The following is a 72,089-nucleotide window of genomic DNA, read 5'->3' as shown; positions in this document are numbered from 1 at the left end:
TTCTCAAGAGTCTTCTCCAACACCACAGTTCAAAAGCATCAATTCTCCAGCACTCAGCTTTCTTTATAGTCCAACTCTCACATCCATAGATGACTACTGGAAAAGCTATAGCTTTGGCAAAGTAATGTCTCTGCTTTGTAATATGCTGTCTAGGTTGTTCATATTTTTCTTCTAAGGAGAAGCATCTTTTAATTTCATGGCTGCAGTTACCATCTACAGAGATGTTGGAGCCCCACCCAAAAGAAAATCTCTTATGTTTCCATTGTTTACCCCGTCTTTTTGACACGAGTGATGGGACCAGATGCCGTGATCTTAGTTTTCTGAATGTTGAGTTTTAACCCAACTTTTTGACTCTCCTTGTTCACTTTCATCAAGAGGCTCTTTAGTTCTTCTTAGCTTTTTGCCATAAGGCTGTTGTCATCTGCATATCTGAGGTTATTGATATTTCTCCTGGAAATCTTGATTCCAGCTTGTGCTTCATCCAGTCCAGCATTTAGTATGACGTACTGATGCTGAAGCTGAAACTCCAGTACTTTGGCCACCTCATGCAAAGAGTTGCCTCATTGGAAAAGACCCTGATGCTGGGAGGGATTAGGGGCAGGAGGAGAAGGAGATGATAGAGGATGAGATGGCTGGATGGCATCACCAACTCAATGGACATGAGTTTGGGTAAACTCTGGGAATTGGTGATGGACAGGGTGGTCTGGCATGCTGCGATTCATGGGGTTGCAAAGAGTTGGACATGACTGAGTGACTGAACTGATCTGACCTGAACTCTGCATATACATTAAATAAGCAGGGTGACAATATACAGCCTTGATGTACTCCTTTCCCAATTTGGAATCAGTCTGTTGTTTCATGTCCAGTTCTAACTGTTGCTTCTTGACCTGCAAACAGATTTCTCATGAGACAGGTAAAGTGTTCTAGTGTTCCCATCTCTTTCAGAATTTTCCACAGTTTGTGGTGATCCATACAATCAAAGGCTTTGGCATAGTCAATAAAGCAGAAATATATGTTTTTCTGGAACTCTTGCTTTTTCCATTATCCAATGGATGTTGGCAATTTAATCTCTGGTTCCTCTGCCTTTTCTAAATCTAGCTTGAATATCTGGGAGTTCATCATTCACACACTGCTGAAGCCTGGCTTAGAAAATTTTGAGCATTACTTTGCTAGTGTGTGAGATAAGTGCAATTGTACAGAGATTTGAATATTCTTTGGCATTGTCTTTCTTTGGGATTGGAACAAAAACTGACCTTTTCCAGTCCTGTGGCCACTGCTGAATTTTCCAAATTTGCTGGCATATTAAGTGCAGCACTTTCACAGCATCATCTTTTAGGATTTGAAATAGCTCAACAGGAATTCCATCACCTGCAGTACCTTTGTTCATAGTGATGCTTCCTAAGACCCACTTGATTTCGCATTCCTGGATGTCTGGCTCTTGGTGGGTTATTATTCTCACTAGATGTAGAATTAAAAAAGCCAGATAATAGCAAATATCAGCAAATAAATAAAATATCAGAACCCTCATATACTGCTGATAAGATTTTAAATACTTTTGCATTTTGTAAACCACTCGGGCATTTCCTCAAATGGAAAAATATAGACTTATATGATAATTTCAGAAATTCTGCTCTTGGAAGTAAATAGATGTTCACATAAAAACTTTTGCATAAATGTTTACAGCAACTTTGTTCAAAATAGACAAAAGGTAACAAACAAATAAAGGCTCATCAACAGATGAATGGATAAACAGAAGTAGAAAGTGAAGTCACTCAGTCGTGTCCGACTCTTTGCGACTCCATGAATCGCAGCACGCCAGGCCTCCCTGTCCATCACCAACTCCTGGAGTTCACTGAGACTCATATCCATCGAGTCAGTGATGCTATCCAGCCATCTCATCCTCTGGGGTCCCCTTCTCCTCCTGCCCCCAATCCCTCCCAGCATCAGAGTCTTTTCCAATGAGTCAACTCTTCGCATGAGGTGGCCAAAGGACTGGAGTTTCAGCTTTAGCATCATTCCTTCCAAAGAAATCCCAGGGTTGATCTCCTTCAGAATGGACTGGTTGGATCTTCTTGCAGTCCAAGGGACTCTCAAGAGTCTTCTCCAACACCACACTTCAAAAGCATCAATTCTTCGGTGCTCAGCCTTCTTCGCAGTCCAAGTCTCACATCCATACATGACCACAGGAAAAACCATAGCCTTGACTAGACGGACCTTTGTTGGCAAAGTAATGGCTCTGCTCTTGAATATGCTATCTAGGTTGGTCATAACTTTCCTTCCAAGGAGTAAGCGTCTTTTAATTTCATGGCAGCAGTCACCGTCTGTAGTAATTTTGGAGCCCAGAAAAATAAAGTCTGACCCTGTTTCCACTGTTTCCCCATCTATTTCCCATGAAGTGGTGGGACCGGATGCCATGATCTTCATTTTCTGAATGTTGAGCTTTAAGCCAACTTTTTCACTCTCCACTTTCACTTTCATCAAGACGCTTTTGAGTTCCTCTTCACTTTCTTCCATAAGGGTGGTGTCATCTGCATATCTGAGGTTATTGATATTTCTCCCGGCAATCTTGATTCCAGCTTGTGTTTCTTCCAGTCCAGCGTTTCTCATGATGTACTCTGCATATAAGTTAAATAAGCAGGGTGACAATATACAGCCTTGACGTACTCCTTTTCCTATTTGGAACCAGTCTGTTCTTTCATGTCCAGTTCTAACTGTTTTTTCCTGACCTAAATACAGGTTTCTTAAGAGGCAGGTCAGGTGGTCCAGTATTCCCATCTCTTTCAGAATTTTCCACAGTTTATTGTGATCCACACAGTCAAAGGCTTTGTCATAGTCAATAAAGCAGAAATAGGTGTTTTTCTGGAACTCTCTTGCTTTTTCCATGATGCAGTGGATGTTGGCAATTTGATCTCTGGTTCCTCTGCCTTTTCTAAAACCAGCTTGAACAACTGGAAGTTCACGGTTCATGCATTGCTGAAGCCTGGCTTGGAGAATTTTGAGCAGTACTTTACTAGCATGTGAGATGAGTGCAGTTGTGCAGGAGTTTGAGCATTCTTTGGCATTGCCTTTCTTTGGGATTGGAATGAAAACTGACATTTTCCAGTCCTGTGGCCACTGCTGAGCTTTCCAAATTTGCTGGCATATTGAGTGCAGCATTTTCACAGCATCATCTTTCAGGATTTGAAGTAGCTCAACTGGAATTCCATCACCTCCACTAGCTTTGTTCCTAGTGATGCTTTCTAAGGCCCACTTTACTTCACATTCCACGATGTCTGGCTCTAGGTCAGTGATCACACCATCGTGATTATCTGGGTCATGAAGATCTTTTTTGTACAGTTCTTCTGTGTATTCTTGCCACCTCTTCCTAATATCTTCTGCTTCTGTTAGGTCCATACCATTTCTGTCCTTTATCGAGCCCATCTTTGCATGAAATGTTCCCTTGGTATCTCTAACTTTCTTGAAGAGATCTCTAGTCTTTCCCATTCTGTTGTTTTCCTCTGTTTCTTTGCATTGATCATTGAAGAAGGCTTTCTTATCTCTTCTTGCTATTGTTTGGAACTCTGCATTCAGATGCTTATATCTTTCCTTTTCTCCTTTGTTTTTCATTTCTCTTCTTTTAACAGCTATTTGGAAGTCCTCCCCAGACAGCCATTTTGCTCTTTTGCATTTCTTTTCCATGGGGATGGTCTTGATCCCTGTCTCCTGTGCAGTGTCATGAACTTCAGTCCATAGTTCATCAGGCACTCTATCTATCAGATCTAGGCCCTTAAATCTATTTCTCACTTCCACTGTATAATCATAATGGATTTGATTTTGGTCATAGCTGAATGGTCTAGTGGTTTTCCCTACTTTCTTCAATTTAAGTCTGAATTTGGCAATAAGGAATTCATGATCTGAGCCACATCAGCTCCTGGTCTTGTTTTTGCTGACTGTATAGAGCTTCTCCATCTTTGGCTGCAAATATAATCAATCTGATTTCGGTGTTGACCATCCGGTGATGTCCAAGTGTACAGTCTTCTCTTGTGTTGTTGGAAGAAGGTGTTTGCTATGACCAGTGCATTTTCTTTGCAAAACTCTACTAGTCTTTGTCCTGCTTCATTCCATATTCCAAGGCCAAATTTGCCTGTTCCTCCAAGTGTTTCTTGACTTCCTACTTTGCATTCCAGTCCCCTATAATGAAAAGGGCATCTTTTTTGGATGTTAGTTCTAAAAGGTCTTGTAGGTCTTCATAGAATCGTTCAACATCAGCTTCTTCAGCGTCACTGGTTGGGGCATAGACTTGGATTTCTGTGATATTGAATGGTTTGCTTTGGAAACTAACAACGATCATTTTGTCGTTTGTGAGATCTCATACAAGTACTGCATTTCAAACTTTTTTGTTGACCATGATGGCTACTCCATTTCTTCTAAAGGGATTTCTGCCCGCAGTAGTAGATATAATGGTCATCTGAGTTAAATTCACCCATTCCAGTCCATTTTAGTTTGCTGATTCCTAGAATGTCGACGTTCACTCTTGCCATCTCCAGTCCCATCACTTCATGGCAAATAGATAGACAAATAAAGGAAACAGTGAAAGACTTTATTTGGGTTGGGTGGCGCTCCAAAATCACTGTAGATCGTAACTCCAGCCATGAAATTAAAAGACATTTGCTCCTTGGAAGAAAATCTATGACCAATCTAGACTGCATATTAAAAACCAGAGACATTACTTTGCCAAAAAAGGTCCGTTTAGTCTAGGCTATGGTTTTTCCAGTAGTCATGTGTGAATGTGAGAAAGTGAAAGTGAAGTCGTGCCTGACTCTTTGCAACCCCATCAGGCTCCTCCGTCCATGGGATTTTCCAGGCAAGAGTGCTGGAGTGAATTGCCATTTCCTTCTCCAAATGAATGTAAGAGTTGGACTATAAAGAAAGCTGAGCACCTAAGAATTGATGCTTTTGAACTATGGTGTTGGAGAAGACTCTTGAGAGTCCTTTGGACTGCAAGGAGATCCAACCAGTTAATCCTAAAGGAAATCAGTCCTGAATATTCATTGGAAGGACTGATGCTGAAGCTGAAGCTCCAGTACTTTGGCCATCTGATGCGAAGGTCTGACTCACTGGAAAAGACCCTGATGCTGGGAAAGATTGAAGGCAGAAAGAGAAGGAGATGACAGAGTGTTGGATGGTGTCACCGACTTGATGGACATGAGTTTCAGTAAGCTCTGGGAGTTGGTGATAAACAGGGAAAGCCTGGCATGCTGCAGCCATTGGGGTCACAAAGAGTCGGACACAACTTAGTCACTAAACTGAACTGATAGTATATGAAGTGTACCTCAATGGCATCTTAATAAAGAGTATAGAGAAAGAAAAAATCAAGTGTGAATCATGGAAGTAGCTCAGGAGTTAGGTGTTTTTGTACATATTAAGTCTCAGTTGTCTATTAGACTTCTAAATGGAGATAACAAAGTAAGTAATTGAATACACAAAACTGAAGATTAGGACAGAGGCCAACATGTTTGGCAGTATTTAATATAAAATAGATCAGAGAAGGCAATGGCACCCCACTCCAGTACTCTTGCCTGGAAAATCCCATGGATGGAGGAGCCTGGCGGGCTACAGTCCATGGGGTCGCTAAGAGTCAGACACGACTGAGTGACTTCACTTTCACTTTTCACTTTCCTGCGTTGGAGAAGGAAATGGCAACCCACTCCAGTGTTCTTGCCTGGAGAATCCCAGGGACAGGGGGGCCTGGTGGGCTGCCGTCTATGGGGTCGCACAGAGTCGGACACGACTGAAGTGACTTAGCAGCAGCAGCAGCAGCAGTATAAAATAGATAAAACCATTAACCTGAAGGACATTACCAACAGGTTTAATTAGGAAAAAATAAAAAAACATGAAATAAATCCAGAGATTGCATTTTGGAGTTTTCAGTTTTAGAGATTAAGGAAATTAGTAAAACCTGAGAATGGGCAGTGTAGTAAAGTAAAATGAGGATCAAGCAATGTCTCCAATATATTTTTTTTAAATAAATAAGCTTTCAAAAAGAGCAAATGACCAGTTAAAAGATAAATAAGTACTAAGGTTATAATATAAATATGATAAATATAATTAACACTGCTGTATGTTATACATGAATAGTTATGAGAATAAATCTTGAGTTGTCATTACAAGAAAAACTTTTGTTTCCGTTTTTAAATTTTGTATCTATATGAGACGATGAATGTACTCTAACATTATTGCAATAGTCATTTCATGGGAGGTAAGTCAAATCTTATGCTGTATACCTTAAACTTATACAGTGCTATATGTCAATTATACCTGAAAAATATTGGAAGAAAAAAAAATACCTTCAAAAATCTGTTTTATCAGATTCTCTCTGCCTCAGTTCCAGGAAATCTTCACTTCCAAGTCACCAGAAGACATGCAAATCTGGTCAGAATTTGGTATTTTCCTTAAGTGTGTTATATGAATCCAAGAGTCTCTTCCCTGGAGTTTGGCAGCACAAAGTTTGGTTAGCAGTATCTGACAGGGACCTTTCCAGAGAGGTTGAAGAGAAGCTTCTCCAAATGTTTTTCCTAATAAGCAAAATCTCCAGTTGCAAAGTGTGATGCTTAAAGTCTTCACCTCTTAATGGTACATTATGAAAAAATTGCTCTATCAAAACATGGTTATTTTTTATAGAAGCAATTAGACCTTTGTAATATTGGGATACCTCTCCTTTGATTGTGAGTAAAAGGAGACAGTAGCCAAGTATGTTTGGCATTCTGTAACTATTTCAAAGGATGGCGATTTATGAGTTCAGTAAGGGTGGATATAAATCTTAGATACACTAGTGGAAAGCCTTTGGTCAACATATTTGGATGGTCTCTACTAATTTTGCCCATTGAGTCTTAATAGTGCCAATAGTTCATTGGACTAAAACAGAGGATTGAGGGTGGTAAGCACAGTTAAAGTGTAGCAAAACAGGCCCAATAGCACAAATGTGTCACAGCACCCGACTAGTACACTGGATTCCTTGATCACTATGAAGTTCCAAAGGTTAGAACAAACTTTTCCAAAAAGATTTCATCCAGACTGTAGACAGTAACCTGTTTGAAGGGAAGGCTTCAGTCCAGTGTGATAGAATACATGATTAAGACACATTTATATCTACACCCCCATCTAGAGCAGGGAGGGACGCCTCCAGTAGAAAAATGGCGCTGGTCACTTTTTTTCTCTCTTACAGATGGGAGCTAACAATTCCAGCCTCACTCCTTTGAACTGTATCCTGAAAAACGCATAGATTTGATCCCCAGGGCTTAAAGGAGACACACCTGGTCTTCCTATGTGATGCTACATGGCCACAGTATCCATTGGAGGATGGCGAACGGTGGCCAGTTAGAGGGTCTCTTAAGTATAATACTGTTCTACAATTAGACCAGTTCTATAAGGAACAAGGGAAATGGGTAGAAGCAATGGCAACCCATTCCAGTACTCTTGCCTGGAAAATCCCATGGACAGAGGAGCCTGGTAGGCTGCAGTCCATGGGGTCGCTAAGAGTCGGGCACGACTGAGTGACTTCACTTTCACTTTTCACTTTCATGCATTGGAGAAGGAAATGGCAACCCACTCCATTATTCTTGCCTGGAGAATGCCAGGGACAGAGGAGCCTACTGGGCTGCCATCTATGGGGTCACACAGAGTCGGACACGACTGAAGTGACTTAGCAGCAGCATATCTATCAGACAAAGGGAGTTATATGAAATCCATTTGCCAGAACTTGAATGGTCCATTAGGCAGATGAAAGTGGCTAGAATCAGAACAAACACTTTGCTGGGTTGTCATTTGAACAAGTGGGACAAGTGAGGTAGACACATTTTGCAGCCTTATGTTGCTTCCATGAGACTCCAGAATCAAGAGCTATTCTGAAAGCATATCTAGTAGCTGTGTAAATATTGGCAGTTTTGTCTTTGGCTAGCTAAATAGAAGACTGTGAAAGAGTATTTAATTGAGCCTGCTGGGCTGAAGTAGCCATAGGTTAAGATGCTGTCTCAACAGTATCAAAAGGAGTTATAACAGCATACCCAGCATGATATTTGCCATTATCACCTGTTGAATAAGAACTTTGTGAAGTCAGTGTGACCTGAATGAATTTCCTGCAGATCACTATGAGGAGTCAGGAGGTGACCCATTAGCACTAAGTAGTTGTGAGGAAATTCATCAGTGATGGATAAAAAGAGTAGGAGGTTTAAGGTTACTACAATGTAAAAGAGTTACGTGAGGAGAAGTTAGCAAAAGGACTTCAAAGGAGATGAGGTGGTTTACTGAAAATTCTATAAGTTCAAATATGTTTCTACTGTATGAGATACAAAAATGGTTGCAGGGGATCCCAAAATAATTTTCTTTATGGTCTTATCCAAAAGGGCCATGATCATCATGGACCTAAGGCAAGGGAAGCATCCTCCATTCAAAGGTCTAGTTACTGGCTATAATATCCTGTGGGTCTATGGTGATTCCTAGGCTTCTCTAGTGGCTTAGATGGTAAAGAAGCTGTCTGCAATGCAGGAGACCTGGGTTTGATCCCTGGGTCAGGAAGATCCCCTGGAGAAGAGAATGGTTACCCACTCCAGTGTTCTTGCCTGGAGAATTCCATGGACAGAGGGGCCTGGTGGGTTATAGTCCATGGGATCACAAAGAGTTGGGCATAACTGAGCTACTCACATTGTCTCTTTATGGTAATTCCCACCTTTTGGGGTGAATACCCTAAGGCAGTAGTCCCCCACCTTTTAGGCACCAGGAATCAGTATCATGGAAGACAATTTTTCCAAGAACTGGAGTGGGAGGGGATGGTTTCAGGATGATCAAGTGCATTACACGTATTATGCACTTTATTTCTATTCTTATTACATAAGCTCCACCTCAGATCTTTAAGCATCAGATCTCAGAAGACTGGGGACCCCTGCCCTAAGGGCATTCCCCTCCCTCTTTGTATACAAAAAGGAAAAAGAATCTAACAATTTGCATGTCTAAGGGCACTGGGTTCATCAAACTTTTTTAAGTTCTCAAAAGCTATGCTGTTCTGTTCATCCCATAAAATTGAGTTGGGGTTGTTGTTAAGTAAAACTGAGCTTCCCTGATAGCTCAGTTGGTACAGAATCTACCTACAATGCAGGAGACCCCAGTTCGATTCCTGGATCAGGAAGATCCCCTGGGGAAGGGAAAGTCTACCCACTTTCAGTATTCGGGCCTGGAGAATTCCAAGGACTGTATAGTCCATGGAGTCACAGAGAGTCGGACACAACTGAGCAACTTGCACTGCACTGAACTGCGTAAAACATACAGATGTTTGTATGTTTTACCAACTAGACACAAGCTGGAATCAAGATTGCCGGAAGAAATATCAATAACCTCAGATAGGCAGATGACACCACCCTTATGGCAGAAAGTGAAGAAGAACTAAAGAGCCTCTTGATGAAAGTGAAAGAGGAGAGTGAAAAAGTTGGCTTAAAACTCAACATTCAGAAAACTAAGGACATGGCATCCAGTCCCATCACTTTATGACAAACAGATAGGGAAACAATGGAAACAGTGAGAGGATTTATTTTGGGGGGCTCCACGATCACTGCAGATGGTGACTGCAGCCATGAAATTAAAAGACACTTGGCCCTTGGAAGAAAAGCTATGATCAACCTAGACAGCATATTCAAAAGCAGATACGTTATTTTGCCAACAAAGGGCCATCTAGTCAAAGCTATGGCTTTTCCAGTAGTCATGTATGGATGTGAGAGTTGGACAATAAAGAAAGCTGAACACCAAAGAATTGATGCTTTCAAACTGTGGTGTTGGAGAATACCCTTGAGAGTCCCTTGGACTGCAAGGGGATTCACCAAGTCCATCCTAAAGAAAATTAGTCCTGAATATTCATTGGAATAACTGATGCTGAAGCTGAAACTCCAATACTTTGGTCACTTGATGTGAATAACTGACTCATTGGAAAAGACCTTGATGCTGGTAAAGATTGAAGGTGGGAGGAGAAGGAGATGACAGAGGATAAGGTAGTTAGATGGCATCACTGACTTGATGGACATGAGTTTGAGTAAGTTCCGGGAGTTGGTGATGGACAGGGAAGCCTGGAGTGATGCAATCCAAAGAGTTGGACATGACTGAGTGACTGAACTGAACTGAACTGAATTGAGAAACCAACCAGCCTGAGAAATAACTAACAAGCCTGAGAAAACTTAAGGTACGACTTAGTTTTGGGAAGCTTAGCACACCGTGGAATTAATATGGATCTAGGTATAGCCCTTGTTCTGATATCAGATGCCCTACATATCAAACCTGGGTTTAAGAAAATTGCAATTTTTTTCCTTGGGGACTTTTATGTCCCTTTAAGGATAAAAGCTTTAACAAGTAAATAGATGATGTTTTCCTGTGTGGAGGCCTGAAAAAGAGAGAAAAGAACCAAATCATCCGCATATTGCAGCAAATTAGAAGCCCTAGGGAACTTTATATCATCTAGATCAGCCTCCAGAATTTGTGAGAAATAAGAAGGACTATCAGTAAATCCCTTAGGCATTATTGCCTAGGTAAACTGCTTTTCTTCCAAAGTGAAGGCAAAAAGGTATTGGCAAGCTTCATCAACAGGAATACTAGAGAATGCACTGCATAAATCAATTATAGCAAATAATTTGCTTCCACTGGGAATGGATTTTAGTAGGATATGAGATTAGGAATAATAAGGTGTCAAGGGATAACAATGTTGTTTATTGCTGAGAGGTCTTGGACAAACCTCTGTCTTCAGCCCTCAGATTTTCTCATTGATAAATGGGAGTGCTATATGGGTAATGATAATCTTCTATTATGGGCTTTATACCTTGAAAGATCTCTTTACATAATATTGAATAATTCTTAGGAGAGGATATAAGGAATCTGTTTGAATCCTGATGGGAGGTGTGCTGTGAATTCTGTTCATAATAGCTGGAAATGTTGCCCTTAAGGAGAGTGGTAGCAGACCCAAAAGGTGAATGATGAGTATTTCCACTATCAGTTCTAGCACCATCAGAGACAGAATAAGTAAAAAAATGTCAAAGGATCATTTACTTCACCTTGTTGCCTGCCTTGATGACCACCATCAGGTTCAAGAACTATATCCCTCTTTGGGAGAAACAAATCTAATAAGTCCTGGCCTAATAAGGGGATGTGTGTGCATGTGCTCAGTCACTTCAGCCATGTCTGACTCTTTGCGATCTGATGGACTGTAGCCTGCAAGGCTCTTCTGTCCATGGGATTCTCCAGGCAAGAATACTGGAGTGGATTGCCATTTCCTCCTCCAGGGGCATCTTCTCGACACAGGGATTTGACCCAAGTCTCCAGTGTCTCCTGCCTTGCAAGCAGATTCTTTACTTTTTGAGCAATCAGTGGCAGAAGAACTCAGAGAAAAGAGCATGCATCTCTCAAAGGGCCTAAACAAAACAGTATTGGTTCGGAGTCAGGAATCTTTGCAGGTTCACTAGAGAGCCCCACTACTGGAACAGTTTTAGTCTTCTGAGGTGGGGGCTGCTTTATAGTAATGATGTTGAGTATCAAGAGTGTGACTCTGGTGTCATCTAGGACTGGAAGAGCTCATCACCAATCTGGAGAAATGTTTCCACAAACCAATTAAGAGGGAGGATTCAGATGAGGCCCTGCATTTCCTCAGAGCCTCACTACTGAGGATTGGAAGAATGTTGGCAAGGCCAGTTAGAGGGCTGAGAGTGCCAGTTGTTTGTTTGTTTTTTTTTTTTAATTTGTAACAATTTCTTCCTCAATGGTGGCTCTTTGCAATGGTGGCTCTTTGCAATAACAGAAGAACTTAGGAGAGTTTTAATTTTAGTTAGGGTCTTTCACTTGCTTCAGTTGAAGATTAAAAATATTGGTAGAATCTGTCAATCCAAATCTTCCAATTTATCCCTTACCTCAGACCCACTACTGTATATAAAATAACTAACTAATAAGGATGTACTGGGAGAAGGCAGTGGCACCCCATTCCAGTACTGTTGCCTGGAAAATCCCGTGGTTGGAGGAGCCTGGTAGGCTGCAGTCCATGGAGTCACTAAGAGTCGGGCGACTTCAGTTTCACTTTTCACTTTCATGCATTGGAGAAGGAAATGGCAACCCACTCCTGTGTTCTTGCTTGGAGAGTCCCAGGGACTGGGGAGCCTGGTGGGCTGCCGTCTATGGGGTTGCACAGAGTCAGACACGACTGGAGCGACTTAGCAGCAAGGATGTACTGCATAGCATATGGAAAAAAACTCTGTAATGACCTATATGGGAAAAGAATATTTAAAAGAGTGGATATATGCATTTGTATAACAGAATCACTTGGCTAAACACCTGAAACTAACACAATATTGTAAATTGGTTATATCCCCCAAAATTAAAAAAAAAAAGTAACAGTCAAAAAATGTTGGTGGTTTTCTTTTGAGGTGACTCATCTAGATTATAAGAGAGGTGGTTTGACAAACTAACTGACTGGAGTGAACATAGCTTTCCATTCCTTCCTGGTCCTTTTTACTAGAAGATCAGACTTTTCTTTAATAGTAATCTGAAGTTGATTGTAATAACTATGAATATATTCATCAGGTTTTTGTGTGCAAACCTGAGTTTTGTTCTGATTAACAGTCTTCAGAAAAGCCCTAGGAATTTGCTCATTGAAATTGCCTAGCAATTTCCTGAGCCTAATCATAGAAGTTAGAACTGGTCTCCCAGGTATAGTTTGAGAGACCTGTCAGGACTTTCCCAATTAGTGATTTTTGTCCAATGCTGGACCTGGGCTTCACTGACAAGCATATAAAGCACCTAATATAAGTAAGAGAAATCAGGTTGATACATTTAAATGACTATATTAAATTCTGTAGGAAATCTGTAAGGGTCTTTTTTTACTTTGTGAAAATCTTTGACTATGGTTTACAGTTCAGCTTTGTAACAAGGGTTTGTCCTCTGGATCCTCAGAAGGTTTCATTTTAACTGGATAGATTCCCATGGATTTAGGGGAAATGGGGGCTGAGATGAGTTTCAAAGAAAAAGGGAAATTTGATGAGAAAATTAAGATGGGGGATCTGTCAGTATAGAGAAGGTGTAATTGGTGTAGAAGAAAAAAAGGAGAAAGATGGATCTGGGGTGGCATCTTAGACAAAGGATCTGGTGAGAGGAACTTGAGGCTTTGGAAGGCATCTTTTCTTTCTTTATGTGTGTGTTTTGTTTGTTTGTTTTGCTTTATTTCATCTTAAAAGTTTATTTTGCAGAGAGGCAATTCAAGGCTCATGATAACATTTAGAAGCTTCAAAATATCAACTGACATAGCATGCCATTCAGTTTGGGAAATTTTAGATCTATGGTAGTCCAGTCAATTTTAAGAAAAGTAAGTTTGGGGATTTCAAACATTCCTTATAGTGGCCACTGATAGTTCAAATCGACTTTAGTTGTCAGTTCATTTAGTTAGAAATGTGCATGAGAAAGAATCACAGTTATTAAATTAAACTCAGCTGGGGCCCTTGTAGGTGGGGTGTACTCAAAGTATTCAGATAACTGATATCTTATTTTGAGTTCCTTTTTTCCTCTAGATTAAAAGAATAATTTTCAAACAGCCTAAATAGCTTGCAACTCAAACAGCCTGTAAGCCTAATACCTTCCAGTTCTAAGGGGACAGCCTGGTCCCAAAGTAGCCAAGCTGAAGTCTGCTCAAAACAGTTGTGATGGAGCGGCCTAATTCTGAAGGAGTCAGGCCAAAAGCTTAAGAGCACAGTTCCAATAAAACAGTACCTATTCCTGAAGAAACGAACTAAGGCTGGCCAGTTCCAGTTGGAATACCCTGATTTCAAAAGTCACAATAACCCTGTATACGAGACAGCAAAAGAGACACTGATATATAAAACAGTCTTTTGGATTCTGTGAGAGAGGGAGAGGGTGGGATGATTTGGGAGAATGGCATTGAAACATGTATAATATCATATATGAAACAAGTCACCAGTCCAAGTTCGATGCACGGTACTGGATGCTTGGGGCTGGTGCACTGGGACAACCCAGAGGGATGGTATGGGGAGGGAGGAGGGTTCAGGATGGGGAACACATGTATACCTGTGGCAGATTCATTTTGATATATGGCAAAACCAATACAATATTGTGAAGTTAAAAAAAAAACAACAACATGTCAGATCAAAGTGCCAAAAGAGTACTAGAAGACAGAGGAAGGTCTTAAATGGAAGGGACAAATCTTTAAATAGATCCTGAATAAAACCTGGTAAAGTTCAAAGGGCAGAGAGGGTGGAAGTTCAAATTTAGAAGAAAGATTCCCTTTCTAACCCCAGGGTGGGTGAGAAAAGAAGTGAGGGTACTGCATTTGTTTGCCCATCACCTTTGGAGTCATAGGGCTTCCCTGGTGGCTCAGAGGTTAAAGTGTCTGCCTGGAATGTGGGAGACCCGGGTTCAGTCCCTGGGTTAGGAAGATCCCCTGGAGAAGGAAATGGCACCCCACTCCAGTACTCTTGCCTGGAGAATCCCATGGAGGGAGGAGCCTGGTAGGCTACAGTCCATGGGGTCGCAGAGAGTCGGACATGACTGAGCGACTTCACTTTAACTTTGGAGTCATTGGGGTCTTCTCTGGATCCCTATACAGGTCACCAAAATGTTTATGTAAAATAAATAGACTGCTAGTTGTCTCCCCACTAAAAAAAAAAAAAAAAGGAGGGGGGTATTAGGGATCAACAAAGATTTGCAGTTTGGGTTCTGAAACTATGACAAGGCACAAGCAAGACCTCACATGGCAACAAAAGGAGAATGCTTGAATAGGGGGGTAAAACAAGTTGGGAGGCTTGGAGTAAACAGAGAGTCTGTGATGTTTAATTGCCTGAGTCCTTGCCAGGAAAGAAGAATTTTCCCTTCCTGTTGGGTTCTGTTATCACTGTAGGGCATGAGGCCTACCACTTCTGGCCCCCGAGTCTAATTTTAATTATAGTTTTTATTTATTATACTGTTTAGAATGTCAACTCACACACACTAAAAATTATTAGGTTAATATAACCAGATACCAAATTTTCAAGTAACAAAATATGACAAAATTTGTAAACAAAAGTTAACTAAATTCTATACTTACAAAAATGAACAGAGCTAATGTAAAAAAGAGTAGAAAAATAGCTCCAAAAAGAATGAAGAGGCTGGCCCAAAGCAGAAATGATGCTCAGTTGTGTATGTTTCCAGTAGTGAAAGTAAAGTCTGATGCTGTAAAGAACAATGTTGCATAGGAACCTGGAATGTTAGGTCCATGAATCAAGGTATACTCCTGCCATTAGGCAGGAGATGACAAGAGTGAATATCAACATCTTAGGAATCAGTGAACTAAATGAACAAGAATGGATGAATTTAATTCAGATGAGCCTTATATTTACTAAGGTAGGCAAGAATCCCTTAGAAGAAGTAGAATAGACCTCATAGTCAACAAAGGACTGAAGTGTAGTAGTACTTGGGTGCAATCTCACAAAGAATGATTTTGGTTTGTTACCAAGGCAAATCATTCAACCTCATATAATCCAAGTCTATGACCTAAGACCTAACCACTAATGCTGAGGAAGCTGAAGTTGACAGAATCAATGAGTATCTACAAAACCTCTTTAGAACTAACACCAAAAAATAAAAAAATAAAAAAAAATAAGATGTCATTTTCCTTATAGGGAATTGGAATGCAAAAGTAAGAAGTCAAGAGATACCTGGAGTAATAGACAAATCAGGTCTTGTAGCACAAAATGAAACAGAACAGAAGCTAACAGTTTTGCCAAGAGAATGCACTGGTGATAGCAAACACTCTCTTCCAAAAACACAAGAGGCAACTTCATACACGGACATCACCTGATGGTCAATACTGAAATCCAATTGATTATATTATTTGCAGTTGAAGATGGAGACGCTCTATACGCTCTGCAAAAATAAGACCTGGAGCTGACTTTGGCTCAGATCATCAGCTCCTTATTGCAAAATTCAGACTTAAAATGAAGAACACAGAGAAAACCACTGGGCAATTCAGGTATTACCTGAATAAAATCTCTTATCAAATCAAATATAGTGGAGGTGACAAATAGATTCAAGGGATTAAATCAGGTAGACAGAGTGTCTGAAGAACTATGGATGGAGGTTCATAATATTGTACAGGAGGTGGTGAGCAAAACCATCCCCATGAAAAAGAAAATCAAAATGGCAAAGTGGTTGTCTGAGGAGGCCTTACAAATAGCTGAGAAAAGAAGAGAAGAAAAAAATCAAAGGAAAAGGGAAAGATTTACTGAACTGTATGCAGAGTTCCAAAGAATAGCAAGGAGAGATAAGAAAGCCTTCTTAAGTGAACAATGTAAAGAAATAGAGGAAACAATAGAATGGGAATGAGTAGAGATCTCTTTAAGAAAACTGGAGACATCAAGGGAACATTTCGTATAAGAGTAGGTATGACAAATAACAGAATATATTAGGTAAGAACCTAACAGAAGCTGAAGACATTAAGAAGAGATAGGAAGAATGAACAAAAGAAGTATACAAGAAAGACTTAGTGATAGAGATATTTGCAATGGTGTGGTCACTCACTGAGATGCATACATCTTGGAGTGTGAAGTTAAGATAGCTTAGGAATCATTACTACAAACAAAGCTACTAGATGTGATGGAATTCCAGGTGAGCTATTTAAAATTCTAAAAGATGATGGCATTAAAGTGTTGCACTCAATATACCAGCAAATTTGGAAAACTCAGCAGTGGCAACAGGACTGGCAAAGTTCAGTCTTCATTCCAATCCCAAAGGAAGGCAATGCCAATGAATATTCAAATGACTGTGCAATTGTGCTCATTTCACAAGATAGCAAGGTAATGTTCAAAATCTTTCAAGCTAGGCTTAAGCCATATGTGAACTGAGAACTTCCAGATGTATAAACTGGGTTTAGAATAGGCAGAGGAACCAGAGATCAAATTGCCAACATTCGGTGGATCATAAAGAAAACATGGCAATTCCAGAAAAATATCTACTTCTGCTTCGTGGACTATGCTAAATCCTTTGTGTGGATCACAACAAATTATGTGATCCTCCTTATGATCACAAATAAATCATAAGGAGATGGGAATACCAGACTCACTTGTCTCCTGAGAAACCGGTATGCAGGTCAAGAAGCAACAATTAGAACTACTTAGAACAGCAATGCCAAAGACTGCTCAAACTACCGCACAATTGCACTCATCTCACACACTAGTAAAGTAATGCTCAAAATTCTCCAAGCCAGGTTTCAGCAATATGTGAACTGTGAACTTCCAGATGTTCAAGCTGGTTTTAGAAAAGGCAGAGGAACCAGAGATCAAATTTCCAACATCTGCTGGATCATCAAAAAAGCAAGAGAGTTCCAGAAAAACATCTATTTCTGCTTTATTGACTAGGCCAAAGCCTTTGACTGTGTGGATCACAATAAACTGTGGAAAATTCTGGAAGAGACAGGAATACCAGACTGCCTGATCTGCCTCTTGAGAAACCTATATGTACGTCAGGAAGCAACAGTTAGAACTAGACATGGAACAAAAGACTGGTTCCAAATAGGAAAAGGAGTATGTCAAGGCTGTATATTGTCACCCTGCTTATTTAACTTATATGTAGAGTACATCATGAGAAAGGCTGGGCTGGAAGAAGCACAAGGTGGAATCCAGAAAAACCGAGAGAAATATCAATAAACTCAAATATGCAAATGACACACCACACTTATGGCAGAAAGTGAAGAGAAACTAAAAAGCCTCTTGATGAAAGTGAAAGAGGAGAGTGAAAAAGTTGGCTTAAAGCTCAACATTCAGAAAACGAAGATCATAGCATCTGGTCCCATCACTTCATGGGAAATAGATGGGGAAACAGTGGAAATAGTGTCAGACTTTATTTTGGGGGGCTCCAAAATCACCGAAGATGGCAATTGCAGCCATGAAATTAAAAGATGCTTACTCCTTGGGAGGAAAGTTATGACTAACCTAGATAGCATATTCAAAAGCAGAGACATTATTTTGACAACAAAGGTCCATCTAGTCAAGGCTATGGTTTTTCCAGTAGTCATGTATGGATGTGAGAGTTGGTCTGTGAAGAAAGCTGAGTGCCAAAGAATTTATGCTTTTGAACTGTGGTTTTGGAGAAGACTTTTGAGAGTCCCTTGGACTGCAAGGAGATCCAACCCATCCATTCTAAGGGAGATAAGTCCTGGGTGTTCTTTGGAAGGAATGATGCTAAAGCTGAAGCTCCAATACTTTGGCGACCTCATGTGAAGAGTTGACTCACTGGAAAAGACTACATATTAGTAATATTACTAATATTACTATTAATATTAGTAATATTACTGGATAAGACCTACATATTTGCAGATAAAATTATATATATATTCACAGATAAAATTATAATCCTACTGAGGTTTGAGGTGTGCGTGAGGAATAAAGAAGCACAATTGGCCATAGGTTGATAATTGCAGAATTATAAAATTTGCCTTTAGGCTTTCTTTTCTTTTCTTTTTATTTTTTTTAGTAGGCTTACTGCTGTGATGCACAGTTTCCTGCCTGTTTAGGGCTTTGCATCGTAAGTGTAAAGCAATCTTCTTCTCAGCTTGAGGGCTTTCTGTCACTTGGTAGGGACTTCCTTGTTCCTTCCTTGTATAACCCAGAATTGTGTGAAGTGAGTGACTTTAAGAACAACACTCAAGCAAACAATGAGAGACAGCAGTAGGTTAAAAAAAAAAAAAATTGCCACAGCCTCCCAATCATACTTGTCATAGTCCCATATTGTAGTAAGTCCAGAACAGCGACTTGTCTTTTATACACTATTTGTTAGTATCTTTCCCTCATTTATCTTTCATAGGTCTTGCTGTCTTAGCTCCACATCAAACCAAACAAACCACTTGTACTTAAGACTTTTGGAGGATTTGTTTTGGAAGGATATAATTTAATATAGTGAGAATCTTCCTAGTAAGCAGACACTCCACAAGGATTTCTGGAATTAAATCAGTTACCAGTCAGATAGCAACAAGGACCCCATTACTCTTTGACAAGTGGGAATATAATAGTCTACATCATGATAAAGTATCACAATTACTAATAGTCTCATCCTTCATAAATGAGATAAGATGAAGGTCAAGTGTAAAACACTGATTTGTGAAGTACCTTGAAAGATAGTGTTGCAGAGAACTAATTCTCACTCCATGTTGGAACTGTTTGTTTGACTTGCTTTTCATTGCTGTCATTATTAAAATCATACATAATGGCCTGCCTCAAAGACCCTGTCCCTCTTCCTGATTGTTAAAGTGCCATTGTTCAGCTCATAGATAGATAATCTGACCCTGCCCCACCTGTAAATGCCTACAAAAAAGAAGACATTAACACACGCCTTCCAAAGTCTGGTCCTTCCAGAAGATGTGGAGATGTTTTGTAAGACTGAAGACCCTTTTTACTTTACTTCCTCACTGACAGTTCCTCTCTATTCTGCCTTTTAACTTTAGCTCCTCTGTGCTTCTCTCTGTTTCTATAAAGGAACCTGTCATCCAGGCCCTGACAAGATGGTTACTTTGACATCAGTCTGCCATGTTCTCTGTCAGCTGACTTTCCAAATAAAGTTGTATTCTCCCCCTCAACACCTCATTCTTTGGATTCATTGGCTTGTCATGCCAGCAGAACAGAACAGCTTGGACTCAGTAACAACAGGAGGGCAAAAAATAATGTTCAAAGTTGTAGAGGTATCTTAGCAATTTTGAAGGAAAATGAAAAGTGTATATCAGGTAATTATCATCTTGGGGAAGGTTGTAAATGCCAGGTGTCTTACTTAGTGGCATTTAAAGGGATTTATTTGTGTTTTGTGGAGAAGGCAATGGCACCCCACTCCAGTACTCTTGCCTGGAAAATCCCATGGACGGAGGAGCCTGGTGGGCTGCAGTCCACGGGGTCACTAGAGTTGGACACGACTGAGCCATTTCACTTTCACTTTTCACTTTCATGCCTTGGAGAAGGAAATGGCAACCCACTCCAGTGTTCTTGCCTGGAGAATCCCAGGGACGGGGGAGCCTGGTGGGCTGCCATCTATGGGGTCTCACAGAGTCAGACACGACTGAAGCGACTTAGCAGCAGGAGCAGCAGCATTTGTGTTTTGCAATATGGATGATCTTACTTTCAAAGCAGAAATAAATATATAGCTATAGAGTACAAATATATGGAAACCAAGGTGGGGAAGGGGATAAACTGACATATATACAATATTGACACTATGTATAAAATAGATAACTAATGAGAACCTACTGTAGAGCACAGGGAACTCTATTCAGTTCTCTGTGGTGACCTCAATGGGAAGGAAATCCAAAAAAAACCAGGGGATATATGTAAACATATAGATGACTCATTTTACTGTAAAGCAGACACTAATACAATATTGTAAAGCAAATATAATCCAATAAACATAAATAAAAGAAAAAGTAAATCATTTGCTATGAAAAATTCAGGCCCAGAGTTTGATCATAACAAAATTGGTGGCTCAGTGTAATGAATCCACCTGCCAATGCAGGAGACTTGGGTTCTATACATGGGTTGGGAAGATCCCCTGGAGAAGGAAATAGCAACCTACTCCACTATTCTTGCTTGGGAATCCCCATGGACAAAGGAGCCTGGCGGGCTACAGTCCATAAGGTCACAGAAGGATCAAACATGATTTAGTAGCTAAGCAACAACAAAATAACAAAATTAGAAGAGAGTATGAAGGCAAAGATTAGCAGTCTGTCCATGTCAATGTTCCAGGTCCCAGATAGTGAAGAAAGAAGCCACTAAAGATTTAAAATGGGAAACCTTGAACTGTCTGGTTCAGAAGCAAAGCTCTAGTTAGAGGAGAAAAGCCTTCATTTATCTGGAGAACATGCAGAGTCCTTATCTGAGATGGATTCCTCATAATGATACTCAACCTCCTCATAATCTGTCCTATTTTGATTTCCTCTAGCCAGTAACTAGGATCAAGCCTCAAGATGGATCATGCAGAGAAATATAGTCCTTATTTCTGAAGGAAATATGTTCTATATAGAAGTAATTGAAGTTCTAGGACAATATAAATCAGTAGAAATTGGGAGGAATTGCGTGTGAGTCAATCTTAAGAGTATTGGACTCCAGTAATAAGACAATAAAATGACTGGATTAGAGAGAGTTTATTGACATAGTGACACCTCCCTATAATTCAGGCTTCCCTGGTAGCTCAGCTGATAAAAAATCTGCCTGCCATGCAGAAGACCCCAGTTTGATTCCTGGTTGGGATGATCCCTTGGAGAAGGGATAGGCTACCCACTACATTATTCTTGGGCTTTCCTGGTGGTTCAGATGGTGAAAAATCTGCCTGCAATGTGGGAAATGTGGGTTTGATCTCCCTGGATTGGAAAGATCCCCTAGAGGAGGGCATGGCAACCCATTCCAGTATTATTGCCTGGAGAATCCCTATGGACAGAGGAAGATGTAGTGACACCTCCCTATAATCAAGATAGAACTTCCCAACAGAGACACCTGAGGTGGACCTTCCTGCAGGGATGGCTTCTTGGAAGTTGGTAATGACAGTAGTTTCAGTAAATGCAGTAAAGATGGTAAATTGCCTTTCATGGAGTATCAAAGAAGAAGTTAAGGAGCTCATAGAAGACTACCAGTTCATGTTGTTCTGCAAACATGACGGAAGACAATGTTTTCGCTAATGCAATAAGAATAGTACCAATGAAAACATTTTAAGAGATGGTTCTTGGTGGTATTTCTCTCAAGTCCAGGATTGAAGATAGAAAATGATGCTCCCTACTGCCAATGGGATGATGGGACTACAGAATATCAGAGGCCAGATAGTGATAATTAACCAACATAATTAATTTCTTCATAATTACTCTAATAGGCAGCCAGATTGGGCAGATAACAAAGGGCTGTTGACCCAAAAGTACCTGTGGTAATGGTAAATTGATGATAGTGATCCTAAGAGTGAAACATAAGAAGAGGAAACAAAAGCTCTCATGATTTATACAAAGCTCAAAAGCCAAAGACTGACGTTAGTCACTACCAAAGGAAAGATTGCAATCCCTCTCCGAGTTTCTAGACCTGAGCCATTTCTTTGATGTGACTAGTCAAAAAGAGGTAGGGGACATGGCAGGTAGTTCCTGTAAGAATACCTGTATGTCAGTTCACCTAATTCTTTGCACAAACGGACCTTTAAACATTATCTACAGGCTCTAACTTCTTTTTTTTTAATAAAATTTTATTTATTTTAATATAAATGTATTTATTTTAATTGGAGGCTAATTACTTTACAATATTTTATTGGTTTTGCCATACATCAACATGAATCTGCCACGGGTGTACACGTGTTCCCTATTTTTAGTCTTTTGAGCTATCTAAACTCATATACATAGAAAAAAATCATGGGCTCCTCTTTTAAGTGGAAATAAAAATACATTTTTGCATAAACCCAATTCTCTAAAGCAATTTTTAAAAACAGGAATATAATGTAACATCTAAACAATCAAATAACTGTCCATATTTTTTGTAAATTTGCTTATATTTTATAAATGTCCTAAAAAGGTTTAGCTCTATATTTTTACATCGAATCAGCATATGGTGAAGTGCTACATTGCCATGAGGGGAAAAAAATCTCTCAAAACTATTTCCAGAAGTGACTCCCAGGTTTGGAAATAAATACTGAAAGTTTAGCCAATGAAGGGTAATGATACCATGTAAAAGGTAGAAATAGAACTCCTCTGGAAGAAACTATACAATTTTCTACTCCTAATTTTGGAGTTAGATTTGGAAACCTGACAGCAAAAATTCAGTCTAGCTATGCAACTTAAGAGTTTATAAAAATCTTTCACTTCTTGAAAACATGTATGAACTGAAACATTCTCCTTTGGGGGTACAACAAACACTGTCCTTCCTGAGGACAGTTTGAATTTCCTATATGTATCTGGTCTATTCATCCATTACTTTGCTAGAATGCCCAGTTTATTTATCAAAAGTAATTTCAACAAATGCTTGCACAATATTAACCATGTACCAGCTTAAAGCTGCTGCTTTTGTGAACTGATCAAATTTTCTGATTTAATTACTAGCAGGGATTTTTTTTTTTTTTAAGATCAGAAGGTATTGAATCTAACACTAAATTATCTCTGCCTGCCACACAGACATGATGACCAAGATTCCTTATGCTTTCAGCCTATAAATGAGACAATCAAATAGATAGACACTAAATTATGATAGAATCTTTGTTTTATCACCATCTACATAGTAGCAGATGTTCACTACAGAATTACAGCCTTTATTTTCTTTATTGGAATCACCCACACATTTCCAATTAACAGTCATATTGTGAGTCAGTGAACTCTCATATGCATGAGCTATCCCAATCACCAGACTTCCAGATCTAACCATTACCTTATATTCCATTTTTGGATGAGACTTCTTAAGGCACTCCATGTTTTTAATCTACCTAACCATGACTTACAATATTTTATGTCATGATTTAACACATTTTTGTCCCCAGATATGAAGAATATTTTGATCAATATATAAAATTATTTCCTTAGCATTCCCCCCCATTGGAATTATAGATTCCATTTTTTTTCTATTCAATATTTCTATTGATACACAGCAGCAGCCAGAAAAAGTTAAAGGGCTCATGATTACCCAAGTGGTCTTTCAGGATATTCTGTATAAAACAGAGAACTCCCGATGACTAGAAGTCCCTTTCAGCTTCTTATTTACTGGAAAGGTCACATAGGAGAAAAGTTGTCTCAGTAGTGGGGCCACACATATCAGGGAAAACCCAAGTTCCAGATGTGCAAGCTGGATTTAGAAAAGCAGAGGAATCAGAGATCAAATCACAAACATCCATGGATCATAGTGAAAGCAAGAAAATTCCAGAAAAACACCGACTTCTGCTTCATTGACTATGGTAAGTCTTTGACTGTGTGGATCACAACAAACTGTAGAAAATTCTGAAAGAGATGGGAATACCAAACCACCTTACCTGTCTCCTGAGAAATCGGTATGCAGGTCAAGAAGCAACAGCTAGAACTAGACATGTAACAATGAACTGGTTCAAAAGTGGGAAAGGAGTATGTCAAGACTGTATATTGTCACCCTGCTTATTTAAATTCTATGCAGAGTAAAACTGAAACTGAAGTTGCTCAGTCATGTCTGACTCTTTGCAACCCCAATAACTGTAGCCTACCAGGCTCCTCCATCCATGAGATTTCCCAGGCAAGAGTACTGGAGTGGGTTGCCATTTCCTTCTCCAGGGGACCTTCCTGACCCAGGGATTGAACCTGGGTCTCCCACATTGCACATCATGCTAAATGCTGGACTGCATGAAGCTCAGCTGGAATCAAGATTGCTGGGAGAAATATCAATAACCTCAGTTTTGCAGATGATTCCACCCTAATGGCAGAAAGTGAAGAGGAACTAAAAGACGCTCTTGATGAAGGTGAAATAAGAGTGGAAAAGCTGGTTTAAAACTCAGTATTCAAAAAACAAAGATCATGGCATCCAGTCCCCTCACTTCATGGCAAGTAGATGGGGACACAATGGAAACAGTGAGAAACCTTTATTTTCTTGGGCTCCAAAATCACTGCAGTTGGTGACCACAGACATGAAATGAAAAGACACTTGCTCCTTGGAAGAAAAGCTATAATGAAACTAGACAGCATATTAAAAAGCAGAGACATCACTTTGCCAACAAAGGTCTGTCTAGTCAAAGCTATGGTTTTCCAAGTAGTCCTGTATAGATGTGAGAGATGGACCACAATGAAAGCTGAGCACCATAAAACTGATGCTTTCAAACTGTGGTGCTGGAGAAGACCCTTGAGAGTCTTTGGACAGCAAGGAGATCAGACCAGTCAATCCTAAAGGAAATCAACCCTGAATATTCATCGGAAGGAGTGATGCTGAGGCTGAAGCTGAAGTGACAATACTTTGACTGCCTGATGCAAAGAACTGACTCATTGGAAAAGACCTTGATACTGAGAAAGATTGAAGACAGGAGGAGAAGGGGGCGACAGAGGATAAGATCGTTTGATCATATCATTGATTCAATAGACATGAGTTTGAGAAAACTCCAGGAGAAAGTGAAGGACAGGGAAGCCTGGTGTGCTGCAGTCCATGGGGTCAGTCTCAAAAAATTGGAATGGACTGAGTGACTGAACAACAAGAAGGAGAGAAAGGGCATTACGGGGACTAATGAAATAACAGATATCCATGTGATCTTGGTATCTCATATACATAATTGTGTGTCATCACCTCAGATCATACACACCAATAAATCTTTCCCACAACACTGCAATTAGAGTTTATGTAAGTTTCTGAGGCTAGGGATCTCTCAAATGGCATTTTTGTCTCTTTGATAAATGGTATTGGGAAAACTGCGGAGAAGGTAATGGCACCCCACTCCAGTACTCTTGCCTGGAAAATCCCATAGACGGAGGAGCCTGGTGGGCTGCAGTCCATGGGGTCGCTAAGAGTCAGACACAACTAGCGACTTCACTTTCTCTTTTCACTTTCATGCATTGGAGAAGGAAATGGCAACCCACTCCAGTGTTCTTGCCCTGGAGAATCCCAGGAACAGGGGAGCCTAGTGGGCTGCCGTCTATGGGGTCACACAGAGTCGGACACGACTAAAGTGACTTAGCATAGCATAGCATTGGGAAAACTGGGTATCTACATACCAAAAAATGAAATCTCACACCATAAAAAAATCTAATCAAAATAGATTAAAGACAAACATAACACCTGGAACTATAAAACTTCTAGAAGAAAATATACAGAAAGAGCTTCTTCACATTAGCATTGGCAGTGATTTCTTGAATGTGATGTCAAAAGCACAGGTAATGAAAGCAAATACACAGATGGAATTTCATCAAGTTAAAGGCTGCTGGGGAAAAGGCACTGGCGACCCACCCCAGTACTCTTGCCTGGAAAATCCCATGGACAGAGAAGCCTGGTAGGATGCAGTCCATGGGGTCGCTAAGAGTCGGACACGACTAGCGACTTCACTTTCTCTTTTCACTTTCATGCATTGGAGAAGGAAATGGCAACCCACTCCAGTGTTCTTGCCTGGAGAATCCCAGGGACGGGGGAGCCTGGTGGGCTGCCATCTATGGGGTCTCACAGAGTTGGACTCGGCTGACGCAACTTAGCAACAGTAGCAGCAGCAAAGGCTGCTGCACAACCAAAGAAATAATCAAGAGAGTGAAATGGCAATCTACCAAATATAAGTATTTGCAAACTCTATAACTGACAAAGAATTAATATCCAGTATATTTAATTTAAGGATTTCAGACAACCCAGTAGCAAAACAGACAAACAAAAACTTAAATAAAATGATTTAACAATGGGCAAAAGTCTATATCAACACTTATCCAAAGAAGACATTCAAATAGCCAACAGGTGTATGAAATCAAAACCATAGTGATAAACCACCTCATACTTGTAGAGCAACTATAATCAAAAGGTCAAAATATAATTATTGCCAAAGATGTGGAGAAAAGGAAATGTATACCTTGTTGGTTGGAATATATAATGGTGCAGGCACTATAGAAAACATCATGGATGTTCCTTAGTGTGAGGTAGGATACCATGCACTAGTCATCAGTGCCAGGGGAGGACTCCAACTCTATGGAGGTCTGCAAAGTTCATCAGTATGTCCACTACCAAGATAGAAGTCCAATTTTTTCTGCCCACTGTATCTTGATATTAGAGTGACCAACAAAAATACAAAGCATTCAAACTTTAGCTGGAACAAGACTTTACAGGGAAGGGAAATGAGGAGGGTTGATCAAAAGGTACAGTTCAGTTCAGTTCAGTCGCTCAGTCATGTCTGACTCTTTGTGACCCCATGAATTGCAGCATGCCAGGCTCACTGTCCATCACCAACTCCCAGAGTTTACACAAACTCATGGCCATTGAGTCAGTGATGTCATCTAGCCATCTCATCCTCTGTCATCCCCTTCTCCTCCTGCCTCCAATCCCTCTCAGCATCAGGGTCTTTTACAAGGAGTCAACTCTTCACATGAGGTGGCCAAAGTATTGGAGTTTCAGCTTTAGCATCAGTCCTTCCAAAATACATCCAGGACTGATCTCCTTTAAAATGGATTGATTGGATCTCCTTGCAGTCCAAGGGACTCTCAAGGGTCTTCTCCAACACCACAGTTCAAAAGCATCAATTCTTCGGTGCTCAGCTTTCTTCACAGTCCAACTCTCACATCCATACATGACCTCTGGAAAAACCATAACCTTGACTAGACGGACTTTTGTTAATGAAGTAATGTCTCTGCTTTTGAATATGCTATATAGGTTAGTCATAACTTTCCTTCCAAGGAGTAAGTGTCTTCTAATTTCATGGCTGCAATCACCATCTGCAGTACAAAGTCTCAGTTATAACAAGGTGAGTGGGTCATAGAGATTTACTGGACAGCACAGTAATTGCAATGAACAATACTATGCTGTCCACTTTAAAATTTGCTAAAAAGTTATCCCTTATGTTAGATGCTCTTATTCCACAGAAATAAATAAATAAAGAGGGCAAGAGGAAACATTTGGCAGTAATAGGTTTATGGTAATTAATGTGATGATAACTTCACAACTGTATACTTACCTCCAACCTCATCAAACTGTGTACATTTGTATGTGCTGCCTTTTGCATGGTATGTTAATCATGCCTCAATAAAGCTGTTTAAAAACAAAAGCAAAGCACTATTCTGGCCTACACATAGAGGCAACTGAACATAAGCTGAATCCAGGAAAGAAAGTGCAGTCACTCAGTCATGTCCGACTCTTTGAGACCCCATGGACTGTAGCCTACCAAGTTCCACCATCCATGGGATTTTCTAGGCAAGAATACTGGAGTGGGTTGCCATTTCCTTCTCCAGGAGATCTTCCCGACCCAGGGATTGAACCTGGATCTCCCACATGGTAGGCATTGCAGGCAGACGCTTTACCATCTGAGCCACCAGGGAACCTCCAATAAGCTGAATAGACAAAAATCCAAGCCAGAGATCAAGGTCAGTGATTCAGAAGAAAACATCCAAAAAATAGAATGTAAGAAATAGTACTTGAAAAATATGACAAGGGTAGAAAATCAAGCAAGAGAATTCAATTTCCATGTAGAAGAAAGAAAGAAAGAGAAAGTTTAGTCGTCAAATAATAAGTAAATTACAAGGAAACCTATGTCATTACTAGCTTTAAAAAACAAAAATAACTCTTGTGGCACAATGAAAGTGTGTTAGTTGTTCAGTCATGTCCAACAATTTGCACCCCATGGATGGTAGCCCACCGAGCTCCTCTGTTCCTGGAATTCTCCAGGCACGAATATTGGAATGGGTAGCCATTCCCTTCCCCAAGGGATCTTCCAGACCCAGGGACTGAACCCAGGTCTCCTGAATTGCAGGCAGATTCTTTACCATCTGAGCCACTAGGGAAGCCCTATGATGAAAGTGGTCAAGGTTAAATTAAGCAATTGTGGAATTCAAAGAAGAAGAACATTTATATTTTAGAAAAGCAGTGTAAGAATATCCTTAGAATTTATAATTCTCCCATTAAATTCCTCTTTGATTTAGAAAAGTCCTTCCAACTCTTGGTGCCTCCATTTCCACATTCAGAGAGCTAAACAATAAGGCCATTAAAGTTTCCTTTGAGACATAAAATCTATGTTGTATGATGCAAATAAAGTCTATTGGAACTTTCACTTCTACCACTGGAAAAGAACATTGAAACAGCTAGGATCATGAGTAAAACTATTATAACATCAACAACAAATCTATAAAATAAGAAAGAACATTTGAGTCCTTACTTAGCATTCTAGTGGCAGGGATATATTTCAGTGTGTTGAGACAGTTGACTGACTTCAACTCAGATAAAAGGCTACACACTTGTATCTTATGAAACATAACGTATGGATCCTTAGAAATTTGGGACAAGTTCAGCACAATATATGAAAGTTCTTGTATTCAACAATAGACAGATGATTTCTACCTTTCTCAAGCAAATGTTTAAAAACCTCAGAAAAGACATTTGTCTAGTATTTGCCATTTATTCACTGACCATGCAAAATTGAATTGTCTATTTCTTCTGTGTCCCTAATTTCCTTTTCTAAAAAAATTAATAATTGGAAAATAACAATAAAATATGTGAAAAGTACCTAATGCAAGATGCCGTATAAATACAACGTGATATCAGCCACATTAAGATATTACAACATATTATAAAAATTCACCAAGTTGCAAATTTTCCAATTTCTTGTTTCCACCCACATATATAGTCATGAAGGGAAATGCACCAAATTAAAATTCAAGACATTTGGAAAACTATTCAGAACTTTGCAAAACTGTCATTATTTAAGCAGTTTAGGAAAAAATGATGTTGTAAAAAAACAGCCAATGCACATAAAAAAGAATTAGGTTGGTGTTGAGCACCTCATCTGAATGCAGAGAGAGGAAGAACACTAAACAAGTCAGATTAATATAGAGAAATGGGTTGTTTTCCCAGAATCATTTGGTAATCAGGTAATGTATCACATTATCCAATCATCTCTGACAGGAAAGTTGCTTTATCCTACCTTGACTAAGAAAAGTGTTAAAACTACATCACTTGAAATTATAGGTTTTCAAATTGAATTATATTATTTTACATTCTCCATGTCAGGGCTTTAACAAATTGTTAATATCCTGGTAAACATTCCTATAAGTAAAACACAGTTATTATTTACAAGCAAAGTGACTGTGTTAGAGAAATGTAACAGATAGTTATTATGCATAAATTGCCTGATGTCCCTTGGGACTAGAAAATGAGACATTGCATCTCCTGCAGGCATTCTAAAAGGAATATTGATAAGTAGATACAATAACCGAACATTTGGTAAATTACCATTTCAATGAATCATGTCCTTCCTAAATTCAGGAGGCAGCACCTTTCAGGAAAGTAGTCATGCTGGGAAATGTTTATGAAAGCATTCTAAAAATGAATTAAGAAAACATTGACCTTTAACACTGAGAGTTCATATTTAGAAATGGAAAAGGGTATTTTTCCTTCATATATAACTAATATTGCAGTTCTTATTATATGAGGATGAGTATCACAGAACGTGGCATATGTCTAACATTCCTTTTCATTGACTGTAGATATAAAAACACACAAGACAGATACCAGAACATGGCAAGGCAACCGGGAGGTTACCCTGATTCTTATGTGAACATTTATAATAATACATACAAAAAGGACAATATTCTATATGCCACAAGTGAATTGAATATATTCAGACTATCTTCAAACAGAAATTTTTCATGTTTTCATTATCCCAAATATATTATTTTTCATTATCAATTGTACATCTGGTATTTAATAATCATACACTTATAAAAGCAAAGTAGTTCATTCTTATGATCCCAATTTTTCATTAATAAAATGCTGAGAGTTGGTGATGGACAGGGAGGCCTGGCGTGCTGCGATTCATGGGGTCGCAAAGAATTGGACATGACTGAGCAACTAAAGTGAACTGAATGAATATTTTTGGACAATTTATTAGGCATTCAGTACTTCACTATGGAAAATACACAACCTAAGTTTCTAAGAAAAAACATTCTCTACTGTTCTGTAGAAATTTCATAGAGAAAATTATGATCTATATGATTTCTGATGCTAGACAGGAATCTTAAACCTGTGTTTGGCAGAATCTCTCTGAAGGGCTGAGAGTATTAAAAATAGTAATCTTTAGGTAAGCCACAACAGGGATGTTTTGCCATTTAGTCTGTATCTTTTCATTTCCACATTGTATATGTTATATGAGAGCCTAACTAATTTAGGATTTAAATAATTTAGGCTTTAGCTTTTCAATTAGGATGCAATAATCTTAAACATCTTATTATAGTTGAAGGCATTTTATTGATTTTAAGTCACCGGTATCAGGAGTCCCCAATCTCCAAGATCTAATGTCTGATGGTCTGAGGTGGAGCTGAGGTAATAATAATAAAATGCACGATAAATGTAATGCTCTTGAATTATCCTGAAACCATCCCCTCCCTGCCGGGGCCTTGGAAAAAAGGTCTGTGAAACCAGTCCCTAGTTCCAATAAGGCTGAGGAATGTTGACCTATATAATTTTATATAAAGTAATCTAATACAAAATTTCCTCAATAAATATGAACAAAATGAACTGTATTTTAATGGAAAATTTTCATCCTTTGGACAGTGGCTTTTATTCATTTCTCTTTAAATTTCTGTGCAATTGATTTACAATGCTGTGTTAAATTTTTGAAAAAGTGATTCAGTTATACATAAATATATATATTATTTTTCATACTCTTTTCCCTTATGGTTTATCACAGGATATTGAGTATAGTTCCATATGCCCATATGCTATACAGTAGGACCTTGCTGTTTACCTATTTTATATGTAATAGTTTGCATCTATTAGTCCCAAACTCTCAATTTATCCCTCCCTCTTAGCAAACAAAAGTCTGTTCTCTGCATCTATGGGTCTATTTCTGCTTTGTAGATAAGTTCATTTGTGTGATATTTTAGAACCCACATATATTCATTTTTATTAATAAATCATTCATTCAACAAAAATTTTAGTGCACTTCAACTGTCAAGCACTGAACTCAGGGATGGAGTTGTACAGATGAGTATTCACTGTTTTCAAGGAATTAACAAGAATGGTTTTGTCTCTAATCATTTCAAACGATCCGTTCTGAAGTATGGAGTTTAGAACTGCTTAATTGTAATGACCACTTTGTCTTATTCCATTATATTTTATTATTCAACCAACTAACAGTCTTTTTTTCTCATACAGTAAATGACAGATCAGCCATCAAGTTAACTCTTTAGTCCTGGGCTTTTTCACTTCCTCACTTTTTCATTTGCTTGCTATTTTTGCAAGAGTCCTGTGAAATTCAGCATCCTAAAAGGATGTTCAATTAACTCTAGCTTGGTATAATCATGCAGTTATGGACACAAACCAGGAACATAAGAATCACTGCTTTTAAATTCATCATTGGTATCTTTCTGACTGATGTTGCAACCTAGGCAATTTGACACAGCAGCAATGAATGCAGTGAACCAATCTGTGGCAAATAAGGAATTATATTCTGTATGTAAAGACTAAGGAATAATTCTAGGCTTTAGGGCAGGTGACAGGTACCTTCTTGGTTGAGGAATAGTTAGGCTTATCTTGCATGAAGCAATGGATGAATGGGATGCAGCATTATTTGTCTTTCATTTTCTAGCACGTGTTATTAGGCCTGGCCTATAGTTGCTACTTTCCTATTTTCTTGATTTGAAGACCATTTGAAAATTAAAATACTCAACTCCATGAAATATCCTTGCAATATAATAAAATACCCTTCTTTGACACCAAATGCCCATTCTTATATTTCTTGTTGTTTTGCCATTACACAGGACTCATGCTTTACCCTTTGTTTGAAATTGCCTGTAATAATTTTTAAAGATATTCTTTATAAACTATAGCAAGACTTCAAATAATATCCCATTTCTGATTATAAAATATAAAGAATTACAGAAATATAGAATCCAATTTGAAAAGTCTTCAAGATAAACATTTTCTTGTAAACAGAAACATTCCTTCAGGTATAGTTCTATAAACAGGAGTGCATGAAACCCTGGGGATAATGAAACAATTTCATTTTCCATTTGTTTAGGAAAGGCCAGAAGGCTATTTATGTACTAATAGGTTTATTAATAAAACTGAAAAAGCAATAACCTCACCTGTATAGTGATCAGTGAAGCCAGAGATAATGGAAAACCAATTTTACATAAAAGGAAATTTTATGGCTCTCATGACTAACTTTGATTTTTTTTTAGATAATGATTCCATTTGATGAGTCTTTTTTTTCCCTTGTTTACATATATCTTTCTGCATTTCATTTCAAACTAAATGAAAAAATATTTGAAGTATTTTTCTTTACATGACTATTGCCAAACACAAAAACCCTCTTCAAAATTAATAAAACTCCAACATGTTAATGCTGCTCATTATAATCCTCTTGTAAAGTATTAATTTGGTGACTTTGCTAGCTTATATCCTCATCAGTATACGTCATTAGTCAAGTCTGCAATAGCCATTACAATCTATCCTTTCAAAATAAGTTATGCATTTTAATGAAAGGTCTACAAGAAAGATGAACCAGCTATTTGCAGCACTTGTAAGTCTATGGATAGGCTATAAAAGGAAAAAAAAATTAAGGAGGAAGAAATTCCTAAAATCAATTACTTCATGTTTGCAAAAATGAAATATAGATGGTATAGTTATATTTATATTCATGAGATTGACCACTATGAAAAAAAAATGTTTCAACATGTTAATAATACTGATTTTCAGTAGAAATGCTATTATGTATTAAAAATATCATTTTTCCAGATGTTTTTTCCTGTTTCATAAGAAACATAGTAAATTTGCTGTTGTTCAGTCTCTCAGTCATGTCCAACTCTTTGTGACTCCATGCACTGCAGCATGCCAGGCTTCCCTGTCATTCATATTTTCTGGAGTTTGCTCAAACCCATGTCCGTTGAGTTGGTGATGCCATCCAACCATCTCTCTGTCATCCCCTTCTCCTCCTGCCTTTAATCTTTCCCAGCATCAGGGTCTTTTCCAATGAGTTGGCTCTTTGCATCAGGTGGCCAAAGTATTGAAGCTTCAGCTTCAACATCACTCCTTCCAATGAATAATCAGGGTTGAATTTCTTTAGGATTGACTGGCTTGATCTCCTTGCAGTCCAAGGGACTGTCAAAAGTCTTCTCCAGCATGACAGTTTGAAGTCACCACTTCAGTGTTCTCAGCTTACTTGATGGTTCAGCTCTCACATATGTACATGACTACTGGAAAACCATAGCTTTGACTATATGAGCCTTTATTGACAAAGTAATGTCTCTGCTTTTGAATACACAGTCTAGGTTTTTCATAATTTTTCTTCCAAGGAGCAAGTGTCTTTTCATTTCATGGCTACTGTCCCCAATTGCAATGATTTTGGAGCCCAAGAAAATAAAGTCTTTCACTGTTTCCATCGTTTCCCCATTTATTTGCCATGAAGTGATGGGACCGGATGCCATGATCTTTGTTTTTTGAATGCTGAGTTTTAAGCCATTTTTTTCACTCCCCAATTTCACTGTCATCAAGAGGATCTTCAGTTCCTCTTCACATTAAGCCATAAGGTGTCGTCTGCATGTCTGAGGTTATTGAAACTTCTTCCAGAAATCTCAATCCCAGATTGTGTTTCATCCATCCTGACATTTCTTATGATTTACTCTGCATAGAAATTAAATAAGCATGGTGACAATATATAGTCTTGATATACCCCTTTCCCAGTTTTGAATCAGTTCATTGTTACATGTCCAGTTCTAACTGTTGCTTCTTGATCTGCATACAAATTTCTTAGGAGGCAGGTAAGGTGGTCTGGTATTCCCATCTCTTTCAGAATTTTCCAGTTTGTTGTGATCCACACAATCAAAGATTTTAGCATAGTCCATGAAGCAGAAAGTGAAGTTGTGAAGTCACGAAGTCGTGTCTGACTCTTTGTGACCCCATGGACTGTAGCCTATCAGGGTCATCTGCCCATGGGATTTTCCAGGCAAGAATACTGGAGTGAGTTGCTATTTCCTTCTCCAGGGGATCTTCCCAATCCAGGGATGGAACCCGAGTCTCCCGCATTGCGGGCAGACGCTTTACTGGCAGAAGTAGGTGTTTTTCTGGAATTCCCTTGCTTTTTCTATGATCCAGCACATATTGGCAATTTATCTCTGGTTCTTCTGACTTTCCTAAATACAACTGTTAATCTGGAAGTTCTTAGTTGACATACTTGTGAAGACAAACAGATCATTATTTGTCTTTTAAAATGAAATATAGATTTTTATTATCAAGTCTAGATCTCAGAGTCTATCCATTTCTACACTGAACATGTCCAAATAAGACTCTGTTTATATTTTTAATTATTTAATTTGATTGTGTTTAATTAATATATAGATTACCTCAGGCTCAGTGGTAAAGAATCTGCCTGCAATGCAGGAGACACAAGTTCAATCACTAGGTCTGAAAGATTTCCTGGAGAAGAAAATGGTAAACCAAACCAGTATTCTTGCCTGGGAAGTCTCATGGACAGAGGAGCCTGATGGGCTACAGTCCATGAGGTTGCAAAGGAGTGGAATATGACTGAGTGACTAAACAACAAAAATAACAAACTAATAAATATGGTTCATCTGATGAAATCTGGCACAAATTCTTGTCAGAGACCAGGTCATTGTCAATTTGATGCTTCTATGTACAACCTGTGTGAGACAATGTAATTGTTAAAAATTGATAGAATACTGAGTGTTTAGATTAAAAACTATTAAATAAAATACATTTGAAAATTTAAGTTTTGAAAAAATTTAGACATATTACAATTAGCAAAAGAAGTAACTTAGAGATATAATGAGTCCAGGAGAGCAAAAGGGCAAACAGCTGAATAAGAGAATGAAGTAAAGTGACCATAGTTGACCACTAGGTGACAAAATGAATTTTCTCCGGAAAAAAATGTAGAAGTGAGGTAAGTTAAGATAAAAATACTATGAGATACTTTTGAATAATTTCTGCTAGAATATGAACTGTGAATTTATCTTATGATATAAAATTTGCATGAACTATACAAAGAAATATTTTAAATAAGTTAATATTAAATTTTTTATAATATATTATTCATCAAATAAAAATAAAGAGCAAATTTGGTTGTCTTTTAAAGTTGACAGTGAACATATGAAGCATATTTTTCCTATAAATGTGTCTAATAGTCATAGTATAGTTCACAATTTAATAAGTGCCAAAGGAGTGTAATTTGGATAAAGACAAGATGAAACTATTACAAAAAGTGGTAAAATACATAAATTTACTCTCAACAGAGAATAAAAGTTTGTTAGTATACTAAGTGATTCTTTTAGCAAAGTTTGTGTAAGAAAAAAAAATTTTTCAGGGTAAATAAAGAATTCCATATTTTGGTCAGTGAAAGAGAAAATGTTAAGACTACAAAGAACATTGGATTATTTTATAAAGAAAGAGGCTTAGATTTAATGTCCAGTATTTAAAGGAAATATTATCATCACTTTTGGGAACATTTGATTGCAGTTATTCTTGATGTATTCTAGATCCATGATTCCATGAGTTTAGGTACAGATAATTTTTTTTTTAAGTAAGCATGTAAACACAAAGTGCTTTTAAGTTCCTGAGGAAAAGTAATCTATTCTCATTTTCAAAATGATTTACTTTTAGTTCCCAGTGGTTTTCAGCACTTTTTTAAGATCCATAGATGCTTTTCATTAATCTGATAAAAATATCCATTCTTCAGCCACAAAATCATCTTCCTCATTTCTCAGAATATCTTGCAAATAAGTTAGGAAATATTCTTATTCTCTGGGGTCGCATTAATAGTCACTGATGTAAACTGTATTTTCCTAGAGACTAGATTATTAACAAATGCTATACTAGTTAAGAAGAAGCATCAAAGCATCCATACTCATCGTCTCTACTGACAAACTGGAATCCAAGGGAAGCATTTAGTTGGATCTACACAGCTAAGAAAATGGAAGACTTGAGAACTCACCAGAGATTTAAGGTTGTTTGCAGACTACCACTCTATATAATCTTCACGATCAAGATAATCCTGATGGTGTGATCACTCACCTAGAGCCAGACATCCTGGAATGTGAAGTCAAGTGGGCCTTAGAAAGCATCACTACGAACAAAGCTAGTGGAGGTGATGGAATTCCAGTTGAGCTATTTCAAATCCTGGAATATGATGCTGTGAAAGTGCTGCACTCATTATGCCAGCAAATTTCCACGGGACTGGAAAAGGTCAGTTTTCATTCCAATCCCAAAGAAAGGCAATACCAAAGAATGCTCAAACTACTGCACAATTGCACTCATCTCACACGCTAGTAAAGTAATGCTCAAACTTCTCCAAGCCAGGCTTCAGCAATACATGAACAGTGAACTTCCAGATGTTCAAGGTGGTTTTAGAAAAGGCAGAGGAACCAGAGATCAAATTGCCAACATCCGCTGGATCATGAAAAAAGCAAGAGAGTTCCAGAAAAACACCTATTTCTGCTTTATTGACTATGCCAAAGCCTTTGACTGTGTGGATCATAATAAACTGTGGAAAATTCTGGAAGAGATGGGAATACCAGACCACCTGACCTGCCTCTTGAGAAACTTATATGCAGGTCAGGAAGCAACAGTTAGAACTGGACATGGAACAACAGACTGGTTCCAAATAGGAAAAGGAGTATGTCAAGGCTGTATGCTGTCACCCTGATTATTTATCTTCTATGCAGAGTACATCATGAGAAACGCTGGACTGGAAGAAGCACAAGCTGGAATCAAGATTGCTGGGAGAAATATCAATAACCTCAGGTATACAGATGACACCACCCTTATGGCAGAAAGTGAAGAGGAACTAAAAAGCCTCTTGATGAAGGTGAAAGAGGAGAGTGAAAAGTTGGCTTAAAGCTCAACATTCAGAAAACGAAGATCATGGCATCTGGTCCCATCACTTCATGGGAAATAGATGGGGAAACAATGGAAACAGTGTCAGACTATTTTTTTTTTTGGCTCCAAAATCAATGCATATGGTTATTGCAGCCATGAAATTAAAGACGCTTACTTCCGGGAAGGAAAGTTATGACCAACCTGGATAGTATATTCAAAAGCAGAGACATATTTTGCCAACAAACGTCCGTCTAGTCAAGGCTATGGTTTTTCCAGTGGTCTTGTATGGATGTGAGAGTTGGACTGTGAAGAAAGCTGAGCACTGAAGAATTGATGCTTTTGACCTGTGGTGTTGGAGAAGACTCTTGAGAGTCCCTTGGACTGGAAGGAGATCCAACCAGTCCATTCTAAAGTAAATCAGTCCTGTGTGTACTTTGGAAGGACTGTTGCTACAGCTGAAACTCTAGTACTTTGGCCACCTGATGCGAAGAGTTGACTCATTGGAAAGGACTCTGATGCTGGGAGGGATTAGGGGCAGGAGGAGAAGGGGACGACAGAGGATGAGATAGCTGGATGGCATCACTGACTCGATGGATATGAGTTTGGGTGAACTCCGGAAATTCGTGATGGACAGGGAGACCTGGCATGCTGCAATTCATGCAGTCACAAAGAATCAGACACAACTGAGTGACTGAACTGAACTGAACTCCATATAATCCATTTCAATATATCTATTAGCCCCTCCTAGTTTATTTCCTCCAAATTGTCTAAGTTTTTTACATACTGAGAGAACCACCAATGCATTTTCCAGATTCTTAAACATATTCATTAGTAATCTAAATCTATTGCAGCTAGGATAATTTTGGGGGACAGGTACAGTTGCTTTATAAAGTTGTGTTAGTTTTCTGCTGTACTATGAGGTGAATCAGCTATATGTATATATATATCCTCTCCCTCTTGAGCCTTCCTCCCATCCCCTGTCCCACCCATGTAGATCATCACAGAAGACCAAACTGAGCTTCCTATGCTATACCACAGGTTTCAGTTAACTATCTTTTATACGTGGCAGTCCACATATATTATTCCCAATCTCCAAATTCACCCCACCAATCCACCATGTTTAGAATATTTTTAAAGTCTATGCTTATTGGATATTTGCCAACTGTACAATCTTATGTTGTAGGAATGAAGATAAAACTTAAGTATATTCCTGGATAAAGTTTTGTCTGAATAATTTAGATTTCATTCAGCCTAGTCTTATTCCTTTAGGTAATAGTGAGTGTTTAGTCACTCAGTTGTCTCCAGCTCTTTGCGACCCCATGGACTTTAGCCAACTGGGTTCCTCTGCCCATGGGATTCTCCAAGCAAGAATACGGGAATGCATTGCCATTATCATCTCCAGGGAACCTTCCTGACACAGGGATCAAATTCTAGTCTCCTGCATTGCAGACAGATCCTTTACCATCTGAGCCAATGGTTGTGGCTATATTGCACAAAAAATAGATACAGATACAATTCTACTCTATTTAAAAATAACTAGTAAATGATCCTTTAAAGTTAATGTCTTTTTTAGGATCATGAAAATTATTTTATTGTTAAAAGTTTATATTTTGTGTTTTGAGTTATACAGTGCAGGACATACAGGTCTTCAATAAGAGCTATAATAAATTGATGATCATGTTATAATTTCAATATCACCTAGTATGATTTTAATATAACAATGCCAAGCTTTGCTCCTTGTTATTGTTCAGTTATTTAGTTGTGTCTGACTCTTTGAGACCCCATGAAAAGCATGCAAGTCAATCCTGTCCCTAACCATTTCCCAGAGCTTGCTCAAACTCATGTCCATTGACATGAGTCACATGAGTCCACTCTGTCATGCCCTTCTCCTCTTGCAGTCAATCTTTCCCAGCATCAGGGTCTTTTCAAATGAACTGGCCTACGAATAAGTTGGTGGCCAGAGTATCAGAGCTTCAGCATTTGTTCTTCCAATGAATATTCAGGATTCATTTCCTATAGGATTGACTGGTTTGATCTCCTTGCAGTCCAAGGGACTCTCAAAAATCTTCTCCAAACAACAGTTCAAAAGCATCAATTCTTTGGCACTCAGCCATCCTTATGGTCCAACTCTCACATCCATACATGACTACTAGAAGAGTCATGCTGCTACTGTTGCTGCTAAGTCGCTTGTCATGTCCGACCCTGTGCAACCCCATAGATGGAAACCCACCAGGCTCCCCCGTCCCTGGGATTCTCCAGGCAAGAACACTGGAGTGGGGTGTCATTGCCTTCTCCAGGAAGACCCATAGCTTTGACTATATAGATTTTTGTTGGCAAAGTAATGTCTCTGCTTTTTAATATGCTGTCTAGGTTGCTCATCGGAGAAGGCAATGGTACCCCACTCCAGTACTCTTGCCTGGAAAATCCCATGGACAGAGGAGCCTGGTAGGCTGCAGTCCATGGGGTCGCTAAGAGTCGGACACGACTGAGCGATTTCACTTTCACTTTTCACTTTCATGCATTGGAGAAGGAAATGGCAACCCACTCCAGTGTTCTTGCCTGGAGAATCCCAGGGATGGGGGAGCCTGGTGAGCTGCCGTCTATGGGGTCACACAGAGTTGGACATGACTGAAGTGACTTAGCAGCATAGCAGCAGGTTGCTCATAGATTTTCTTCCAAGGAGCAAGCATCTTTTAATTCCATGGCTGCAGTCACCATGTGCAGTGATTTTGGAGCCAAAGAAAATAAAATCTCTCACTATTTCAATTATTTCCTTATGTATTTGTCATGAAGTGATGGGACTGGATGCTGTGATCTTAGCTTTTTGAATGTTGAGTTTTAAGCCAGGTTTTTCACTCTCCTCTTTCACATTCATCAAGAGGCTCTCTAGTTCTTCTTCATTTTCTGCAATAAGGGTGGTGTCATCTGCATGATTCAGGTTATTGATATTTCTTGTGGCAATCTTGATTCCAGGTTGTACTTCATCCAACCTGGCATTTCTCATGCAGTACTCTACATATAAAGTAAATAATCATGGTGACAACATACAGCCTTGATGTACTTTTTTCCCTATTTAGAACCAGTATACTATACCAATCTGGGTTCTAAGTGTTGCTTCTTGACCTGCATAGAAATTTCTCAGAAGGCAGGTAAGGTGGTCTGGTATTCCCGTCTCTTGAAAAATTTTCCACAGTTTGTTGTGATCCACACAAAGGCTCTAGCATAGTCAGTGAAGCAGAAGTAGAAATTTACTGGAATTATCTTGCTTTTTCTATGATCCTACTGATTTTGGCAATTTGATCTTTGGTTCCTCCACCTTTTCTAAATCTAGCTTGAACATCTGGAAGTTCCTGGTTCATGTACTGTTGAAGCCTGGCTTGGAGATTTTGAGCATTGTTTGCTAGCGTGTGAAATTAGTACAATTGTGTAGTAGTTTCAACATTCTTTGGCATTGCCCTTTTTTGAGATTGGAATGAAAAGTGACCTTTTCCAGTCCTGTGGCCACTGCTGAGTTTTCCAAATTTGCTGGCATGCATATTGAATGTGACACTTTAACAGTATCATCTTTAGGATTTGAAATGGCTTTGCTGGAATTTCATTACCTCCACTAGCTTTGTTTGTTGTGATGCTTACTTAGGCCCACTTGATTTCACACTCAAATATGTCTGACTCTAAGTAAGTGACCATACCATTATGCATATCTGGGTCATTAAGATCTTTTCTGTATAGTTCTTCCATGTATTCTTTCCACTCTTATTAATGTCTTCTGTTTCTGTCAGGTCCATACCAATACTGTCCTTTATTTTGCCCATCTTTGCATGAAATGTTCTCTTGGTATCTCTTAATTTTCTTGAAGAGATCTCTAGTCTTTCCCATTCTATTGTTTTCCTCTATTTCTTTGCATTGTTCACTTAAGAAGGCTTTCTTATCTCTCTTTGCTATTCTTTGGAACTCTGCATTCAGATGGATATATTTTTCCTTTTCTCTTTTGCCTTTTGCTTCTGTTCTTTTCTCAGCTTTTTGTAAGATCTCCTCAGACAACCATTTTGCCTTTCTGCATTTCTTTTTTCTTCAGGATGGTTTTGCTTACCACTTCCTGCACAATGTTATGAACCTCCATCCATAGTTATGCAGTCACTCTGTCTATCACATATAATCCCTTAAATCTACTTGTCACTTCCACTGTATAATCTTAAGGGATTTGATTAAGTCATACCTGACTGGCCTAGTGGTTTTCCCTACTTTCTTCAAGTCTGAATTTGGCAATAAAGAGTTCATGATCTGAGCCATAGTCAACTGCTGGTCTTGTTTTTGCTAATGGTATAGAGCTTCTTCTTTGCCTACAAATAATATAATCAATCTGATTTTGGTATTGACTATCTGGTGACATCCAAGCATAGAGTCATCTCTTATGTTGTTGGAAGAGGCTTTTGCTATGATCAATGCATTCTCTTAGCAAAACTCTGTTAGCCTTTGCCCTGATTCATTTTGTACTCCAAGGTCAAACTTGCCTGTTTTTCCAGGTATCTCTTGACTTCCTACTTTTGCATTCCATTCCCCTCTGATGAAAAGGACGTCTTTTTATGGTGTTTGTTCTAGAAGGTCTTGTGGGTACATAGACCATTCAACTTTATCCTCTTTGGCATTAGTGGTTGGTGAATAGACTTGGATTACTCTGATATTGAATGGTTTGCCTTGGAAACAAACAGAGATCATTTTGGCATTTTTGAGATTGCACCCAAGTACTGTATTTTGGACTCTTTTGTTGGTTTCAAGGGCTACTCCATATCATCTAAGGGATTTTTGCCCACAGTAGTAGATGTCATGGTCATCTGAATTTGTCCATTCCAGTCCATTTTAGTGCACTGATTTCTAAAATGTCATTGTCACTTTCCTAGTGATCTAATACTTTACATTGTTAATACTCTAAAATTTGAAGATTCTATGAGCTCCACTAAAGATTGGGTAGTACTATTCTTTTGAGTTTCAAAGAATATTCTATTCTACTACACACTTTTAAATTGTTGTTGTGTGTGTGTGTGTGCTCAGTCATGTCTGACTGTTTGCAACCCCATGGACTGTAGCCCTCCAGTCTCCTTTGTACATGGAATTCTCCAGGCAAGAATACTAGAGTGAATTGCCATTTCTTACTCCAGAGGATCTTCCAGACCCAGGGATCAAATCCAGATTTGTCTCCTGCTTTGGCAAGCAGATTCTTTACCACTGTCCCACCTGGGCTACACACTTTTAAATGATACTTGGACAAATTACATTTAAGTTAACCTTTAGAGTCAGATTAACAATACAGTAAAACTATTTCACTTAACATCCTTTTCATTTTGCAATTTCTATGGCACTAGGATTAGTATCACACACAAGAATGCTGGTAAGTGGTTTGGATGCTACGGAATTTTAAAACAATAAATACAATTATGATTGGATAAATATATCTTTATTCAACACTTAGCCACCTCTTTAAGGATATGCAAAATTAGAGAAAAGTACTTAGGGAAGCTTTCTCAACATCATCGCAGGAAGACTGGGGAAATAATGACAAATAATGGAAGAGTCCTCCATTTACGTATTTAGTACTGTCTCTTAAAAATATAATATATATATATATATATATATATATATTCTGTATTAAAAGTGCTTTCTGAAGTACAGTAAAGTTTACTTTTATGATAAACTTGGTATAAGATTACTTTTCCAAAGAAAGTAGCTTTTCCAAAATATAGCTATGTGAAATGTTTTATTCACACTTCTGAGTATCAAAGATTACAAAGAAATCTATTTCTTTGGTGAAACCTATTTCCCGTGGGTAAACTGACATTATATGGAGAGTTTTCCATTTCTTTTTCTTTTAATTAAGCTCACTGAACTTTGCTTTTATGCTAGAAATAGTTCTGGAGGATTTCAGCCAAGTGGAACTCCTTCTGGCCCTCTGTGAATCTCACTGGGAATTTTAGTTTCCTCTACTATCCTTGGTAGTTATTAACATTGTAAGATCTGGTCTTGGAAATAATTTTAAATGTGTACATCTAGAGTTATTTAATATGGTGGAAACATGAGTAAACACATTAATAAAACTGATCAATTAAACTTTTGTTGAAAAACAGAACTAAAAGCCCAGTGATAAGCTAAACTTACATGACTCACTGTTTCCTTAAGAAGCATATAGCAGCATCTTTTAGAAACATCCAGAATTGTCAGGTTTATATCAGGAATAATAGACAGAAAATGACCCTTTAAAAATGATGATACGTTTTTTAGAGTATCTGTTTGTTTCTTATCCATGAGACCCTAAGGTCTGTAGCCTACACAAAGTGGAAGTAAATAATTACCCAATAGCACTTATTTCACCAATGGGTATTAGTAACCTGTTATATGCCAGCAGTGGATTTAGATTCCAGTGGAAGAGACATACAATAAACAAATGAATATAAAAAACAATAGATGAAAATTTGAGAAGCGCTAGGTGACCAAGAACATGGTGCCTTTTCAGAGAATAATAAGAATAGATTTAGCTAGTTTGATAGGAGGGAAGGGAAAGGCTGAGCTAAAAAAGTAATTTTTAGGCCAATTTCTGGTTCTTGTTGAGAAGGTCATAGGCACATACAAAGATGGGTAAAATCATTTCTATACAAAAGCATTCATCCAAAGGAGCAGGCAATATTGATTCCATATAATGTGCCAGACATTATACAATGTCAATGAAGAATTGCTCTTCATTATACTTTACACATATTTTTATTATCTTGCATAGCAAGTCAAAAATGGAGCATAGAATTTAAGTGATTCTGTCTTCACAGATTTGTAGAGAACATTTTCTCCTATTAAGGCCACAAATTCTCTCTTCTTACCATCTTAAGACTATCAATTAAGACTAGGTCAGCAACTATAGAGGTTTTAAAAAGGCACATTAATATCTCTCACATTTCTGCTAATGGTAGTTGCAGTTTTGTTTTGCTCTGATTCAGGGTGAATACATTCTCGAGTTTCAAATCATTAATGACTCAGTTTTGAAATGAATAAGCCAGGTAAATGGGATCATATATGAGAATCTAAATCATATGTTCTTCAAAAGCTAAAACTCACACAAATATATATTTTGTTGCATTACCATTAGAAGCACTTTCTATGCAAGGAAAAAAATACTCTTTTTTGATGTGTATACCTTATTTTTAACTGCAAAAAAATTACATTTTCCTGTATTCCAGAGACTCCTGACACTAACAGGCAAGTCTGATTCAGTCTCTTGTGGGGTCACATCTCCTTTCTGAGTCCTGGTGTACACAAGGTTTTGTTTGCACCCTGCAAGAGTCTGTTTCCCCAGTCCTGTGGAAGTTCTGTATTCAAGTCCCACTAGATTTCAAAGTCCAATTCCCTGGCATCTCTCAGTCTCTTTTCACATGGAAAATATTAAAAATTGAAAGTTATTAATTATCATTACTATAAAGTGAAATTAAATAGTATTTTGTATTAAATATTAGACTTTTCCCATATGTTTCAGCCCTTTTTTATACACTGTAGTCATCCAAACTCTGACCATTATTTAGAATCCCTAATACAGTAAACTTAAGTGGTAACCTACTGTATTTCAACTCAATGTGAGGAAAGGAAGAAAATAATTAAAAGTTTCACACCAATCAAAGAGTAAATTAAAAATGAATAATTGGTAAAGCTTTAACATTTTTCAAAAGAAATGTTAGAAAAATTATTGTTCTCAAAAGTTCTAAGTTGCTCTTTTCAGTGACTTTTCAAAAGGTGCTGTTGTTTAATTGTTAATTGTATCTAACTCTTTTGAACCCCATGGACCGTAGCCTTCCAGGCTCTTACGTCCATGAGATTTCCCAAGCAAGAAAACTGAAGAGGATTGATATTTCCTTTTCCAGGAGATTTTCCTGACCCAGGGATTGAATCATGTCTCTTGCATTAGCATGTGGATTCTTTACCACCAAGCCACCTGGGAAGCCCATTCAAATGCTTGGGAGACTTATTCTTCTTTCATAGAAAATTCTAATATATCATCAAATATAATCAAGGGAATAAATGGAGATTACATAAGAAATATTTCTGGAAGAAACTCAACTCTGAGCTATTATCAAAAAAGGTTAAATGTGCCTTCTCAAATGGCATAAAATAATTTTAAAACATGCAATCTATTCCTAAATAGAAATACAAAAAAATTTACTTATATTATCTAGCTGAAGTTTATTTTCATCATTATGTTCTCCCTTCTATCATTCCACTCAGGGCTTTTTCACTTTCACTTTCCTGACAGTCATTCTGACCCTCATCAAATCGGTCTTACTTTCATAGTTCAATATATAAGATGCCTCTTTAGAGAAGCCTTCCCAGCTCATCCTATCAAAAGGATTCAAACCAAGAAATATGCCCTATCTCACCAACCCAGTTACTGTACTTTATACCAGTCATTAAAAGTTGTAAGTATTTAAAACATTTTAATTTATGATTTATCAATCTGGTATTTTTCATGCAGAGAGACCACAATCATCTCTTCCACTAATATCCTCCCAGTATTAAGAAGAATATAGCCTTATGCTATGCTATGCTATGCTAAGTCACTTCAGTCGTGTCCGACTCTGTGACCCCATAGACGGCAGCCACCAGGCTCCCCCGTCCCTGGGATTCTCCAGGCAAGAACACTGGAGTGGATTGCCATTTCCTTCTCCAATGCATGAAAAGTGAAAAGTGAAAGCGAAGTCACTCAGTCGTGTCCGACTCTTAGCGACCCCATGGACTGCAGCCTACCAGGCTCCTCCATCCATGGGATTTTCCAGGCAAAAGTACTGGAGTGGGGTGCCATTGCCTTCTCCGTATAGTCTTATAGTAAGTACTTAATAAAAAAAAAAAAAATCAAATTAGGGAATGCAGAAAAAAGTTGTTTTAATTAAGATTCACTTTGTCAATGGAGAACTCAAAGACAAGTTGAGTGAAATTTGAAGGATAAAACTTGGGAATACTTGTATAACCTGCAAGGGAAGACTACTACCTCTTGAGTTGACTGTTTACGCTTATAGAAACAGAATCATAGAGTTTTAATATATACATCTAGGAGTCATTATTTGACAGACCATGAGTAGGGATGGATCCCTCATGTTTCAAGAAAGTAGAGTGATAATATAAAGACAATATTATGTGGAACACCAACCTTCAGATGATATATAGAGGAGAAGCCTGTTTAATGGACTATACAGGGTCCACAGTAGTAGGAGGAGGACAAAGAAGGAAGTTATGGAAACCTAGAGAAAGAAGCAGGGGATGATCAACTGAGTCAAATGAGGCATGGGTCAAGACAAAAATGGCAAATGTCATTGGATTTGTCAATGTGGAAATTATCCATTGCCTTGGCAAGAATACATCCTTATAGAAGCCTGGAGTGAGCTGAAGGGTGAATTGAAATCAGTGAGGTGGAAACAGTGTGTGAAAGTTATTATCTTGAGAAGTTTGACCAAGAAGAAAAGGAGAGGTCCACAGTCTCTCGTGTGAAAATAAGGGACTCAGGTGTGTTTGGAATTCTGAATAGTTTCCACTTTTAAGAAGCAAAGAAACTCCTACTATATACAAGTCACCCTCAGTGACTTCTTAACAGCACTCCCAAATCAAATATTACGGTAAAATACGATCAACTCTTCTTGAGTAAAATACATGAATAGTCATGGATAAGACTATAAATAACCTCTTGTCAAGTAAAATCTGATAAGGTTTTGACCAACTAAATGACATTTAAAAGATAAACTTTTAGTTTTCAAACTTTTCTGATATCTGGATTGTGATTGAAGAATTATGTAGAAAAATAAGGTGCTAGATAGAGAGAGATTTGCTGTAAGATTTGTTTTCTCTTGTTTTTGGTTTGGTTTTCTAGCACTGAAGTTAAGAAAACATAAGAAAAAAATGTACTGGGGATCTTAATAAAGAAGCAGCTAAAGATTGAGGAGAGATGGGAGCTTTCCAAAAGAATTCAGGTCCCTGAGAAGTCAATTTGTAGGAAAATCTAGAGGACCCAGAGAGCGGCTGGCATTTCAAAGAGAGATGGCATGTCTTTAGATTAAACCTAGGCAAAGCAAAGTCAGGGTATAGATGCAGAAAATTTCATTTGGTGGTGGGGAGATCACAGGAATCATTTTTAATAGGCTTTATTTTCTCTGTGAAATGTGGTAAAATTGCCAGAGAGTTTAGAAAGCAGAAGCCCACAAATTGAGTGAAGAATAGTCTTTGAAGAATGCTGGAGAATAAACATTACTAGGGAAAAAAAAAGTGTTATAAGATGTGCTATTTGCAATCAACATAGTTAAACTTTATAAATTAAGATTAATTAAACCATTCTCTCAATATTTATAAAGATCTGTGATATTACTGATCTGCTCTAGGCATTAAAATAGAGAAGAGGTGAGACACAGTTATCTTTCTGTAAATTAAATCCTAGTAGGAGAGAAAATTTAATTTATAGTAAACATATTCAGAAATTAAACCCTCATAAATAAACTAGGCATATTTCTTAGCTCATTTAATTTTATTGTGCAAAAGTATGTGAGAATGAACTTTAGGGTTAGGATTTTCAGAACAAAAGCTGAAATATCAACTCATTATAGCCAAATTAGGACAAAGGAAGCTGGTAAATTAACTCATATAAAAATAAACATTTTTTATTCCATATAATTACACAATGAACATTTCTGCAAAATTATCTATATTATTTAATTTTTAAGATGAAAGCAAAATAAAAAAATCAACATGAGTATTTTATTTTTCATGAAATAGTCATCATCTTTTAATAGTCATCATCACCTTCTGCGATGTGTACTGATCGGATAGTGTTCGAGTCATGTATTACAGAAAACTGTATTTTTATTTCAAGATTCATCTGGACTGGCACCTGAATCATATTAATAATTACAAATCATGTAAAACACATTTCCTTCACTAGCTATGGCATTTTCTCTGGGAGAAGTATCTTATCTACTCCTGAGGGAACTGTATAATCCAAAAGAACCTCACTGAAAATGTGTATCAAGAATTGTTTCTTGATTACAATGCCATGCATCATGGTGCTGTGGTTTAAAGACTCTGTACTTTCCCTCCAAACACTGCTTTTGGAGCACTTTTATTTCAGCAACTCAAAATGTAATGTCTTGAAACCTGGCACTTGAGTTGCAAACTAAGATTAATATATGTTTTTAATAAGAATTAATGCAAGTGGTCAAGCCATTTGATATTTTAATGGAGTTTCTAGGACTTTTCTAGTTATCCACAAATAAAACAAGTTCTCAGTGGTTTCAAAGATTAATAGCTCAACAATACATTGTGCAACAGTGAGATAAAAATTAAATAAAGGCTGATGCCAGGAGAACTTACTTTTTTATTTTGAGATATAAAGAACAAAACAGACCAAATATTGGTCTTGAGTGCCTCTCAACTAGCAATGGGACAGCAACTTTCCTTAGCAAACTGAATATAAATCAAATTTATAATCTCTATTTCAGATCCTCAAGTTATTCAGGTTTTATTATATTGAGTGCATTAAGGCCTCTACACATACACACACACACACACACACACATAGCAAAAGAAAATCTTTCTGTAAGATACATGTTATCTATGGTTGGGCAAGATACATATTATCTATGGTTACTCATGTGTAAGGGCGGTGTAGCAGTTTTTCAGTGTTTTTAGAGCTATTGATACAAAAAATAAAAATAGACATAAGGAAACTTTTGAACCATCAGTCAATAGCTTCTAAATCCTGACTATTTTATTTTAAAATTAAAACATAGAAATTTCAACAGTGTATATAGTACATCTAAGTTACAGTATCATTCTTCTATATGTGATGTATTCAAAACCTTAAGTCCACCATTGCGTTTATGGTCTTGTATATCTCTTAGTGAAGAGATATATTTCTAAATGAGGAGACTATACACCACATGCCTTGTTTTATTGCAGTTCACAGATATTGCATTTTTTAACAAACTGAAGTTTTGTGGCAACTCTTGTCAAGCAAGACTAGTGGTGTCATTTTTCCAACAGATTTTTTAAAATTAATTAATTTTTTTATTGAAGGATAATTGCTTTACAGAATTTTGTTGCTTTCTGTCAAGCCTCAACATGAATCAGCCATAGGTAAAAATATATCCCTTCTTTTTTGAACCTCCTTCCCATCTCCCTCCCCATCCCACCCATCTAAGGAGACATCATTTTTTAAACCTAACAGGGCATGTCAATCCAGCTGGGGCTTAGACCCTCATAAGAAAGATGAATTAAGTGTTGAGAGAACTGTCTTCTTTGGAGACTATAAGTCTGAGATGAATGGGTGATCTCAAAGAAACTTTGAATAGATCAAATGCCTTTAAAACCTAGTTTCCTGACTTGTGTCTCTTTCACTCAATTAGGAAAACATCTTTTCATATGTATTTATTTCATATATTTTTTGTATTTATATTTTATGCTTTTCACTTAATTAGGCCTCTAAATATCCATCAGTGGTTGGTTTTAATCATTATGTTGATGGTCTTAGCCCATTTCCTCCTACATTAGAAAAAATGGCATTCTCAAAAGAAAATACACATAAAGTAATTAAGCAAAGATTGTAAAAAGCTACAACTTTTAATACATTTCATGTGATCATGGGGGGATGCTTTGAAGTAGAATGTTTAACTTATTTATGTAATTGTAAAAAAAAAGCATAAAATATAAATATGAAAAATATATGAAATAAATACATATGAAAAGATGTTTTCCTTATATTTGCTGTCCCTTTTCAATGAATGCAAACACTTTAGCATTAGTAATAAACATATTTCCAGGCAATGACTTGAGCCAATAACTTATTGACTTGGTGATTTGAACCCAGGTAGTGTGACTTGAGAAGGAAATGATGACCCCCTCCAGTATTCTTGCCTGGAGAATCCCATGGACAGAGGAGTTCTGGTGGGTTGCCCTATGGGGTTGCACAGAGTCAGACACTTAGCAGCAGCAGCAACAGCAGGTGTGACTCTAAAGTATACATTCCTAATCAATTTCCTTCACAAATACATTTTTTTAAGAATTTAAAATCTATTGCAAATTTAACCTCTAAATTTCTATTGAGCATTGTGCTAAATGCTTTAAGTGTCTAACACAAATGAAATACAGAAGTTCACGATCCAGTGCAAAGACAAGCTATGGTGAAATGCAGCTTCTAAATAACAGAAATTACGGAGTTATTTCTGGATAGTATAGATAATTTCACTTGGGAATATCCATGAAAACCTTCCCAGTTCAACTGCTCTGGTTTGTCTGGGCAGTTTTTTGTCTGAGCCCTGAAACACCCTCACAGACCTGGCAAACAAGAAGGTTTGGGCATATAGCATGGCCTAGTAAAGTAGTGTTCAGCCCAAAAGACCTGAGAAAATGTACTCAAATACTCCTACTATAAATGTTCAGATAATCGTACATAAATGGCAGTATTCACAAGAGCCAAAAAGTGTAAATAGCACAAAAGCCCTTCAGTGGATGAATATATTAAAGGAAATATGGTACATACATACAATGAAACTTATTCAGCCATACAAAAGAATAAAATTTCAGTGAGTACTGCAACATGGATTACCTCAAAAATATACTAAGTAAATAAAGCCAGACACAAAATTAGCATAATCCACAATTCCATTTATGTGAAATATGCAGAACAGGTAAATTTGTAGAAATAGAAAACAAGTTAGTGGTTGCCTGGGTTGAGGGCAAGGAGGAATGGGAAGCAACTATTTATTGGAATGGGGTTAACTTTTAGGATTATGTAAAAAATTTGAACTAATCAGAAGTGGTGGCTACAGAGCATTGTTCACTTACTCAGTCATGTCTGACTCTTTGCGATCCCATGGACTGCAGCACACCACATATCTGTCCTCACCATCTCCCTGAGCTTGCTCAAACTCATGCTCATTAAGTCGGTAATGCCATCCAACCATCTCATCCTCTGTCAACCCCTTCTTCTGCTAGCAATCTTTCCCAGCATCAGGGTCTTTTCTAATGAGTCAGCTTTTCACATCATGTGGCCAAAGTATTGGAGTTTCAGCTTCAGCATCAGTCTTTCCAATGAGTATTCAGGATTGATTTCCTTTAGGATTGACTGGTTGGATTTCCTTGCAGTCCAAGGGACTCTCAAGAGTCGTCTCTATCCCTCTGGAGAAGACTCTTGAGAGTCTGAAGGCAGGAGGGAGGAAGGTTCAGGACAGGGAACATGTGTATACCTGTGGAGGATTCATGTAATATAGCAAAACCAATACAATATTATAAAGTTAAAAAATTAAATTAAATTAAAAATTTTAAAAAAGAGTCTTCTCCAACACCACTGTTCAAAAGCATCAGTTCTTTGGCATCAATTCTTAGGCGCTCAGCCTTCTTTATGGCCCAACTCTATTTTACCATTACATCAGTTCTTTGTGGTACATTACATAAGTAACTCTTACATTCATACATGACTACTGGAAAAACCATAGCTTTGACTATACAGTTATCAAATTGTTCACTTTAAAACTATTAACTATAAATTATGCAGCTTTTACCTCAATAAAAAATCATAATACTCAAAATACTGAGAGCAAATAGAACAATTTTAGACACCCACAATACACAATGCTCTATGAGAGATTAAAGAACTAATCTCACAAAGTATAAGTATAATTAACTAGAATAATTAATCAACGGTAAAATATCAAATGATGTTAATGATTTAGTATAGAATATTTCAGCTTTGCTTTTTTAATTTTGATATTTGTTTCTATGAAAAAGATAAAGTGTAACTCAAATCATATTTTGATATTAGGTTCTTAATATATTCATGAATAAAAGTGAATTCAAATAATTATTAGTCTTCAATTCTGCCTAGTTATTCTGTAACTCTGTTTCTATGAACTATCCATAGTGTTACAAGAAAACATGAAGAGTTCTTAGCCACACTATCTTAAAAGTATCATCTAAGAAAATTACATAAGTACCTTTCAACCAAAACTGACTAACTTGCTAAAGGTAATAGTATTTTAGCAAATTTCCTTCATTTATATAAAAAAAAAAATTATTTATTTATTTAATTTTTTTTTCCTCGTTTCATACATGACATTTCACATGTTTCAATGCCATTCTCCCAAATCTTCCAGACTCAGTCATGTCTGACTCTTTGCAACCTCATGGACTACAGCACACCAGGCTTACCTGTTCATCACCAACTCCTGGAGCCTGCTCAAACTCATGCCCATTGAGTTGGTGATGCCATCCAACCACTCATCCTCTGTTGTCCCCTTCTGCTTCTGCCTTCAATCTTTCCCAGCATGAGGGTCTTTTCCAGTGAGTCCGTTCTTCATATCAAGTGGCCAAAGTATTAGAGTTTCAGCTTTGGCATCAATCCTCCCAATGAATATTCAGGACTGATTTCCTTTAGGATTGACTGGTTTGGTCTCCTTGCAGTCCAAGGGACTCTCAAGAGTCGTCTTCAACACCACAGTTCAAAAGCATCAATTCTTTAGTGCTTAGCTTTCTTTATGGTCCAACTCTCACATGCATACATATGATTTTTCTTACACCATAGCAACTCATCTGTACATGAACTAATAGGCAAATTAATTCTACATCTAAAATTAGATTTGGTGCTCTCACCTTAGTTGATAGTGTTCTGTCATCATCCTTTCACTGCCAAAACACAGTATTTCAAAACTAGAGAACAAACTGACTCCAAATTATCACACCAAAACCCATTTGTTTTTCTTTTGTAATGCTATAATTTTTAGTATTGTAAAATATTCATTTTTGACAGAACATGTGATTGCTTCTATGGTAATATTTTCTATGGATACTCAGTTTAAGTATAAATATTAACAATATTCTCCATCACACTTTCTCAATTAAACAATTATTTATCAGAGGTGAAGCTGAAAATCCAATACTTTGGCCACCTGATGCAAAGAGCCAACTCATTAGAAAAAACCCTGATGCTGGGAATGGTTGAAGGTAGAAGGAGAAAGGGACAACAGAAGAAGAAATGATTAACAAGATGGTTGCTCTCCTGAGCAAGCTCCAGGAGATGATGAAGGACAAGGAAGCCTGGCATGCTGCAGTCCATGGGGTCGCAAAGAGTCAGACATGACTCAGCAACTGAACAGCAACAGATTTCTCAGAGCACTCATACTATCAGGGAGAATATTTTGCTATGTACAACTCCAGTTGGTATCCTTGGATCTCTGAGGTGTACAGGTCTGATGTGCACACAGTCTTCATGGAAGAAATAAAATGTTTTTTTCAAAATATTCATTGTTCATACTTCTATAAACCAACTTTTTTTTTTTTTTTTTGCTGGGGTGATTTGTTTTCTCATTGCCTGCGTAATCAAGTACAGTGTTGCAATTGGGAGCAATGTAGGACTCAGAAGTCAGGCTGGTTGGTGAAGACAAAGATGAATTTTAGGTAAGTTGATGATATGTCCAGGGTTCCAGGGTAAGTCCAGTTTACATCTGTTGTCCAGACATAATTAAACAGGGTTAATAATTAATAATTAAATGAGGCTTAAACAATTTTCTTTCTCAAAAAGTCATGATATGGATGATAAATTGTATGGGAATCCTAATGATGTTTAATAGAGTAACATTCAAATAAACTGTACAGCATGCAATAAGATGACAAATTAGTATAAAATTAAGGTTAGAAGAGGATTTGAGATTTGTTTATACAGAGATGAGTTTTATTCATAGGAATAGATTAATTCACTGAGTGAGAAAATGGGGAAAAGTTGATATTGTAGCATGAAAAAATATAAAGACACTTAAAAATTAGAGGAGCTTTTAGTTCCCAGAGGCAAACCAGGATGGTGCAGGGTTATGGAAACCAACTGAGAAGACATAGGTGGGACCCTGTCAAAGAAAACAGATATCAAGGAGTTAAAGACCAAGAGGAGTTCATTGATTTTATTGCTAAACTAACTATACAAAAACATAAGCCCCTGGAATTTGAAGACAGCATTATATCCAACCTAAGGTATGACCACCGTGCTTGCTAGAAAAGAGCTAAGAAGTTAACTTTACCTGCATAAAATAGATATTTCGCCTTGCCCTGCCCATCCCAAATGGTGTATTGATTTTGGTTCCTGTCAAATGGCAAAAACACATACACCACATCTAAATGTTTCCCTTCTGTAGGCAGTTTCCTGGGATGGAATTTTGTTTTTGAATTCAAGCTTATACTGCTTACTGCATAACACACCAATAAATGGAGAGACAAATCATTGGGACAAGGAATATCAACTTTATTTAGAAAGCCAACAGACTGAGAAGATGGTAGATTAATCTCCAAAGAGCCATCTTGCCTGGGTTTGGATGCTAGTTCATTTTATAGAGCAAAGAGGGGGACTTGAGGAGATAAAGTAAAATAGGCCATAAGTTGCTGCAAATATTTCCTGATTCCAGTCTGACTCTGGAGATGTGTTGATTTCTTCCTCCCTACAACCATTCACAGGTGGGCCTGGTCAGGATGTTTCCCATGAACTAACCAAAGGTACTTTAGCTTAACACTCAGGCATGGCAGTCAGGTTTCCAGTGATGGGTCATTATGTAAATTTAAACTGTAGGCAACACACCTTTCAGTCAGTTCAGTTTCTCTATCATGTCCGACCCCTTGTAACCCCATGGACTGCAGCACGCCAGGCTTCCCTGTCCATCACTAACTCCCGGAGCTTGCTCAAACTCATGTCGATCAAGTTGGTGATGCCATCCAACCACTCATCCTCTGTCATCCCCTTCTCCTCCTGTCTTCCATCTTTCCCAGCATCAGGGTCTTTTCAAATGAGTCAGTTATTCACATCAGGTGGTCAAAATATTGGAGCTTCAGCTTCAGCATCAGTCCTTCCTTTAGGACTGACAGGTTTGATCTCCTTGCACTCCAAGGGACTCTCAAGAGTCTTCCCCAGCACACAGTTCAAAAGCATCTATTCTTCGTCACTCAGCTTTCTTTATAGTCCAACTCTCACATCTGTACATGACTATTGGAAAAACCATGAAATTACAAAACAATAGGAAAAACAAAAACAAAGGTTAAAGTAGCAAAACAATAAAACACAAAGGTTAAAGTATATGAAGCAGATCCAATATGGAGTCATTCATTTTCCCCATTACAGTTTTCCTTTAATACAGGATATTGAAAGTGTTTGTTTCTAGTATCTTTCACTTAAGAATCCAGATTTTAAGCTGTTACTCAGTGAATGGCTAGTGGTGAGTGGGAAACAGCAATTCTGTGCTTTGAATTCACAGATTGGATTTACTGAGGCTAAAAAGACTTATGCCTGCTTGAAAGAAACATACATAGGAGAAAAAGGTCAACAATGAAGAAAAACTGGCAATGCTAAATGCTTTCAAAAGGAGATCATGATGGAGGCAAGAGAGAACAGGTTCAAAGGCTAGGGTTGAGAGTTAGTGGAGTAAGGCATGTGCGGAACTGGGTGTCTGAAACAGGGAAATGATAACACATAATGACACAGGGAAGGAAAGTGTGAGATAAGAATGAAAAAAACTTGTATTTAACAGAGGTGTGGATTTTTCAATTAATTTGAAAAGGCCCTTTGAGAACAAGAAGCTGTATGTTATTTAAAACAGAAATTAAAAATATTATACACAACATATGCTTGGTGATGATAACTTTTCACATCCCTAAACATATCAATGGGCTTTCCTGATAACTCAGATGCTAAAGAATTTGTCTTCAATGCAGAAGACCCGAGTTCAATCCCAGGGTCAGGAAGATCCCCCAGAGAATGGAATAGCTACTCGCTCCAGTATTCTTGCCTGGAAAATTCCATGGACAGAGTAGCCGGAAGGGCTACAGTCCATGGGCTGCAAAGATTTGGACACAACTGAGCAACTAACACTTTCACTTTTACTACAAACATAATAACAACATGAGATATGCAGTAATACCACTCAAATGGCAGAAAGTGAAAAGGATCTAAAGACCCTGTTGATGAGGATGAAGAGGAGAGTGGAAAAAGCTGTCATAAGACAGCTTGTCAACATTCAAAGAAGTAAGATAATGGCATCTGGTCCCATCACTTCATGGCAAATAGAAGGGGAAAAATCAGAAACAGTGAATATTTTTATTTTCTTGAACTCCACATCATTGTGGACAATGACTAAGGTTGTGAAATTAAAAGACACTTGCTCCTTGGAAGGAAAGCCATGACAAACCTAGACAGCATATTAAAAGTGAGCATCACTTTGCCAACAAAGGTCACTAGAGTCAGAGCTAAATAACATATAGCTTCTTGTTCTCAAAGGGCCTTTTCAAATTAATTGAAAAAGCAACACTTCTATTAAATATAAGTTTTATCATTCTTATCTCACACTTTTCTTCCCTGTGTCTTTATGTATTATCAATTTTCCCCAGTAGACATGTGCACACATGAGAGTTGAACCATTAAGAAGTTTGAATGCCAAAGAATTGATGCTTTCGAGTCATGGTGCTGGAGAAGACTCTTGAGAGCTCCTTGGACTGCAAGGAAATAAAACCAGTCAGTCCTAAAGGAAATCAACCTTGAATATTCGTTAGAAGGAGTGATGCTGAAGCTGAAGCTTCAATACTTTGGTCACCTGATGTGAAGAGCTGACTCACTGGAAAAGACCCTGATGCTGGGAAAGACTGAAGGCAGAAGGAGAAGAAGGCAACAGAGGATGAGATGGATGGATAGAATCATCAACTCAGTAGACATAAGTTTGAGCAAATTCCAGGAAATAGTGAAGGACAGGGAAGCCTGGTGTGCTGCAGTCTATTGGGTTGCAAAGAACAGGATATGATTTAGTGGCTAAACAACAACAAAATGTACCAACATACTACACACGTAAAACTGCTAGGCAAATGGAGGGACCTACTCTCTCCGTTTCGTCTATTCAGGTGTTAACTACTCCCCAAGACTCTTCCAAAGTCCTGTTGTTGCTGAAAGCAAGTTGAAGTTCTGGAGGTAGAGTTAAGACAAACAAATCTAAATATCAGAGTTTGGAGCAGAGAAAGGTGAATTTCAGGGCAAGCAAGGATACTGGTGGCTTGAGCCCTAAAGCCTCAAGCTCCTTGAAGGGTTTCAGCAAAGCACTTTTAAAGGCCAGGTGAAAGAGGGAGGAGGTTAGTTGTCACAAACTTCTTGGTCCTGGAATCCTTTGTTCTTGCAGTTGTCCCTATAGATCAGGTCACAGTGTTCCTGTAAATCTCCAAATAAACAAATGTTATTCTCTATTCTGCATTTTTAAAATTTCTGTATAAATGGAAAGTATTATACCTTTAAAAGCCAGAGCTTTGACAATAGACTATTCTGTATACTTCAGGCTGCTATATACAACATTATTTTTATTATTATTATTATTTTTACTTTACAATATTGTATTGGTTTTGTCACACATCAACATGCATCTGCAAGAGGTGTACATGTATTCACCATCCTGAACCCCCCTCCCACCTTCCTCCCCATACCATCCTTCTGGGTCATCCCAGTGCAACATTCTTTTACAAAAGATGCAGAAGCAGCATAACTGATGAGGATAGAGTAGGGTAAGCAAACAGTCAGCTCAGAAATCCCATTAGAATATTATTAACATAGAGGAAACTTTAGGGGACTTTGGGAGACAACTGTAAGTTAATAATCACTCAAGAAACAGGTTTTCTTAACCACAAAACCAAGCAGACTTGCTTAACACACAGGCATGAAACAAGCACACCCTCAAAACAATAGAACAATGGTGAAATGAGGTCCTTATTCTGCAGTGAGCTCCGTAAGTTAATTACTGCTAGGACATGTTTTCTGCACACATAAGAAGCAATAATTTATGGAAAGGTGACATTTTAAAGTGAAAGACTCACATTGTACTGAGAACTGAAATAATTTTTTCTTAGTGCTATGGAAGTACCTCTTGATGATGTAAGAACAAGAAAACTCCCCTGCTCAACCTGGAGGAGGAGCTGATGATGGAAGCCTGATGTCTACTTAAGAGTGAGGAAGAATGTGGTCTTCTCTCCTTCCCCACTTTTCCTTTGATTATAAAACTAACCCAGTAAATTCTTGGGCCAGTAGCCTCTTGCTCACTGACTTGTAAGCCTCACAAGTATCCTATTTTAATAAATCAGTTATCTATCACTCTGCCTCTAACTGAATTCTTTCTGTACTGAGACATAAAGGACCTGAGATAATTGGAGCACCACCCCTTTCACATACACTATCTAGAGGTTTCTTTCATAACTAAACACAGACAACAGAGCACAAAGGTTAAAATAAATGGAGCAAATATAATATGGGGTCAGATTTGTTTTTCCTTATCACAGTATGTTCTTCCCCAAATTTGTCTTTACTGTTGTAACAAACAGTGGTGTCTCCTCACCTCAAATGCTTAGAGAATTTCCTATGTTACTTACACACTGGATACTTCACTATCAGTGGTTCTGTACTGCTCTTTCATATTATGAATATGTCTTGTTTATATTTCCAGAATCATTGCAATCTCATATGGGTTAAAGACTACACATATGTATGCATATATGTATTTATATGTAAGTGAAAGTGTTAGTACTCAGTCGTGTTCAATTCTTTGTAATCCCATGGACTGTAGCCCACCAGGCTCTTCTGTCCATGGAATTTTCCAGGCAAGAATACTGGAGTAGATAGCCATTCCCTTCCTCTCCAGGGTATCTTCCCAACCCATGGATCAAACCCATGTCTCCTTCATTGCAAGCAGATTCTTTACTGTCTGAGCCACCAGGGAAGCCCATGTGTGTATGTGTGTCTGTGTGTGTATCTTTTAATTCTTATGTGAACTAAAAAATATATATAATACCCATGGGCACACCACTGAATAATAAGGAAACTATGGAAAAATCAAGATTTATTTAAACTATACAAATATTATTAACTAATATGATTATAGACAGACGCTTTACTCTCTGAGCCACCAGGGAAGTCCAGAAGTAAAATAGAAAACTCAATTGTATTCTTTCAAAAGCAATAAATAATTTAAAAGATACCCATAAAAAATACAACTACTTTGTTCAGATCCTGAGTATTCTTAAAGCATTTAATCATGCTATTGTATTTTATGTAGACATTAAAAAATCTTGTACAAAAGAATGTTTAACCATACGAGATAATATTTGAGACAGTGACTTTTAAAGCAGGTTATAATATATTTTACTTTATGATTGCTTTGGTGCAAAAGTAAAAGTATGCCTAGAAATGCAACTGGAAAATATACAATACAGATATTAATATTTAATAACTCAGATGATAGAAATATGGTTGCTTTTGAGATTTTGTGTGTACCTTTATTATTTTGTAACATGAATATGTAATTTAAAAATTACTGGATATATTTTTAAAGCACTTGGTCTCTGTCTTATGGAATAATTATAAAATTCATCAAATAAATGAGATCTATAAACATACTCAGAACAAATAAATTGTACTCAAGAGGAAGTATATTGTAATTATATAAAAAACTAGCTTTTGCCACAATATATAACAAGACTATGTTGTTGTAATTAATCTATAGCTCATGAATTCCATAGCCTCTAAGTACATCAAAATAGGACATGGTGTGATAGATTTTTATATAGCACTTGCTTATTCATAGGGTTAATTTTATATGCAACATACCATGATGAGTATTGAGAATGTATCACAAGAAATGGTTCTTAATGAGAATTTATCCACAGTTTGAAATAACACACACACACATACATGCACACACAAATGGTAGGTTTCAGTATAGTGTGATAACAGTTCAGTTCAGCTCAGTCGCTCAGTCGTGTCTGACTCTTTTCGACCCCATGAACCACATCACGCCAGGCCTCTCTGTCCATCACCAACTCCTGGAGTTTACCCAAACTAGTGTCCATTGAGTAGATGATGCCATCTAACCATCTCATCCTCTGTTGTCCCCTTTTCCTCCTGCCTTCAATCTTTCCCAACATCAGGCTCTTTTCAAATGAGTCAGCTCTTTGCATCTGGTGGCCAAAATACTGGAGTTTCAGCTACTACATCAGTCCTTCCAATGAACACCCAGGACTGATCTCCTTTAGGATGGGCTGGCTGGATCTCCTTGCAGTCCAAGGGACATAGTGTGATAACATGGCCGCACAATTGAAGATATAGATTCATGACATTTTTTAAAAGAATATAAAAGACTTGATATTCTTTACTAAATTATAAAGATTCTTTTTCTTACAAAAACATCCAGTTTTGTTATAGTAAAAAAGGTTTATTTTCAAATTATGTAGAAATGTTGAGGTCATTTATATCAAAGCATGAATTTGGAATTCCATGTTGGTAGAGGATACTATTAATTAAAATGGGAGATTATATGAGCTTGGAAAATTTGGAATCATCCACACTGTAAAGGACAGTTTAAATGGGAGAATAAGTTGTGTGGATTATTTCACATAAGGAATAGGAATCAATGCAAGTGATTTAAACAGAATGATTTGAAAATATTGCTTTTTTGGAATGAGTTCCATGTCAGTGGTGTGAAAGACATATGCAGGTCCTGAGGCTAAAGTAAGAGAGAGAGCAGTTAGGATGCCCTTGCAATCTGGGAATAGATTGAAAAAAAAAAAAAAAGATACAGAGGAGAAGCAATGAATAAAGGAAGAGCCCACAGCTTGGAATCCAAGGAAATGGCCAGGGAAAAGACAGAGAGAAGGATTCCTTGGTGGGAAAAGATGACAGTGCCCCTGATGCTGGGAAAAATTGAAGGCAGGAGGAGAAAGGGACAACAGAGGAAGAGATGGTTGGATGGCATCACCAACTGAATGGATATGAGTTTGGGTAAAATCTGGGAGTTGGTGATGGACAGGGAGGCCTGGCGTGCTGTGGTCCATGGGATCATAAAGAATCAGACATGACTGAGTGACTGACTGAACTGATGCTTAGAAGAAACCAAACAGAAAGCTTCTCATTCCTTTATTCACTAAAAATATATTTATAGAGTACCTCTCATGCATAGACCACTTTTCTGGCCTCTGTTGACATTGAATGGAACATAATTTATACTCTCATGTTTATTAAATTTATGGTGAGGAAGTTTATAATCTAAAACAAATTGGAGGACAGAAGATGATCAAAGACTTAGATCCTCTTCAAAAAAGAGTGAGGACAGGAAATGTGCAATTAAGGAGGAAGATTTATTTAAAATAGAACTCTCAGAGAGAGCCTCTATCAGTGCGACATTAGAGCAGAAACTTGATGGAGATTAAGAGGCAAGTCAAATGGACAAAATAAGAAAATGGACAAAGGGACAAAATTCCCAGGCAAAGGCACCAGCAGTGTTATGACACAAGGATAGCTGGAGTGTTTAAAGAACAGCAAAGATGCCACAGAGCTGGCTTTCAATGAAGGGTGGATGTACAGCCGCTGAATTGAGACATTGAGAATGTGTAGCAAATTTCACAGGTCTCATCACTGCAAGAACTCTAGCCCTTTCCCTGAGGTAGATAGGAAGTTTTGGAAGATTTTAGGCATGAGTAGTATGACAGCAATTTGATGTTGACTTGAAAAGCAACTCTCTAACCTCCTGGGGTAAGAGTGTGGACTGGGAGCTGTGGATTAAGGCAGGAAGCAGAGATACATATCAAGAGGTAGAGTAAAGATCCACAAAAAAACCCAAGGGAAAGATAATAGTGTTATGGGTGGTCACAGTGAAAGTGATGTGAAAACTGTCAGATTCTAACAATATTTTTGAAAAGACAAAAAGTAGGTGATGATGTTTCAGAAAGAGATAGAGATAATTTACAAAGTGCTAAAATGAATACTTTAATTCATTATTTTATGTGGCATTCCAGAGGCCAATATTTTCAGAAAAATACAGGCACAAAAGCCACATGTGTATAAGCTGAGAGCAGTTAAGAATTTGCACTAGATGACTTATATTTTCTTGGTCTAGTTCTATAAGAATGTTCCTAAACCTCGTTCTGGAGCATATAGCTCTTTTATCACATTGCTTAGGATAAATATTTTGTTTATTTTGTTAGATTCTAATTAGCTTTGTATCATTTTCAAATTGAAAGAAGGAAGGAAGGACAGAAGGAAGGACAGAAGGGAGGAAAGAAGAAAGAAAGAAAAATAAAGAAGAAAGGTGTATAAAGTGTTACAGAGGAGAGAGGACACAAGAATAGGTGGAAGTTTATTAGGATCACAGTTGATCAGCTCTTCTATATGAGTCTGAAGGGCCAGGTGCTAGTTGACAAGCCTCAGGGGACTTGGCTAACTGCTAGAGAGGCACAACATGATGAGCCTATGTCCCAAAGCAAGCAATCTAAGGAGATGGCATCTAAGGCAGCCACAATGTAGTCAGTTCAAGAGGAAGAATGTTACTCCAAGGACGCAGGATGGTGGGGGAGAACAAACTTATGAAACCATCCCAGACAGGAGTGACAAGATGGTGAAACTGACTTTGGGATTTGTAGGAATTCCCCAACAGGTGCTTGACAATAGAGGCAAGAATGTTGCAGTGTAAAAGGAACTTCATTTTCTTTCTACCAGCTTCTAGATTTGGCACTTGGGATTGGCAGAATAATGGTCCCCAATAATGGGCTTCCATTGTGGCTCAGATGGTAAAGCGTCTGCCTACAATGCGGGAGACCTGGGTTCAATTCCCTGGGTAAGGAAGTTCCCCTGGAGAAGGAAATGGCAACCCACTCCACTATTCTTGCCTGGAAAATCCCATGGACGGAGGAGCCCGGTAGACTACAGTCCATGAGGTAGCAAAGAGTTGAACATGACTGAGCGACTTCACTTCAATGATGTTCATGCCTGATTCTTTGCATGACAAAGAGATTTGACTGAAGACCATGGAAGATCTCAGGCTCTTAAGTCCAACAATGTAAATGAGAATATTGTATTCAACATTTATATATCTCTCCAGGGACACAGGCTTCAAACTGTCCCAGTGTCCATTCTAGAAGCAACTTATATAATTCCTCTAATGACAAACATTTTCCTATGTGTCTTTCTTTTCCAGAGGCACCCAGCATATTTTAATCACATGAGGTTTATGTAACTCACTACACCTCGATTTTAAGAAGGAGTATAGATGATAACAAAAGAGTCCAAAATGCAGTACTTGGATGCAATCTCAAAAACGACAGAATGATCTCTGTTCGTTTCCAAGGCAAACCATTTATTATCACAGAAATCCAAGTCTATGCCCCAACCAGTAACTCTGAAGAAGCTGAAGTCGAACGGTTCTATGAAGACCTACAAGACCTTTTAGAACTTATACCCAAAAAAGATGTCCTTTTCATTATAGGGGACTGGAATGCAAAAGCAGGAAGTCAAGAAACACCTGGGGTATCAGGCAAATTTGGCCTTGGAATATGGAAGTAAGCAGGGCAAAGGCTAATAGTGTTTTGCCAAGAGAACTTACTGGTCATAGCAAACACCCTCTTCCAACAACACAAGAGAAGACTCTACACTTGGACATCACCAGATGGTCAAGACTGAAATCAGATTGATTATATTCTTTGCAGCCAAAGATGAAGAAGCTCTATAGAGTCAGCAAAAACAAGACCGGGAGCTGACTCTGGCTCAGATCATGAAATTCTTATTGCCAAATTCAGACTTAAATTGAAGAAAGTAGGGAAAACCACTAGACCATTCAGGTATGACCTAAATTAAATCCCTTATGATTATACAGTGGAAGTGAAAAATAGATTTAAGGGACTAGAACTGATAGAGTGCCTGATGAGCTATGGACAGAGGTTTGTGACATTGTACAGGAGAAAGGGATCAAGACCATCCCCATGGAAAAGAAATGCAAAAAAGCAAAATGGTTTTCTGGGGAGAATTTAAAAATAGCTGTGAAAAGAAGAGACTTGAAAAGCAAAGGAGAAAAGGAAAGACATAAACATCTGAATGCAGAGTTCCACAGAATAGCAAGGAGAGATAAGAAAGCCATCATCAGCCATCAATGCAAAGAAATAGAGGAAAACAACAGAATGGGAAAGACTAGAGATCTCGTCAAGAAAATTAGAGATACCAATGGAACATTTAATGCAAAGATGGGCTTGATAAAGGACAGAAATGGCAGGGACCTAGCAGAAGCAGAAGATATTAAGATTAAGATCTTAATAATCTTAATCTTAAGATTAAGAAGATATTAAGAAGAGGTGGCAAGAATACACAGAAAAACTGTACAAAAAAGATTTTCACGACCCAGATAATCACGATGGTATGAACACTCACCTAGAGCCAGACATTCTGGAATGTGAAGCCAAGTGGGCCTTAGAAAGCATTATTATGAACAAAGCTAGTGGAGGTGATGGAATTCCAGTTGAGCTATTTAAAATCCTGAAAGATGATGCTATGAAAGTGCCTTACTCAATTGAAACATGCATAATATCATATATGAAACAAATCGCCAATCATTCCCATTTCTTTCAGAATTTTCCCCAGTTTATTGTGATCCACACAGTCAAAGGCTTTGGCATAGTCAATAGGTTTGATGCATGATACTGGATGCTTGAGGCTGGTGCACTGAGATGACCCAGAGGGATGGTACAGGGAGGGAGGAGTGAGGGGTTTCAGGATGGGGAACACATGTATACCTGTGGCAGATTCATGTTGATGTATGGCAAAACCATTACAATATTGTAAAGTAATTAACCTCCAATTAAAATAAATAAATTTATATTAAATTTTTTTTTTAAAATATGCCAGCAAATTTGGAAAATTCAGCAGTGGCCACAGGACTGGAAAAGGTGAGTTTTCATTCCAATCCCAAAGAAAATCAATGTCAAAGAATGCTCAAACTACTGCACAATTGCACTCATCTCACATGCAAGTAAGATCAAATCAGATTAGATCAGTCGCTCAGTCGTGTCCGACTCATTGGGACCCCATGAATCGCAGCATGCCAGGCCTCCCTGTCCATCACCAACTCCCGGAGTTCACTCAGACTCATGTCCATTGAGTCAGTGATGCCATCCAGCCATCTCATCCTCTGTCGTCCCCTTCTCCTCCTGCCCTCAATCTCTCCCAGCATCAGAGTCTTTTGCAATGAGTCAACACTTCGCATGAGGTGGCCAAAGCACTGGAGTTTCAGTTTTAGCATCATTGCTTCCAAAGAAATCCCAAGGCTGATCTCCTTCAGAACGGACTGGTTGGATCTCCTTGCAGTCCAAGGGATTCTCAAGAGTCTTCTCTAACACCACAGTTCAAAAGCATCAATTCTTCGGCGCTCAGCCTTCTTCACAGTCCAACTCTCACATCCATACATGACCACAGGAAAAACCATAGCCTTGACTAGACGAAACTTTGTTGGCAAAGTAATGTCTCTGCTTTTGAATATGCTATCTAGATTGGTCATAACTTTCCTTCCAAGGAGCAAGCGTCTTTTAATTTCATGGCTGCAGTCACCATCTGTAGTAGATACCTCAGTATAAATTTAAACATGTACTCTGAAAACTGTAGGACATGGAGGAATTAATTAATTTAAATTAAAGTTAAATTACATTTAAAAAAAATATTAAAAAAAAAAAAAAAGAATTCTCCAAGGCAGGCTTCAGCAATATGTGAACTGTGAACTTCCAGATGTTCAAAGCTGATTTTAGAAAAGGCAGAGGAACCAGAGATCAAATTGCCAACATCTGCTGGATCATGGAAAAGTCAAGAGAGTTCCAGAAAAACATCTATTTTTGCTTTATTGACTATGCCAAAGCCTTTGACTGTGTGGATCACAATAAACTGGGGAAAATTCTGAAAGAGATGGGAATACCAGACCACCTGACCTGCCTCTTCAGAAACCTGTATGCAGGTCAGGAGGCAGCAGTTAGAACTGGACATGGAACAACAGAACGGTTCCAAATAGGAAAAGGAGTACGTCAAGGCTGTATATTGTCACCCTGCTTTTTTAACTTCTATGCAGAGTAGATCATGAGAAACGCTGGGCTGGAAGAAGCACCAGCTGGAATCAAGATTGCTGGAAGAAGCACAAGCTGGAATCAAGATTGCTTGGAGAAATATCAATAACCTCAGATATCCAGATGACACCACCCTTATGGCAGAAAGTGAGGAGGAACTAAAAAGCCTCTTGATGAAAGTGAGAGAGTGTAAAAGTTGGCTTAAAGCTCAACATTCAGAAAACGAAGATCATGGCATCGGGTCCCATCACTTCATGGCAAATACACAGGGAATCAGTGGAAACAGTGTCAGACTGTTTTTTTGGGCTCCAAAATCACTGCAGATGGTGATTGCCGCCATGAAATTAAAAGACGCTTACTCCTTGGAAGGAAAGTTATGACCAACCTAGACAGCATATTCAAAAGCAGAGACATTACTTTGGCAACAAAAGTCCATCTAGTCAAGGCTATGGTTTTTCCTGTGGTCATGTATGGATGTGAGAGTTGGACTGTGAAGAAACCTGAGCATCAAAGAATTGATGCTTTTGAACTGTGGTGTTGGAGAAGACTCTTGAAAGTTCCATGGACTGCAAGGAGATCCAACCAGTCTATTCTAAAGGAGATCAGTCCAGGGTGTTCTTTAGAAGGACTGATGCTACAGCTGGAACTCCAATACTTTGGCCACGTAATGTGAAGTGTTGACTCATTGAAAAAGACCCTGATGTTGGGAAAGATTGGGGGCAGGAGGAGAAAGGAATGACAGAGGATGAGATGGCTGGATGGCATCACCGACTCGATGGACATGAGTTTGAGTGAACTTCAGGAGTCGATGATGGACAGGGAGACCTGGCCGTGCTGCAATTCATGGGGGTCGCAAAGAATCAGACACGACTGACTGACTGAACTGATAGATGATAAAGAAGTGGAGAGGCCAAGACTAGCCAGTTAATGGGTTTGTAGGTGATATTTCCACAATGGACAGCCAACAAGGAGGAGAGGACCCTTGAACAAGGAGACACTGTGCTCAGGCGCATAGGAGGGCAAAGAGACAGTAGGGGATTAGTTCACTTTTCTTCGTGATAAGACTCCTGTCCCCATAGGACTATAAGGGGAGTTTCTAGAAAGAAATTAAAGAATTTTAGAACTTAAGAAAGTGTTGGAAGCTTGTTATAGACATTGCAGGTTACTCGTGGAAAGAGAGTGAGAATATAAAGGACCTAGACAAAATTCTGAGGAATGCACATGTTTAAAGAATGTAGATGAGAAAGAATTCAGATATGCAACCACAGAAAATGGCCATCTGAGAGGGAATATCATAGCCAGGAAAATGGTCTGTCAAGCCTTGAAGTCAACAAGTTTAAAGAAGTCATTTTTCACAGTGACAAATAACCTGTGGTGTCCTTATAAGTGTTGAGTGATCCACTAGGGAGGGGGAGGAAAGCCGTGGTGTGAGGTGTTTGCTGATTTCTGTGCTATCAATATTCCTGGTGTGATCCATCTTCAAACTACTAACATGGTGTCAGGGGCTCTCAAAATTCCTGAAATTTTGCAATTGGCTATTTTGAGTAAATAAAAGTTGGCTCCTGCATATCACTCCATTTGGTTTAACTAGAATAGACCTAGGAATCCACTTGATAATAACCTTGAGTCAGTGAGACATTTTAAAGAGAGGGGAGGGGCAGAGAGAGGAATTAACCCGAAGGACTTAAGAACAGGGTCCTTTTTTTTTTCTCATAGAAGCCTTTTATTCTTGTTTTATTCAGCATTGTCAAACATGGTGAAAAGCCTACCCTGGTAGAAAGCATGTTGATGTCCTATCACACCAAAAAAATCTTCCTTTATTTTCAAGGTACTTGGAATTATACAGATTTTTTCCTACCCATCGACTAACAGATGGACAAGAAGGTTTAATGCCACAGATATATAAAAGTACAAATAGTGACAGCTGTCTTAGAAATAAGAATACCAAAAAATTGTATCTCAAAGTATAGTAATAGTATATCATGTGAAATTAACAATTATAGAAATAAAATAAAGGCATGGTTTTGTGTTTGTTTTTAGATGAATCTTTTTCACAGTTTGCACAAGGTAACTATTTTAAGAATTAGCATCTGAAAAGTATATATAATTGGACCACACCTAATTTATAACTTTTTTTAGAACCGAGACAATATTCTCAAAGTTTGAATAACACTTAAAATAGTATATACTATAGAGATTTTAGCGGGTCAATTAAATATGCGATCCATCAGATCAGATCAGATCAGTCGCTCAGTTGTGTCTGACTCTTTGCAACCCCATGAATCGCAGCATGCCAGGCATCCCTGTTCCTCACCAACTCCCGGAATTCACTCAGACTCATGTCCATAGAGTCAGTGATGCCATCCAGCCATCTCATCCTCTGTCGTCCCCTTCTCCTCCTGCCCCCAATCCCTCCCAGCATCAGAGTCTTTTCCAATGAGTCAACTCTTCGCATAAGGTGGCCAAAGGACTGGAGTTTCAGCCTTAGCATCATTCCTTCCAAAGAAATCCCAGGGCTGATCTATGGTTAAAAAAATAAATAAATAAATATGCGGTCCCATTTAATGCTATTTGATACCTATCAAAGTTTTTCACAAAATTTTTTACTAAAAGCGTTCAAATACAATGGAATATTACTCAGATTGAAAAAGAATGAAATAATGCCATTTGCAGCAACATGGAGAGACCCGTAGATTGTCATTGTAAATCAACTATACTCCAATAAAAAATTATAATTAAAAAATATTAACAAAAAAATAGGGAAGAAAAAGAGAGGTTCAAGAAATAAAATTACCAAGTGGCTGATTAAAGAAAAGAAAGGAAATAATGATAAAAGGATGAAATACATGTCCAGGAAAAAATATTCATAAACATTTGTACATTTCTTTTAAAAATTAATTTATTTTAATCAGAGAATAATTACTTCACAATATTGTGATGGTTTTTGCTGTATCAACATGAATCAGCCACAAGTATACATGTGCCCCCCATCCTGATCCCATTCTAAACCCCTGAATTCAAGGGCAAATTCAGCCTTAAATTGAAGAAAGTAGAGAAAACCACTAGACCATTCAGGTATGACCTAAATCAAATCCCTTACGATTATAAAGTGGAAGTGATAAATAGATTCAAGGGTTTAGATCTGATAGACAGAGTACCTGAAGAAGGATGGACAGAGGTTTGTGACGTTGTACAGGAGGCACGGATCGAGGAAACCAGAAGGGAAAGAGACACGTGTACCCCAATGTTCATCGCAGCACTGTTTATAATAGCCAAGACATGGAAGCAACCTAGATGTCCATCAGCAGATGAATGGATAAGAAAGCTGTGGTACATATACACAATGGAGTATTACTCAGCCATTAAAAAGAATACATTTGAATCAGTTCTAATGAGGTGGATGAAACTGGAGCCTATTATACAGAGTGAAGTAAGCCAGAAGGAAAAACATAAATACAGTATTCTAACGCATATATATGGAATTTAGAAAGATGGTAACAATAACCCTGTGTACGAGACAGCAAAAGAGACACTGATGTATAGAACAGTCTTATGGACTCTGTGGGAGAGGGAGAGGGTGGGAAGATTTGGGAGAATGACATTGTAACATGTAAAATATCATGTAAGAAACGAGTTGCCAGTCCAGCTTCAATGCACGATACTGGATGCTTGGGGCTAGTGCACTGGGACGACCCAGAGGGATGGTATGGGGAGGGAGGAGGGAGGAGGGTTCAGGATGGGGAACACATGTATACCTGTGGTGGATTCGTTTTGATGTTTGGCAGAACTGATACGATTATGTGGAGTTTAAAAATAAAATAAAATTAAAAAAAAAAAAAAAAAGACCATCCCCAAGAAAAAGAAATGCAAAAAGGCAAAATCGTTGTCTGAGGAGGCCTTACAAATAGCTGAGAAGAAAGAGAAGCAAAAGGCAAAGGAGAAAAGGAAAGATATACCCATTTGAATGCAGAGTTCCAAAGAATAGCAAGGAGAGATTAAAAAAAAAGCCTTCCTCCATGGCAATGGCACCCCACTCCAGTACTCCTGCCTAGAAAATCCCATGGATGGAGGAGCCTGGAAGACTGCAGTCCATGAGGTCGCTGAGGGTTGGACACGACTGAGCGACTTCACTTTCACTTTTCACTTTCATGCATTGGAGAAGGAAATGGCAACCCACTCCAGTGTTCTTGCCTGGAGAATCCCAGGGGTGGGGGAGCCTGGTGGGCTGCCATTTGTGCGGTCACACAGAGTCGGACATGACTGAAGTGACTTAGCAGCATGATCAATGCAAAGAAATAGAGGAAAATAACAGAATGGGAAAAACTAAAGATCTCTTTAAGAAAATCAGAAATACCAAGGGAATATTTCATGTAAAATTGGGCACAATACAGGTCAGAAATGGCATCGACCTAACAGAAGCAGAAGATATTAAGAAACGGTGGCAAGAATACACAGAAGAACTATACAAAAAAAATATTCATGACCTAGATAATCACAATGTGTAATCATTCACCTAGAGCCAGACGCCCTGGAATGTGAAATCAAATGGTCTTTAGGAAGCATCACTACGAACAAAGCTAGTGGAGGTGATGGAATTCCAGCTGAGCTATTTCAAATCCTAAAAGATGACACTGGAAAGTGCTGCACTCAATATGCCAGCAAATTTGGAAAATCCAGCAGTGGCCACAGGACTGGAAAAGGTCAGTTTTCATTCCAATCCCAAGAAGGGCAATGCAAAAGAATGATCAAACTACAATAAAATTACACTCATCTCACATGCTAGCAAAGCAATGCTCAAAATTCTCCAATCCAGGCTTCAATAGTACATGAATTGAAAAATTCCAAATGTTCAAGCTGGATTTAGAAAAGCCAGAGGAACCAGAGATCAAATTGCCAACATCCACTGGATCATCGAAAAAGCAAGAGAGTTCCAGAAAAAAAAATATCTACTTCTGCCTTATTGATTATGCCAAAGTCTTTGACTGTTTAAATCACAACAAACTATGGGAAATTCTTCAAGAGAATTTACCACCTTACCTGCCTCCTGAGAAATGTGTATGCAGGTCAATAAGCAACAGTTAAAACCGGACATAGAACAGACTGGCTCCAAACTGGGAAAGGAGTATTGTCAACGTTTTAATTTTCATCCTGCTTATTTAACTTATATGCAGAGTACATCATGTGAAATGTCAGGCTGGGTAAGCAGAAGCTGGAATCAAGATTGTTGGGAAAATATCAATAGCCTCAGATATGCAGATGACACCACCCTTATGACAGAAAGTGAAGAGAACCTAAAGAGCCTCTTGATGAAATTGAAAGGGGATAATGAAAAACCTGGCTTAAAACTCAACATTCAAAAAACTAAGATCATGGCATCTGCTCCCATCACTCCATGGCAAATAGATGGAGAAACAATGAAAACAGTGAGAAACTTTATTTTGGGGGGCTGCAAAATCACTGCAGATGGTGACTGTAGCCATGAAATTAAAAGATGATTGCTCCTTGGAAGAAAAGCTATGACCAAACTAGACAGTATATTAAGAAGCAGAGACATTTCTTTGCCGACAAAAATCCATCCAGTCAAAGCTCTGGTTTTTCCAGTAGTCATGTTTGGATGTGAGAGTTGGACTGTAGAGAAACCTGTGCACCAAAGAACTGGTTTTTTTGAACTGTGGTGTT

The sequence above is a fragment of the Bos indicus x Bos taurus genome, chromosome 17, assembly GCF_003369695.1.
Source record: "Bos indicus x Bos taurus breed Angus x Brahman F1 hybrid chromosome 17, Bos_hybrid_MaternalHap_v2.0, whole genome shotgun sequence".
NCBI classification, from domain to species: Eukaryota; Metazoa; Chordata; class Mammalia; order Artiodactyla; family Bovidae; genus Bos; species Bos indicus x Bos taurus.
This window is presented reverse-complemented; position numbering follows the sequence as displayed.